General features: G+C 36.2%; 1 protein-coding gene across 1 annotated transcript; it reads left to right on the top strand.

Moving 5' to 3' along the window:
* Positions 1-18546: 18546 nt before the first annotated feature.
* On the top strand, positions 18547-33776 carry LOC150033672 (mitogen-activated protein kinase kinase kinase 20-like). Its single transcript, XM_090317012.1, has 2 exons — positions 18547-18601; positions 33148-33776. The coding sequence occupies exons 1-2, from the start codon at positions 18547-18549 to the stop codon at positions 33774-33776; spliced, it is 684 nt and encodes a 227-aa protein (XP_090173138.1).
* The last annotated feature ends 38313 nt before the right edge of the window (positions 33777-72089 follow it).

The following is a 72089-nucleotide window of genomic DNA, read 5'->3' as shown; positions in this document are numbered from 1 at the left end:
AGTAACTGTGAAACGTGAGTATCTTTAGAGATAAAGTCAAACATATTGATGAAGGGATCGAATCCCGCAATAGAAGCGTTCTCGCGAGAGATCGCCTTGCATCCCGCAAATCGATTTTACATTAAACAAAATCATTATACAAAATAGAATATATAAACATGTAAATTAGCATGCATTAGGGACAAGATTAAAACGATTCTTACCTTTGTAGATTCCTAAGTGCCACGAACAATCCTCTCCAAGTTCCAACAAAGGGATCTCCAACGATCTTAATCACAAACAATTTCTTGAACAATCTCGAATACTACCATGAGAGTAACCTCATTATTCTGTAGGATTCCAATAGAATGATAGGTGGTATCCAACTATTGTGAGAGGGAGAGGAGAAAAAGAGTTTTGGAGAGTAGAGAAAATTTTGCACAATAACAATATGGTGTTGTGTATTATCAGTCTTTCTCTTTGGTGTATTTCCAAAGGGCCACAGAGAGGTCTTTATATAGAGAAGGGTCAAAACCATTTTCCTAATATTTTCATTTTCTATAACTAAATAAATAACACTCATTTAATTAATTAGCCCATTTAATTAAGTAACATTTATTTAATTAATTAGTTCAATTAAATAACACTTATTTAATTTTAATTTGCACAATAATTAAATAACTATTTATACATTAAACTCAATTTAATGTATATATTTAATTATCATAAACATCGCATGTATATGTGCAAAATCTCTCTATTAATTAATTCTTTGTGAATCTAATTCACTTGAATTAATTAATTTGAATCTTATCCAAATATTACTTTCCAATTTAATTATAGATCATATCCATAATTAATTATATATTAATTAATATATAGATTTCTCAAATTAATTTGAACAATTCAAATGATCCCTCTTAAGTATCCTTTAGTGAGCCAACGAGGGGACTTAGTAGACCTGTAGATTAGAAGCTCCAACGATATGAGATTAATTGGCTAAACTCATTAACCAAATTAATCAATATTCGTTAACTGCGGATACACTCCACTAAAGATCCATAACTATACTCTTCTCACTACAAATATATTTCTGTGTCCATGAATATAGACCAATACCAGCAAGTTAGTCCTTCACGAGTGTTCGTAACTCCTGTTGGGTCAAATTACCATTTTACCCTTAGGTTACCTCTGACTCCTTAAGTACCAGTGCTCTTCTAATGAACAACCTGTTTATGGTCCAACCAATAAAAAAAAACCCTCTCAGGCCAACGAGAGGGTAGGACCCTTTACTCAAGTCCCAGAGACACCACTTAAGGGAACACTCATCTACTTACCCTTAAGACAAGAATGAGCAAATTCCATCTTGTATTATTATTTTCCCAACTCTCCACTCGGTCTTATCCTCAAAATGGTAGGAATATTGGGTCAACGAACTAGCCACCCTCACCCATGCATATCAAAGGACAATCCCTGATGAATAAGAGTTCATAATATACTCAGGATTAAGACTAAGTCGCATAGGTCATCCTATTGAAATAAAAACTTAACTAGTCAACAGTGTGTTGGGATTGGTGTTCTAATCCTCCCGGTGGTCTCGTAGTTTGTAAACCTTTTGTACACACATTGTTATTAATAAAATAAGTCTTATTTTATTTGCATTTACTCAAATCCAATAAACTAAGATCCATGGTTATTTCATGTAACTTACGCATGTATGTGAGACATAAAAGTGGATCATGCCTTAAGTAATAACCTAAATGGTTTGTAGTATAAGGATAAATGAGGGATACCTTATCCTTGTGCCACTACGGATACGACCCACTTTGTAGGTATTTACAAATGTTGTAAAGTGTTACAAATGGTCTGATCCAGACCATTAATGTGGAGACATGCGAGCGGGGTTGTCCTATACAAAGAGTTTGTATAAGATCGGACCACGAGATGATTAGTCTCTTTATATAATGTCGTTAATAATTGAAATTTACATCTCACTAAAATTACCATAGGTTACATGACCTTAATCCTGAGTGAGTTGGAACTCCTGCCCATGAGGGCAGTCCTTTGATTAATGTGGGTGAGAGTGGCCAGATTGCCAACTCAACAAGCCTACCTTTTTGGGGATTCGTCTGATTGGGGAGCTGGGACTCAGCTACAAAAGACGAAATTCACTACTTCCTTGAAGCAGGGGTAAGTAGATAAATTGCTCCCTTAAGAGCTGATTTCGGGTCTTGAATATAGTGGTCACACCCTCTCTTTGAAAGAGATGACTCAGTCATAGTAAGACTACAAATTATTGTTCATTAGGGAAATCAATGGTACTTAAGGAGCTAGATGTAACTATAGGGGCAAAATGGTAAATTGGCCCAACTGTACTTACAAGCGATTTGTGAAGGGTTATCGCACTGTTGATTGGTCATATGGACACATAAATATATCTATAGTGAGAATAGTGCAGTTGTCGGTCTTTAGTGGAGTGACCAACGGTTAACGGATGGTGGATCTCATGACTAAAGAGTTAGTCAGTTATTCACGTACGGTTAGAGCTTCAAGCTATGGGTCCATGAGGTTCCCTTGGTAGTTCAATGGGTTCAAGTTGAGAATCAGATTTTGGGTTCGTTTGAAGTGTTCAAATTAACAAGAGGAAATTCAATTATATGTGATATAATTGATGTGATGTATTAGATACATTAATTGGAGGAATTAATATAAATATGATTTATATTAAGTACCATAAAATAGAAAAAGAACCATGGGTTATATGTTTCATATGATGAAATATTAAAACTATAGGTTATAAATATAATATGATAAGTTGGTTATCATATTTATTTATAATATATTAATTATATTATAATTAATTCTTTTTCTCTAATAACCGATTTGAGTGGGAGGTTATTAGAAGTTTTATGGTAACCATGAGATAAAAAGGAAAATTGTTTTCCAAAATTAGAAGTTAATTCAGTCGGGAAATTCTCATGAAAGAAAAGGCTATAAAGTAAAAAGAGTTTTTACTAAGCGATAGCCATTGAGAGCATACATGATCGTTAAGAGTTGACTATATGATAGTTACTCGTTGATCGTTGCTACACGATCGAGTAGCAAAGTCTATACGATAGCTTCCATTATCTAAACGATCGAGTACATCGTCTATACGATAGCTTCCACTTACTCGATCGTATACCTCCTTCGTTCCTCAATCCAAGATCATACAGAGCCCATAAATCCTAGATTCTCACATCGATAATACCAATGTAACAGTTGTGGTGGTGTACTAACTCAGTTTGTGAATCAAGTTGGACTTGATTGGGTTTGAGGAGCATTCAAACGTTCATGGAGGTCGTGTTCTGTTCGTTGCGTTCGAATGTTTCTTTGGGCGCATTGGAGACTGATCGAGAGATACTTGAAAAATAGTTCTTCAAAGGTATGCATACTCTATCCCTTGTATATTCTTGTAGCATGCTGTAATTTCTATTTATGCATAATCTATTCATTTCCGTTTAAGACTGTAATTGGTGTGTTCATTCTGACTGGAATTTGGAACGATCCACTTCCGCTGCTCATGGAGATTTCAATTTTGATTTCCTTCACAGTGTTACATCTAGTAGTTACTATTTCACAGTCCAGTCTTTTGCAAATCATTGCATAGGATATCCCTAATTAGGTGTCACCTACACGAATGCGATGGATCATTACGTTTGTATCAAATATAAAGTGGGTCGTACCCATAGTATTACCAGGATAAGGTACCCAACCTTATCCCTATACTGTATACCCTTTTGGCTGTATCTTGAATATTGATCCCTGTATGTCTCCACATAATTCAAGACTCATAAGACAACTTTGGATGTTAGTTTGTTGGATTTAGGGTTATTAAGATAAAATAGACAACAATAAAAATAATAACATTTATTTATTTAACATCTATAACTTTTTATTGATGACGGTCAATTAATAACATTTACTACCTATGAGTTTTAAGGCATAAAACCCAACAAACTCTCACTTGAACTAAAAGTCTAGTGAGTGGGTTGTACACAACCCAAAAAGTGGGATAACGCTAAATACAATAAACCATGGCATCCATATACCCATTGTATATCTCCTACTTCCCCTAGATTATACAATGTACATGTCTCATAGATCTAAACTATCTAGATGACCTTTAAACACTTTAGTCATGAAAGCCTTCATAAATGGATCAAGAATGGCTAATGCCCACTGTTGTCACAGTATAAGGTGATGGGTAAGTTCATATTTGGAACCACTTCCAAATCACTTAGGAACTTCCTGAGCAAACTGCTTCCTTTGTTGCTTCACAAGCAGCTACATACTTGGCTTCCATAGTGGAATCTGCAATGCATCCTTGCTTGATGCTACGCCATACTAAAGCTCTCTTGTTCAGGGCAAACACTGATCCTGAAGTGGATTTCCTAGAATCCTTGTTAGTGTATCCTGTAAGGATCAAATTCTCAACTCCGTACACCAGCTTTTAGTCTCTTATTCTCCAAAGATACTTGAGGATGTTCTTAACTGTCATCTAGTGGTCTAACCCTGGATTGGACTAGTACATATTGACTATTCCCACTGCTTAACAAATGTCTGGCCTAGTGCAAAGCATAACATACATTAGGCTACCTACAGTTGAGGCATGGGGAATATGTCTTATATCCTCAACTTCTAGAAGTGTTTTAGGACATTGTTCCTTAATGTCAATAATGTTGGGATTGGTGCCCTAATTCTCCCGGAGTCTCGTTGTTTTGTAAAGATGCACATTGTTTAATGAATAAAATAAATGTTATTTAATTCTGACATTTACTCATATCCAGTAAACAAAGCTCCTTGGTTATCTTATATGAACTTAAGCATGTATATGTGATATACAAGTGGATCATGCCTTAAGTGATAACCTAAATCGGTCTGTAGTATAAGGATTAAGGTGGGATACCTGATCCTGGTGACACTACGGATACGACCCGCTTCGTAAAGGTTTGCAAGTGTTGTAAACTACTACAGATGGTAGATTCTAACCATTCATGTGGAGACATGCAAGTAGGGGTGTCCTATACAAAGAGTTTGTATAAGATCTGGACCATGAGATGACTAGACTCTGTATATAACGCCGTTGATAGTAGAGACTTCCATCTCACCTAAACGACCATAGGTGACACGACCTCAATCTTAAGTGTTTTGGAAATTCTTGCCTTTGAGGGCGGTCCTTTGATTAGAATGGGTGAGAGTGGCCAGATTGTCAACTCAATATGCCTACCTTTCTGGGGACTTGTCTGATCTGGGAGTTGGAAACTCAATCCACAAGATGGAATTCACTCATTTCCCGAAGCACGGATAAGTAGAAAGATTGCTCTCTTAAGGGCTGATTCCGGGGCTTGAACATAGTGGCCACAACTTCTCTTTGGAAGAAAAGACTCAATCATAGTAGGACTATGACTTATATTCATTAGAGAGATCAGTGGTACTTAAGGAGATAGATGTAACTACAGGGGCATAACGGTTATTGGCCCAACTGTACTTACGAGTGATCTGTGAAGGGTTGTCACACTGCTCATTGGTTAAGATGGACACATAATATATCTGTGATAAGGAGGGTTCAGCTGTCGGTCTTTAGTGGAGTGTCTGGCAGTTAACGGATGGTCGATCCCGTAACTAAAGAGTTTAGTCAGCTATTCACGTACCGTTGGAGCTTTAAGCTACAGGTCCATGAGATCCCCTTGGTAGCTCAATGGATTCAGTTGAGGATCAGTTCTTGGTGTTGATTTGAAATGTTCAAATTGACAAGAGGTATTTTGATTATATATGATATAATCAGTATGATGTATGAGATACATCTAATGGAGGATTGATGTAAATGAGATTTACATTAAGTACCATGAAATAGAAAAAGAACTATGGTTTATATGTTTCATGAGATGAAATATTAAAACTATAGGTTATAAATATAGTATGATAAGTTGGTTATTATTTATATTTATAATAATGTTAATTATTGGATAATTAATTCTTTTTATTTAATAACCAAGTGAGTGGGTGGTTATTGCATTCATAGTAACCATGAGTTTAAAAGAAAAGTGGTTTTCCTATTTTGAAAAGAAGATTTACAAAAAGGTTTTTTCATAAAAAGTTTTGAGATTTCTCTCTCAACGAAAAAAGGGATCTCACGGTAGTCGTCAAGTAAATACGGATTTACTAAATGACGGCTGGGGGAGCTAAACGATTGTGCAGTGGCGAGCTAAACGATCGTGCAATATTTACTAAAAGATCGCATAGTTTTGCTAGATAATCGCTTGCCCAAAGTAAACGATCGTGTAGAGTCTGTAGGCGACAGCCCGAGCTAAACGATCACATAGCTTTTGCTAGACGATCACTTAGCTTTATCTAACCGATTGGGCATCGACCTATACGATAGGTCTCTGTCATCTCCCACTTGCCCAGTCGTGTACACGATCGGTGTTTTCTCCGTTTGTCTATCTCATACCAAGTTCGAACAGAGCCCACCCTCTGGATTCTCACACCAAGAATACCAAGGTAGCCTTGTTGGTGGTGTCAGACTCAACTCGACACCGTCGAGGTTTTCTGGAGGTCGTTCATGCTGTTGCTTAGGAGTTCATGACAGAGTGCGTAGTGTTCGTGCTATGTTCGTTGCAGTGTTGTGTCATGTAGATCGAGCGTTTGAGGTTGTATTTGTTCGAGCGGTCGTGCGCAACGAAGCGTGGAGACGCATCTACAAATGTTCGTACAGTTTTCCCTTTGAGCATTTGTAGTTTTTCATGTTGTAATTTCTGTATGAATTGTATAACTGTTTGTTTGAAGTCGATTGTAAATGTATTGTTCATTCATGATTTTTATTTGGAATAATCTAACTTTTGCTGCTCATGGAAATCGCAAATCTGATTTCCTTCGATTGGTATCAGAGCCAGGTTCTCTGATATTCCAAATTACAGATCTGAATTGAATGCATTTTTCAGTCGCAGTGGGTTTCTGCATTTGTGGTTAACCATTTTCTGCAATTGTGGATGAATATGATGCACGTTTCGAGTTTAAATTGCCTTTTTTGTTAAACCTTTCAATATTACAAAGTGTTAATTATAAGGGCCCCTATGTTTTTAGGCAAAATTAACATTGTAATCAAGTCTGTAATTCAAAGCATTTGAGTTCGTCGAGTCGTTCGTGATGAAGCTTCGATGCATGGAGATGCAGTATTCAACGAAGAAGAAGACCAAGCATTGGTCGGATCGTGTAGCCTCAGGTAAACGATCGTTGGGATTTAACTATGCGATCATTTAGTAGTTTTTTTTTAGACGATCGTGTAGTATTTTCTAAACGATCGTTAGCTAATGCTGAGCGATGGGGTCATTTACCATATCCCGTGGCGTTGGTTGTGCGATCATGTAGGCGCTTGAGGTAGGCGATCGTAGTGGGAATATGTGATGCTCGTCGTTTTGTAAAAGGCACGGTTAGATGATCGTGTAGTTAGCAAGCTTCATCACTTAGTTACTACCTATGTGATCGCGTGTATGCGATACTGAGGCGCTAGCTAAATGATCGCTTAGGCGATGGTTCTTCACGGCATCGTAGTCACTTAGATGATCGTGGAAGGTGATCGTTGTGCGGAGCGCGCTAAGCGATCGTGTACTACAGGCTTCATCACTTAGTAAAAGTACACGATCGTGCTAAATGATCGTTTGGATTTTTCTAGATGATCGTTTAGGAAATGCTAAACGATCGTTTAGCTCTGGGAGCACTGGTAAACGATAGAGCAAAGATTTTGTTTTATCGTGTAGACGATCACGGGGTGCTTAGTACACAATGGTTGGAGAAGCGATGCTTTGCCCGAGCGGTTCAAGACCTGGTTCGCCTGTTGGAACCGGAGACTCCTTGTCTTTGTAATAGTTAGCTTTCCTTTTTGTGTTTAAGGCAATTTTACCCGGTTCATCAACTTTAGTTGTTTATACATGTGATGTATGGTATTTACATGCCAAAGTGTTTGTCATATAGTTAAAAATCCACCTTAGGTTGTGCAATTATTCATGCATCATGTGTTATAAATGTAATAATATTGCATGAAGAAATTGCATGAAGAAATTACTTGAAAGCATGAGCATGCATCATTAAATACAAGAGTTATATTTTGCATGTAGTGAGCATCATCATGTATCATCCTTTTATTATAAGTATTATAGTCTAAGGGTGGATGGAAGCATGTTTTGCTTGTTTCATTGCGGTTTTGTATAAGTGTTATATAAAAGAAGTAGCAATGAATGGACAATGCATTGAGCATGACACTTAGGCTGTTTATAAGCATTATGAATGCCTTGCATGTGTTAGCTTCGCATTGTAGTGGTTGTTTCCGTTTATAAGTGTTATAAAGGAAATTAGACCTAAAATCAATATTCAGAGTTGCATGCAGACTTAGGGTGAACTCAAGCTTTTTAAAAGGGTTTTAAAATTGGATTTAGATAGACCTAAGTTCATGTGGTTATAAAGAGTTTAGTGACCTAGATTAATCTTTTAAAATTGGTTTAATAGGATAAATTGGTTGAATAAAATATTAAATTTGTTGTAAACCTATCTATGAGGGACCTTTTGTCTAAGGTGGGTTCTGGCTAGGCTGGGGTTCTTAAGTTGACGCAAACATAATACCCCTACCTGGGAACCTACCTGGAAAGGTGAATTAGATAGATTTTCAACAAGCATGCGACGTTTTGGTCAAAAATTCTGTTAAAGAGTTTAATGGATGATGATCAAAAAGTTGTTCAACTATCCAAGGTAAAAGTTACTCTTGGGAAAACCTAAAAGTCACTTAGTTAAAATCCTTAGCCAGGTTTTTTCTAAGTAAGCTAAAACTTAGGTTACAAAATACTCAGTGGGAGGAAGAGGCATATCAGATATGTCTATGATTCCACTCACGTTTCTCCCTGTATGTTCACACTGTGAGATTCATGCTTGGCCTCGTGGTGCCCAGGATGCATCCCCCTTCTGATGGTGTCTGCATGAGTCAATATCAAGGTGAACAGAGAGGGTGTTTATAGTAAGTGGGTGAAGGGTGTGTGTCAACATGTCCTACGATCTCTGTCATTGGTTCACATCGTGAGATCATTATGTACGCCCTTGAGTTGCCTTCAGAGCGTCCCCCTTCGGATGGGTTTTGTGCAGTTGATCAATATCAAGGTGAACTCCAGAAATGAATAAGGTCACTTTAGATTTTGCCCCAATCGGATTTTTTCCCTTCGGGTTGGCCTTTCTGGATGAACTTTTAGGGCTTAAAATGGCGAGTCACACTTATGAGAGATTGTTAAGTAAGTTAATGATCTCTTGGCCAAATCAATGATGGCTAGTCATTATAGAAGCAAGAATTGTTTTGGTATTAATGACTGGTTGAGAACTTCTCAATTCAAAGGAGGGATAACTGACCTCCTTTTGGTGGATTTTGTCCTAAACCTTTGAAGCGGCATTGCAAAACTAGATGTCACACGAGGTTCATGTTAGTTTTGCTAAAACCTTATTGGATGTTGTTTTGTTTTACAACGGGTATTTTCTTAAAACCTAACATAGGTCAATGTGTTTTTCTTTTCAGCAACTCGATAGTATTTCCGTCTAAAGCTTTTAAAAATGACCGATTACTTACAGTGGAAAGAATCGTGTGGAACGAATTTCATGGCAAACGATCTCCATCCCACTACTCTCCAAAAGAGGAGACAATACAGTAATGATTTATTGGTCTTGGAGACATGTCTGGTAGAGAATGATGATTATGCTTGGATCCTTGATTTAAGTGCTACCAATCATGTTAGTTCTTCTTACCAAGGATTCAGTTCCTGGCAAATGTTGCCACAAGGAGAGATGAGTCTTTGAGTCGGGACTGGTGAGGTTGTTTCAGTTGTTGCTGTAGGCAAGCTGAATTTATTTGTTGACAGGAAATGTTATATGTTACTGGATAATGTTTTTGTAGTTCCTCATATTAAGAGGAACTTAATCTCGATTTCTTGTCTCATTGAACAAGGATACACCGTCTCCTTTTCTGAGAATAAAGTGTTAATTTTCAAGAATGGAATGGAGTGGTTATGGTTCAATGGAAAATAACTTATATGTACTAAGGTCATTAGTTATAAAAGCATTGTTTAACACTGAAATGTTCAGTATAACAACAACAGCTAAAAGACCAAAGGTTTCTCTAAAGGAAAATGCCCATCTTTGGCATCTAAGGTTAGGTCACTTAACCTCAATAGGATTGAGAAGTTGGTGAAAAGTGGACTTCTAAAGAGTTTAGAAGAAAACTCCTTGTCGATATGTGAATCATGCCTCGAAGGCAAGATGACCAAACGACCTTTTACTAGAAAAGGTTACAGAGCCAAGGAAGCCTTGGAGCTTGTACATTCAGACCTCTGTGGTCTGATGAATGTTAGAGCTCAAGGTGGGTATGAATATTTCATCTCTTTCATAGATGATTATTCAAGGTTTGGGTATCTCTTTCTAATACAACGTAAGTCTGAAGCCCTTGACAAGTTCAAGGTGTATAAGGCTGAAGTTGAAAACTTGTTAGGTAAGAAGATAAAAACACTACGATCTGATCGTGGTGGAGAGTATATGGACCTCCAATTCCAGAACTATATGATAGAACATGGGATTGCGCCCTAACTCTCGGCCCCTGGTACACCTCAGTAGAATGGTGTATGATAAAGGAGAAACAGGACCTTGCTGGATATGGTTCGGTCTATGATGAGTTATGCTCATCTTCAAGACTTGTTTTAGGGTTATGCAGTGCAGACTGCATGTTATATCATGAACAACATTCCCTCGAAAAGTGTTTCTGTAACACCTTTAGAGTTATGGAGAGGTCGTAAAGAATTTTATGCCACTTCATAATTTGGGGTTGTCCAGCACATGTGCTAGCGACTAACCCAAAGAAGTTGGAACCGTGTTCGAAGGTTTGCCTCTTTGTAGGCTACCCCAAGGAAACGAGAGAAGGATACTTTTATGATTCGAGTGAGAACAAAGTGTTTGTTTCCACTAATGCTATCTTCTTGGAAGAAGATCACATGAGGGATCATAAGCCATGAAGTAAGCTCATTTTATGTGAGATCTCTAGTGAGACTGAGACTGATGAGGGTTCAACAAGAGTTGTTGAACATGCCGACAGATCAACAAGAGTTGTTGAGGTCGGGACGTCTAGTCAACCAGCTCAAGAATTGAGACTGCCTCGATGTAGTGGGAGGGTTATGAACCCACCGGATCGCTACATGGGCTTTACTGAAGCCCAAAATGTCATTAACAATGATGGGGTCGAGGATCCGTTGTCTTATAGGAAAGCAATGGAGGATGTTGACAAAGATGAATGGGTTAAGGCCATGAACCGGAAAATGGAGTCTATGTACTTCAATAACGTCTGGGAGCTTGGTGATCCACCTGATGGGATAAGACCTGTTGAGTGTAAGTGGATCTATAAGCAAAAGAGAGGTATAGATGGAAAGGTGCAAACCTTTAAGGCTAGACTCGTGACAAAGGGTTATACCCAAGTTGAGGGAGTTGACTATGAGGAAACTTTCTCACCTGCTGTCATGCTGAAGTCTATCAGAATTCTCCTGTCTATAGCCACATTTTATGATTATGAAATATGGCAAATGGACGTTAAGACTGCCTTTCTGAATGATAATCTTGAGAAGACCATCTATATGACTCAACTAGAAGGGTTCGTAGTTCCAGATCAAGAGCAAAGAGTTTGAAAGCTTAATAGGTCCATTTATGGGCTGAAACAAGCATCTAGATCTTGGAACATCAGATTTAACACTGCTGTCAAGTCATTTGGCTTTGACTAGAATGTTGATTAGCCTTGTGTTTACAAGAAGATCATCAACAGCTCAGTAGCTTTCCTAGTACTGTATGTGGATGATATCCTACTTATTGGGTATGATGTAGGGTATTGATAACGGGCAGAAATGCACGTTATCATAGTGCTAAGTTATTAAACAATGATGGATTGTGTTGATGAAAAATGATAAATTGCGTCCATTAAGCATAAAATCTATAATATTGCGATCGTGTACATCAGCGCATTGGAACTATTGATTTTTGTATTTTTTGTGCAGAATATGCGTTAATACATTACAGAGATTGCGAACATAGGAATTCATCGGTCGAGCGCAACTTCACCGCAAGACTTTGCGTTGATCGCGCTCGCAAATATTCACCCAAGAAGAATCACCATAACATGGTGGGAGCATCCGGACGAAAGGACAATTAAGATCGATGGGACAGAAAGCTGACAGCAGTCGGATCTAAATTAAGTTGACAGCCAATAACGGTCATAAAGTATATCCAGCTTTATCAGTGAAAATTATTCGGCGCATCAATAAGGAATTAAAGTTATCCCATCTGAACAACCAGGAAAGAGAAGCCACCTTTCACCTTTTGATGCCTTATAAATTCCAAGTGCATTCTTCAGAGAAGGGGTTAAGCAGTTGATTAGTTCACCATTTTTAGTTCACGCCTCTGTCCATAGTTTTCTTTCACCTTTTTAAGGCGGACGTGAGGAAGAAGTTCTGCTGGTAGATCATTTCGGCAAGCTTAGGAGAGCATTGGAAGCTACTAAGACGGAGAGAGGGTCGACTTCTGCGGAAGCGAGAATATATTTAGTTAAGAATAGAGATTCTAGTGTAAAAAGCCTCGGTCAGCAAGGAATTGCTACCAGGCTCTCTACCTTAACTTCCATTAACATTTTGTACTTAACTTATATATAAGAATGGAATTTCTTTCTTTATATCTGTCCAGTCTCTATGATTCACACATGAGTAGCTAAATTAGTTGAATGGGTTGAGAAGCGTTCAGCTAGCACAATGAGGGAATCTTCATTCTGTGTGATTATCTTGTTTATGTATGCTTCATTCGTCTATTAGAGATACTCGGGAGGGTAGTCTAAGGATAGGATCTAAACTTGGGAAGGTTAGGTTAGAATCTAGGTTTGGAAGAACCAGATTAGAACGTATAAACGGGGGATAGGCGCTTAGAGATGAGCACTATTTGTTATCAACGCATCGCATGCATCTTAGCAATAAGATATGATTGTATGCAGTCATCTTGCTTTCTTGCATTTTGCACGAACGCATAGGACAGGAGTAGAGACTTAGGAATAAGCTCTATGGAAATTTTGCATGCAACACTTGCGTCCTAGATTTAGGAGCATTGCATTTACATTGGAAAATGACTTGCTGTGCATGGTAGTAACATGATCGCACAGTCTAACGTATTCCCAAGTAACACTAGCTAAAGATCTTCTCAACCCGTTCATTGCATACTCATTGCTTCTATCAATGCAACTTTGTTTCTCAAATCTGCCGCATTTATTTATTTCTTTTTATCAACACAACAACAACTCAACCACTTCATTTATTTACCTGGTCACCACAAAGTTTTCATAAAAAAATTATCAACGCAAACTATTTTCACAAGTCCCTGTGATCGACCCTGGACTTACCAGGAAACTTAGGGGAATTTACACTTGAATTCCGCTGGAGAAACTTAAGTGCACAACATAATTCCACCAATGCATTTCATCCATATTTCCATTCAATAAAATAACGCATCATGTTTTTGGCGCCGTTGACGTGGACTTCAGCAAAATATTTGTTAACGATAGTTTTTATTTTTATTTCTTTGTAGAACTCTCAATCTCTGGCGAATTACGACCTGGAGATTGAGAGGACTTTTAGGAGGAGATTGAGGAACTGCCAACAGCAACCACAATCCGATAAAGAAGAGATAGTGGAGCAGCCTAGGAATGAAACACCAAACAACAACAATGTCATTACAAATCCAATTCTGTTGGCCAATGAATGCAATAGGCCCATTAGGGACTATGCATCGCCAAACCTCCATGATTTCTCTCCGGGAATCATGAGGCCTGCCTTAGACGGAAGTAGATTTGAAATGAAACCGGGGATGCTACAGATGATCCAGGCTGCAAGTCAATTCAGAAGAAGGTGTGGCGAGGATCCACATGCCCATCTCCAAAGTTTTATTGAAATATGCAATACTTTTGTGTTCCCGAATATCTCTGCTAAGGAGGTTCGACTAACGCTGTTTCCATTTTTTTTCTATGATCAGGGTAGGAAATGGGCTTACTCACTCGAACCAGGAGAGATCACTTCTTGGGAGCAGTTGGTGGAGAAGTTTATGAAGAAGTATTTCCCACCTACAGAGAATGCTAGACGAAAAAAGTTTATCACTAATTTTGAACAAGACATGGACGAATCGCTCAGCGATGCCTAGGCGAGGTTTAAAAGGTTGGTCCAAGATTGTTCGCATAATGGGCTGCCAGACTGCCTTCAGATGGAAATTTTCTACCACGGTTTGAATCCTGCTTCGCAGACTGCTGCCAATGCGACAGCAGCTAGTGGTCTGCTTGACAAGACTTATGATGAGGCGAAGAATATCCTGGATCGCATCTCTAAGAATCATGAAGACTAGAGGGAGAGTGACCAGAGATTAAAACTTAAAGATTCTGATGCAAATATCAGTGCTATTGTTTCACTGCAGAACCAAATGACAGCAATGATGAACTTGATCCAAGGAATGACGATCAACAGCCCAACACCGCAAGGTGGGAAAATCAGCGCAATAAGTCAAAACACCGCAAGGTGTGCGACTTGCGGTGATGGGCATGCTATGGAGGATTGCCCACAAAACCCACAGTCTATATATTTTGTAAAGAACAATCCTTTTTCCAATACCTATAACCTTGGGTGGAAAAACCACCCAAACTTTTCTTGGAAGAATCCACAACAAAACTTTCAATATGTGGCACAAAAAGAAGGGCCACCAAGGTTCTTTCAATGCAGCAACGGTCAACAGAGCAACCAAGCAAGTAGCTCACAACAACGACTGCAATCTTCTTCCCTAAAAGGCTTATTGAAGCAATATATAGAGAAAAATGAGACGGTGCTTCAGAGTCAGGCTATGTCTATCCACAACCTTGAATTGCAAATGGGTCAGATTGCAAATGAGCTTAAAAGTAGACCGCAAGGGGCACTGCCAAGTTCAACCTAGCTTCCACGCAACCCAGGGGGTTCAGGTAAGGAGCAATGTCAAGTTGTGATATTGTGCAGTGCAAAGACTGTGGAAGGAGAAAAGAAGGAGCAGAACAGATCGACCTCCATCGCAGCTGAACTGGAGATCGCGGCAACACAAGAAGAAGAAAAAGAAAATGAAGCAGTTCAGCTGCGATGGAGGATCGCGACAACACAAGAAGAAGAAAAAGAAAATGAAGCAGTAGAACCTGAGGTTGCATTAACCTCGAAGTCAAATGAAACGGGAACCGTGAGAGTCCAGTTACCACCTTTCCCTCATAGGCTAAAGAAGAAGAAAAACGAAGAGGTACAGTACCAACGCTTCATGTCTATGCTTAAGCAATTACATGCTAACATTCCTTTCAGTGAAGCGATTGAGGAAATGTCTACCTATGCCAAGTTTCTGAAGGACATGGTAACCAAGAAAAGAGGCGCTGGAAAATTTGCCACGGTGGCACTAACGCAGAGTTCCAAATCTATTATCCCACCGAAGATGAGCGATCTTGGGAGCTTCACTAATCCTTGCTCCATAGGAGGACTATATATTGGGCAAGCCCTGTGTGACCTGGGGGCCAACATAAATTTGATGCTGCTATCAATCTTTCGACAACTGAATGTGGGGGAGCTTGTGCCTACATCCGTCACTCTCCAGTTGGTTGACAGATCTCTGGTTCATACAGATGGTAAGGTGAAGGACGTGCTGATCACCATTGATAAATTTATTTTGCCATTTGACTTCATCATCTTGGATTATGAGGCCGATAAAGATGTGCCCATCATTTTGGGGTGACCTTTCCTATCAACAGGTCGTGCTCAAATTGGTGTGCACAAGGGAGAGATCACTTTGTGCATCAACGGACAGAAGCTCAAATTTAACATAATTCGTGCCATGAAATTTCCTGATGAGGAAGACCTACCAGATTCAGAAGATGAATTGAATTTGATTGAAGAAGAAAAGTCTGATGAAGAGTATGAAGAAGAGGATGCCAACACATCCGTAGCTGCCTGCAATGCGATCATAGCAAAGACAAACAAAGAAAAAGAATCGATCGCAATGTAAGAAGAAGAGCTGAAGAAAGAAAGAAAAATAACGCAACCTTCTCTTGTGGAACCACTAACCCTTGAATTAAAAACCCTACCAATACATCTGAAGTACGCATTTCTGGGGCAGAATGAGAAGCTGTCGATAATAATTTCCTCTACGCTCAACGCAGAACAAGAGAATGCGTTGATAAGCATTCTCAAGAAGTATGTGCGAGCAATCAGCTGGACGCTCGCTAACATCAGAGGAATTAGCACCGCATACTGCATGCACCACATTCATCTCGAAGACGACCACAAAGCAACCATTTAAAATCAACGCAGACTTAACCCTGTGAGGAAAGAGGTCATCAAAAAGGAGATTATCAAAAGGCTGGATGCGGGCTTTATCTATCCCATTGCCGATAGCACGTGGGTCAGCCCCGTGCAATGTGTGCTGAAGAAGGGCGGAATGACGGTAGTCCCTAATGAGAACAATCAATTAATACCACAGAGGACCATCACTGGATGGCGCATCTATATGGACTACCGCAAATTGAATGCGACCACAAAGAAGGATCATTTCCCTCTGCCATTTATCGATCAAATGCTGGACAGACTAGCAGTGAATGATTTTTACTGCTTCTTGGATGGATATGCCAGGTACAATCAAATCATGATAGCTCCTGAAGACCAAGACAAGACCACATTCACCTGCCCATATGGGACATTCGCTTTTCGCCACATGTCGTTCGGCCTCTGCAATGCGCCAAACACGTTCTAGAGGTGCATGATGGCAATCTTTTCAAATTTTCTTGAGGACTCAGTAGAAATATTTATAGATGACTTCTCCGTTTATGGGAATACTTATGAAGTCTGCCTGGCCAATTTGGAGAAAATTCTGAAAAGATGTGAAGAGACGAACCTGATGCTTAATTGGGAAAAATGTCACTTCATGGTGACAGAGGGTATAGTGTTGAGGCACAAGGTCTCTAGAGAAGGGTTGGAAGTAGACAAAGAAAATATTGACGCAATTGAAAAGCTTCCACCTCCAACTAACGTGAAGGTAGTACGAAGATTCCTAGGGCATGCCAGATTCTACAGACGATTCGTTAAAGACTTTTCTAAGATAGCAAGACCATTGAGTGCATTACTAGAGGCAGACAGAAAGTTTGAATTTGACAACAATTGCCTCAACGCATTTCGAACTTTAAAGGATGCGTTGATTACTGCACTCGTCTTAGTTGTGTCAGATTGGACACTGCCATTCGAAATCATGTGCGGAGCAAGCAGGTATGTGATGGGAGCTTCATTAGCGCAAAAGAAGAAAACAATTTTGCATCGCATCGCATATGCGAGTAAAACCCTGAACCCTGCTCAACTTAATTACACCACCACTGAAAAATAGCTCCTGGCTGTGATTTTTGCGTTGGAAAAATTCCGGGCATACTTACTGGGAACCAAGGTACTCATTCATACTGATCACTCAGCAATCAAATATTTGATGTCAAAGAAGGACGCAAAGCCGAGATTGATCAGATGAGTTCTCCGCCTTCAAGAATTTGATATTGAGATAATTAATCGAAAGGGGACAGAGAATCAAGTTGCGGATCACTTGTCCAGACTGGAGAATCCTGAGGTTGACCATAATGAATCTGAAGTGAGTGTCGTGTTCCTGGATGAGCAGCTGTTTTTCATAGAAGAACTGCCATGGTATGCGGACATCGTTAATTATTTGGTCTGTGAATAATTTTCTGAAGATTACACCTACCATCAACGGAAGAAGCTCAAGAATGAATGTAGACACTACTATTGGGATGAGCCGAATCTGTATAAAAAAGGTGCAAACCAAATCATTCGATTTTGCATATCGGATGCTGCTCAACAACGCATATTGTCACAGTGCCACGATTCACCTTATGGAGGGTACTTTGGTGGACAATGCACTGCAGCAAAAGTTTTGCAAAGTGGATTCTTTTGGCCTTCATTATTCAAGGATGCTGCTGACTATGCAATGAAATGTGATCGGTGTCAACGCACTAGCAACATTTCATGGATGAACGCAATGCCGATGAATACTATCTTGGAGTTGGAATTATTCAATGTATGGGGGATTGATTTCATGGGACCATTCCCTCCTTCAAACGATAAGCATTATATTCTATTAGTCGTTGACTATGTCTCCAAGTGGGTAGAGGCAATTGCATATGTCGTAAGTGATGCAGTAGTAGTATCCCAGTTCTTGAAGAAAAACATTTTCACGCATTTTGGCACTCCTCGTGTCATCATAAGTGATGAAGGATTACACTTTGTCAACCACAATATAAAGGAGCTGCTGCGCAAGTACAATATCCTCCACAAAGTAGTCACCGCATACCATCCGCAAACAAATGGCCAAGCTGAAGTGTCCAATCGGGAAATTAAATCAATACTTGAGAAGGTAGTCAAGCCTTCACGAAAAGATTGGACAATGAAGCTTGATGAGGCATTATGGGCATATAGGACTGCATTTGAAACGCCAATAGGTATGTCCTCCTTTGCCTTGGTATTTGGCAAGGCGTGTCATTTGCCTTTGGAGCTGGAGTATAAGGCATTGTGGGCGGTCAAGAAACTGAATTTTGATTTGGAGAAGGTAGGGGAAGCGCGAAAATTGCAACTGGTCAAGCTAGAAGAATGGAGGAACAACGCATATGAAAATACGAAGATTTATAAAGAGCGCACCAAGCGCTGGCATGATCAACGCATATGCGGTAAGAACCTCCAAGTCGGGCAAAAAGTCTTACTCTTCAATTCGAGATTACGGCTCTTCCTGGGAAAATTAAAATCGCGCTGGTCCGGTCCCTTCATCATCAAGGAAATATTTCCACATGGTGTGGTGGAACTGATCACCGAGGATGGCAGCCGAACATTTAAAGTTAATGGACAACGGATAAAGGCTTATTGCGCAGAAGATTTCCAGCCAGACAAGGCCTTCGCAAAGTTGGAAAACCCGAACTACTCCTTACTCAACTTTTGAACATTTAACTCTTCGTCATTTTGCTATTATCAGTTTTTCATTTCTTTCTCAAAAAACAAAAAAAGAAAGCTATTGTTGTTTTGTTTAAAATAAGTTGACCCTCTCTTTGTCTGATTCCAATAATTAAGGCATAGGATCATGGAGATATCACCACAAGAAGTAAATGATCTCTACAGTAGCAAAGATTGCCGCAAGGATGAATGCGTCAATCTAATGCAGGCGACGGCGCAAATTTGGGGGTGTACTCTTTCTTATCTTCATTTCAAATTTTGCGCTATCGCATTGCATTTTTCTTTTCAAAGTTTTACCATCGCATCCTTTTTTATTACCGTGATCATTTAACAAGTAGATAAATTTAGTAGTTTACTTCATTCTGTTTCTTTACCAAGTAAAATTTCAATGATGAAAAATATGCTTCTATTTCTTTCGTATATATTAGAGTCAACTAAATCTTAAGATAGTCACCTCATAAAATATTTCTAGAAGTTAGGAGTTTGCTAGTTTTTTTTCAAACTCTCTTTACAACGCATTCTAGAACATCGTATAACTTATTTTCATCTTTTGGAAATGGGGACATTGCCGCATTTTAAATTTGGGGGTGAGGTATTTACTTTCGACCTTGATCTAAAAAAAAAAATTCGAAAAATAACAACTCCATTGTCAACACAAAGGAGAAACCCATGTTGATAAGAGTTAAGTTGTGAAAGGCACTTACCCGTAGTTGGATGTCCGCATGACACACGTGGGGGCAAGCCAAAACGAAAGTAAGTTACCAGGATCAACGCATAAATCAATGACCGCAACTCCAATGCCAAATCGGTATGAGTCTAATCTGAGAAATAGTGCATTGCTCGTAGTTGGATGCCCGCATGACACCCGTGGAGGCAAGCCAAAACGAAGGCAAGGCACTTGGATCAGCGCAAGGTCAGAAAAAATAGCAATAAAGAATATTTTTGTGCAAGGATAAATCTTTTGTCACCCCGATAGAAAATTTTCTTTTTAAAATAAATCATGCAATGTTCCGAAATTTAGTAAAATCCTTTTGAAAGTTAAACTTGCAGTCCCTAGGTCTTAGAAATATTTTAAGAGTATACTTGAATAAAACTTAAGAAACTTCTGGTATATAGGATTTGAATGAAGTATCCTTGAGAAATCTAGGAAAAGATCTTAGCGGTGGACTAGTTAAAGGAATCTTTAGCTTATGCTTGAGAACAAGCATTGTTTAAATTTAGGGTGTGATAACGGGCAGAAATGCACGTTATCATAGTGCTAAGTTATTAAACAATGATCGATTGCATTGATGAAAAATGATAAATTGCATCTATTAAGCATAAAATCTATAATATTGCAATCGCGTGCGTCAGCGCATTGGAACTATTGATTTTTGTATTTTTTTTTTTGTGCAGAATATGCGTTAATACATTACAGAGATTGCGATCATAGGAATTCATCAATCGAGCGCAACTTCACCGCAAGACTTTGTGTTGATCGCTCTCGCAAATATTCACCCAAGAAGAATCACTGCAACATGGACGGCGCATGGTCACAAAGTACATCCGGACAAAAGGACAATTAAGATCGATGGGATAGAAAGCTGACAGCAGTCGAATCTAAATTAAGTTGACAGCTGATAACGGTCACAAAGTACATCCAGATTTATCGGTGACAATTATCCGGTGCATCAATCAGGAATTAAAGCTGTCCCATCTTAACAACCAGGAAAGAGAAGCCGCCATTCACCTTTTGATGCCCTATAAATACCAATTGCATTCTTCAGAAAAGGGGTTAAGTAGTTGATTAGTTCACCATTTTTAGTTCACGCCTCTGTCCATAATTTTCTTTCACCTTTTTAAGGCAGACGCGAGGAAGAAGTTATGCTGATAGATCATTTCGGCGAGCTTGAGAGAGCATCGGAAGCTACTAAGACGAAGAGAGGGCCCCTGTGGAAGTGGGAATATCTTTAATTCAGAATAGAGATTCCAGTGTAAAAAGCCTCGGTCAGCAAGGAATTGCTACCAGGCTCTCTACCTTAACTTCCATTAACATTTTGTACTTAACTTATATATAAGAATGGGATTTCTTTCTCTATATCTATACAGTCTCTGTAATTCACGCATGAGTAGCTAAATTAATTGAATGGGTTAAGAAGCATTTAGCTAGCACAACGAGGGAATCTCCATTCTGTGTGATTATCTTGTTTATGTATGCTTCATTCGTCTATTAGAGATACTCGGGAGGGTAGTCTAAGGACAGGATCTAGACTTGGGAAGGTCAGGTCAAAATCTAGGTTTGGAAGAACCAGATTAGAACGCATAAACGGGGGATAGGTGCTTAGGGATGAGCACTATTTGTTATCAATGCATCGCATGCATCTTAGCAATAAGATATGATTGTATGCGGTCACCTTGCTTTCTTGCATTTTGCACCAACACATAGGACAGGAGTAGAGACTTAGGAATAAGCTCTATGGACATTTTGCATGCAACACTTGCGTCCTAGATTTAGGAGCATTGCATTTACATTGGAAAATGACTTGCTGTGTATGGTAGTAACATGATCGCACAGTCTGACGCATTCCCAAGTAACGCTAGCTAAAGATCTTCTCAACTCATTCATCGCATACTCATTGCTTCTATCAACGCAACTTTTTTCTCAAATCCGCCGCATTTATTTATTTCTTTTTATCAACACAACAACAACCCAACCACTTCATTTATTTACCTGGTTACCGCAAAGTTTTCATAAGAAAATTATCAACGCAAACTATTTTCACAAGTCCCTGTGATCGACCCTGGACTTACCAGGAAACTCAGTGGAATTTACACTTGAATTCTGCTGGAGAAACTTAAGTGCACAACATAATTCCACCAACGCATTTCATCCATATTTCCATTCAATAAAATAACGCATCAAGTATCTGATTGACATTAAGGTGTGGCTAGCTACCCAGTTCCAAATGAAATATTTGGGTGAGGCACAGTATGTTCTCGGAATCCAGATTATTCGGGATCGCAAGAACAAACGGTTAGTCTTGTCTCAAGCATTGTACATTGATCAAATATTGATCTGATATAGGATGCAGGATTTCAAGAGGGGTTTATTACCCTTTAGGCATGGAATCATTTTGTCTAAGGATCAATGTCCTAAGACACCTTAAGAAGTTGAGGAGATGAGACGGGTTCCCTATGATTCTGCTATAGGAAACTTGATGTATGCGATGTTGTGTACTAGACCCGGCATTTGCTATGCAGTACGGATTATTAGTCGGTATCAATCTAATCCACGATTTGATCAATGGACGGCAGTCAAGACGATTCTCAAGTATCTTCGGAGAAGTAGGGACTACATGCTTGTGTATGGAGATAAGGATCTGATCCTTATAAGATACACGGACTCTGACTTTCAGACCGATCGAGATTCTCGTAAATCGACATCGAGGTCAGTGTTTACTCTGAATAGAGGGGCTGTAGTCTGGCGAAGCATCAAGCAAGGATGCATCACGGACTCCATTATGAAAGCCGAATACGTAGTGGCTTGTGAAGCAACTAAGAAGGCTGTTTGGCTGAGGAAGTTCCTTTCAGATTTGGAAGTTGTTCCAAATATGGATTTCCTTATCACTCTTTATTGTGATAACAGCGGGGCTGTGGCAAATTCGAAGGAACCTTGGAGCCATCGTCGGGGTAAGAACATAGAATGGAAATATCACCTGATCAGGGAGATTGTGCATCACGATGATGTGATAGTCACGAAGATCGCATCGGAGCACAACGTTGCTGATCCCTTTACAAAGGCCCTCACGGCTAAAGTGTTTGAGGGTCACCTGGAGAGTCTGGGTCTACGGGACATGCGACATCTTGTCTAGGGCAAATGGGAGATGATACCAGGGTATGCCCTAGTTTATTATATATTGTACATTTTTATATTGTATTGTACATTAGTCTCCCGAGTCATTAGAACAAGTAGAAGATTATTGGGATTTGTGTCCTAATTCTCCCGGAGTCTCGTTGTTTTGTAAAGATGCACATTGTTTAATGAATAAAATAAATGTTATTTAATTCTGGCATTTACTCATATCCAATAAACAAAGCTTCTTGGTTATCTTATGTGAACCTAAGCATGTATATGTGATATACAAGTGGATCATGTATTAAGTGATAACCTAAATAGGTCTGTAGTATAAGGATTATGGTGGGATACCTAATCTTGGTGACACTACGGATACGACCCACTTTGTAGAGGTTTGCAAGTGTTGTAAACTACTACAGATGGTAGATCCTAACCATTTATGTGAAGACGTGCGAGTAGGGGTATCCTAAACAAAGAGTTTGTATAAGATATGAACCACGAGATGACTAGACCCTGTATATAACGTCGTTGATACTAGAGACTTGTATCTCACCTAAACGACCATAGGTGAAATGACCTCGATCCTGAGTGTTTTGGGAACTCCTGCCTTTGAGGGCGGTCCTTTGATTAGTATGGGTGAGAGTGGCCAGATTGCCAACTCAACATGCCTACCTTTTTGGGGACTTGTCTGATCTGGAAGCTGGGAACTCAATCCACAAGATGGAATTCACTTCTTTCTCGAAGTAGGGATAAGTAGAGAGATTGCTCCCTTAAGGGCTGATTCTAGGGCTTCAACATAGTGGCCACAGCTTCTCTTTGGAAGAGAAGACTCAGTCTAGTAGGACTATGACTTATGTTCATTAGAAGAATCAGTGGTACTTAAGGAGACAAACGTAACTACAGGGGCATAATGGTTATTGGCCCAGCTGTACTTACGAGCGATCTGTGAAGGGTTGTCGCACTGCTCATTGGTTAAGATGGACACATAATATATCTGTGATAAGGAGGGTTCAGCTGTCGGTCTTTAGTGGAGTGTCTGGCAGTTAACGGATGGTCGATCCCGTGACTAAAGAGTTTAGTCAGCTATTCACGTACCATTGGAGCTTCAAGCTACAGGTCCATGAGGTCCCCTTGGAAGCTCAATGGATTCAGTTGAGGATCAGTTCTTGGTGTTAATTTGAAATGTTCAAATTGACAAGAGGTATTTTGATTATATATGATATAATCAGTATGATGTATGAGATACATCTAGTGAAGGATTGATGTAAATGAGATTTACATTAAGTACCATGGAATAGAAAAAGAACTATGGTTTATATGTTTCATGAGATGAAATATTAAAACTATAGGTTATAAATATAGTATGATAAGTTGGTTATTATTTATATTTATAATAATATAAATTATTGGATAATTAATTCTTTTTCTTTAATAACCAAGTGAATGGGTAGTTATTGGATTCATGGTAACCGTGAGTTTAAAAGGAAAGTGGTTTTCCTATTTTGAAAAGAAGATTTACAAAAAGGTTTTTTCATAAAAAGTTGAGATTTCTCTCTCGGTGAAAAAAGGGATTTCACAGTAGTAGTAAAGTAAATACGGATTTACTAAACGACGGCTGGGCGAGCTAGACGATCGTGCAGTTGCAAGCTAAACGATCGTGCAGTGTTTACAAAACGATCACATAGTTTTACTAGACGATCGCTTGCCCAAAGTAAATGATTGTGTAGAGTATGTAGGCGACAGACCAAGCTAAACGATGAGCTAAACGATCGCATAGCTTTTGTTAGACAGTCGCTTAGCTTTATCTAAACAATTGGGCATCGACCTATATGATAGGTCTCCGCCATCTGCAACTTGTCCAGACGTGTACACGATCGGTGTTTCCTCCGTTCATCTTCCTCATACCAAGTCCAAACAGAGCCCACCCTCTAGATTCTCACACCAAGAATACCAAGGTAGCCTTGTTGGTGGTGTCAAACTCAACTCGACATCGTCGAGGTTTTCTGGAGGACGTTCGTGCTGTTGCTGAGGAGTTTGTGACCGAGGTGATCGTTAAGGAATTCGTGGCTGAGCGCGAAGTGTTCATGCTATGTTCGTTGCGGTGTTGCGATCGTGTAGATCAAGCGTTCGAGGTTGCTGTTGTTCAAGCGGTCGTGCGTAATGGAACGTGGAGACGATTCTACAAATGTTCGTACAGTTTTCCCTTTAAGCATTTGTAGTTTTTCATGTTGTAATTTCTATATGAATTGTATAACTGTTTGTTTGAAGTCGACTGTAAATGTATTGTTCATTCATGATTGTGATTTGGAATAATCTTACTTCCGCTACTCATGGAAATCTCGAATTCGATTTCCTTCAAGTAAGGTACCCTATATCACTCCGAATGAGTAGGATATCGTCCACATAAAGCTACTTTATTATTGATGATTTTCTTGTAGATACAAGGTTCATTCATGTTTTGATCAAAACCAAAAGATTTGATCATTGTATCAAATCTAATGTTCCAATATCTGGATGTCTGTTTCAACCCATAAATGGATCGATACAGTATGCAAACTTTTTGCTCTTGACCTTAGGCCATGAACCCCTCGAGCTGAGACATAAAGATATTATCCTCAAGATTGCCATTCAAAAAAGTAGTCTTGACATCCATTTGTCATATCTCACAGTCATAATATGTGGATATGGACAAGAGAATTCTTATAGATTTAAGCATAACAACAGAAGAAAAAGTTTCCTCATAGTCAACCCCCTCCCTTTGGGTATAACCCTTTGATACAAGTCTAGCTTTGAAGGTCTGCACCTTTCAAGCTACATCTCTCTTTCTTTTGTAGATCCATTTACACCATATGGTTTTGACCCCTTCAGGTAAATCTACAAGCTCCCATATTGAATTGGAGTACATGGACTCCATTTCAAGGTCCATGTCTTTGACCCATTGGTTCTTGTCTACGTCATTTATCGCTTGTTTATAGGACAATGGATCCTCAACACTATCATTTGGTATGACAACCTGAGTTTCAGTTAAACCCAAGTAACAGTCAGATTGTATCACAATCCTCCCACTACGTTGAGGCACTCTCAACGATTGAGAAGGACGAGGCTGACTTGAAGTGTTGGCTCCTTCATTAACTCTTGATAAAGGACCAGCTTCGTCCACAATCCTTGTTGATTCTTCAGTAGCTTCACTTAATACTACTTTGCTACTTAGTTTATGATCTCTAATGTGGTCTTCCTCTAAAAATGTAGCATTTGTCGGTATAAACACTTTATTTTCTTGAGGGTCATAGAATAGAACACCTCTCGTTTTCTTAGGGTAACCAACAAATTGGCACAATCTTGAACGAGGTTCTAACTTCTTAGGATTTTTTACTAACACATGTGTAGGAAAACCTCAGATTCTAAAGCGTATACTCGATTTACACCCCTTCCATAACTCGAAAGGTGTTTCACAAAAATTCTTTAAGGGAATATTGTTCAAGATATGAACTGCATTCTCTACTACATACCCCCAAAATGAGTTAGGCACTTGAGTATAGCTCGTCATAGAACGAATCATATCTAATAAGGTTCTATTTCTCCTTTCTGATAACCGTTCTTATGAGGTTCTTGAGGATTGGGATTATATTCCATGTTCTATCAAATAGTCCTAGAATTCTAGATCCATGTACTCTCCACCCCGATCAGATCGAAGTGTTTTAATTGTTTTATCCAATTGGTTTTCAACTTTAGCTTTATACTCTTTGAACATTTCAAAAGCTTCAGACTTATGTTCCATTAGGTATAAGTAACCATAACTTGATTGATCATCTATAAAAGAGATGAAGTATTCATACCCTTCTCTAACCTTTACATTCATCGGACCACAAAGATCCGAATGTATGAGTTATAAAGGATCTTTGGCTCTATAACTTTTCCATTAAAAGGTCTTTTAGTCATTTTTCCTTCGAGACATTATTCATATGGAAGTAATGAATCATCTTCTAACTTGCTTAGAAGTTCATTCTTTACCAATCTCCCGATCCTATCGAGATTTATGTTGTCTAATCTCAAATGTCAAAGGTACGTATCATTATTACTTGGAGAAATTCTTTGCCTTTTAGTTTGAGTATTAGCAATTTTAAACATTTCATGATTTAAAGGTGCTTTTGATTAAGGTGGTCTTAACACATATAAGTTGTCTTCTAGTTTAGCTAAACAAATAATCACACCATTTTTCATAATGAATGCTTCATTTGAATTAAAAGAAACTGAGTATTAATATTCAATTAAACAAGAAATAGAAACAAGGTTCCTCTTCAACTTGGGAACAATGTATAAGTTTTCTAAAAACAATGTATACATAGAGATTACCAGATAGTATTCCCAATCCCACCTTATTCCATTGATTTCATACAAGCTTGTTGTCTATTATAGGGAATCATCACATTGCATTTCAATGCATTACACATTCTATCAATGCATGCCCCTTCTCCAACCTCTTTCTCTTGCATGTATTCTTATTTAGTTTAGTTTATAATCTCAGCATCTCAGCACTCATAACTATGCTTGATTCATCACTATGAAAGATCATTAACCATCTTGCATTAGTACTAACTAATCCCTGCGTTCGACCTTGTGCTTGCCAAGAAACTTCGGTTAGGTTTATACTTGGATCTACTTTAAGAAAACTTGTACGCAACTAGATGCATGAAATATAAAACATTATCACCTAATGCATTGTCTCAAAATAAGATAGAAAACGACACAAACAAACAACGAATAGATATCGTTTTTAGAAGCAAATATTTTGTATCAATAATTAATTATAACATTTAATTTATTTTGTTAAGATAGTAATGCGATGTAATATATATATATATAGCAAAAAGATTGACATATAGCAATTTGTAAAACTATTGTATTTGAAAATTTTGTTGCAATACAAAACTTGTACTCATTTTCATAGACCATACAAAATGTTACTATAGACTTGGTTTGTTGCTATAAACCAAAAACATTGTTACAATAGACATTAACATTTTGTTTTAAACCAAAACACGTGTTGTTGTAGACTAAAACATTTGTTGTTATAAACTGAACAAAGTGTTGCATTAGATGAGGATATAGCAGCAAGGTTAATTTTAATTCCAATGGTTTTAAAAGACGTTGTAATTGACCTCTCAACACTGGTTTTGCTAGAGGTTGAGAGATTGTTGCTATAAATGTTGTAGCGGTTAAACCCTGCTACTATAGACTTAATAAACTACTACAATAGGTTGTTTCTCTTGTAGTGATCTCCCTTATTCATGTGTAGCCTAGGGTTTCGCATATCCTTGCACTCATCAATTTTTTTGGGGAAAAAAATTGTTTCAATTAAACCAAAAATCAAATCCTACTATCTTCATCTTTTTTCTCAGATTTTCTCAATCTTCTCTAATCTTCTCCATCTTTCTTCTCGGATTCTCCAATCCCACGATCTCTCTCTCTCCCTCATGTTGCCGCTGCCATCCCTCAATCTTGAGTAAGCTTCTCTATCTCTCTCTCTAAATCTCTGGCAAAAATTCTTGTTCTCACCATACGATCTTTTCCATCTTTCTCCAAACCCACGATCTTCTCAATCTTTCTTCTCAGATGCGTGTGAGAATGAAGAAAAACAGGGGCGATTCACTTTCCTCGTTCATGAAACTTTGGGTGCATTTTTTCCCAGTGAAACTATCCATCCCAGCAAAACTCAATTGATTTCTGATCAACATCGAGATTAAGAAAGCCTCAAGTGCTAGATGTGAGAGAGACGACGTATCATGTTTTTATTTTTCGAAGATTCCATAAGATTCTTCGATATATACTGTGATATATCTATTTCTTCTTCTTATTCGATTTTTTGGAGCTTTTGTAGCTTTTTCGATATATACTGTGATATATTTACTACTTATTCTTCGATTTTTTGGAGCTTTGTAGGATTTTCGATAAATACATGGATATATGTACTTCTTCTTCAATTTATCGGAGGTTTTATAGGATTTTCGATATATGTTGTGATATATGGAATTGTTTATTTGATAAAAATGAGGTGTGAAAGACTGTTTTTTTTTTTATTTGGACTTCCTATTTCATGATATATACGCTTATATATGTTTTATGTTAAACATTGAGTCAATCTGTGATTTATCTATTGTGGTATAACTTATAAAAGAATTGGGTTCAACAATATATACTTTCAATTTATATATTGTACTGTCGTATGGATACTGTTATATCAAAACTTTCGAATGGTACAACCATCTACCAAAGTACATTTCAAACAAACTTTCAAATGCAACTACTGTAGTGCCAAAAAAAACATCTTAATCTGATGTTTTACAGTATATTTCATTATATTACAAATCTTAGTATATGCCCTACATTGGGTAGATTATTTTCAAACACCTACACAATATTCTAGGGTATATTTACAAACAACCATGAAGATGAAATAGAGAATACTAAAATTAGTCTTGCATATATACATAAAAAGCAACAAAATGAATATTTGAAACCATAATTCTGCAATTGAATGAAGAAGACGAATGAACATCCCTACGATTAAGGCCAACTAAATCCATCTTTTAGGATTTTCCATTGGCCAAAAATCTTTTGATTAGGGCAACTAATGATTCACCATATTAAATTTCAAGGTGCATCCTTCAATGGACTCCCATTTTAAAATTGTTGCACTTTTACTTAGGAAATCATCATAAATAACACTGTCAAGTTCACTTTTCAGAACTAACACACTTTTTGAAACACTCATTAAACTAGTTTTTTTTTCATCACAGGCAAGATCGATCACCGAGATTTAGTTTAAAAAAATTAACTTTTTCTAACTTATCAATTGTTTTGGGCATTCTCAGTAAAATGTCGAGCAGTATTAACAGCGATATTCTAATGGTTTTTCCAAATATTATATAATCTTTCCAAATTTTATACCAAATCTTTTATCTTTTCAAATTTTCTCCAAATTCGATTATTTTTACCAAATCTTACATCAAATTTTTATACAATTTTCTAAATCCTTACCCTAATTTATGTTTCCAAAATTATATGAATTTCCAAAAATTTCAAATGAATTTACCAATTATATTTTTTCAAATGGATCTCAAGTACACCGTGATTTTAAAATTTTATAAATGATCAAATTTTGTAATTAAAAAAATTAAGATTTGGAAAATATAAAGAGTCTCATTGTTAATCCAAGAAAGCCAAAATATATAAAATCTCAGTGTTAATTTTGTCTGAGATATACCGAGATTCTTTATATCTCCCAAATCTTACTTTTTTTTTTTTTTGCAAGATCTGATATTTGTGCTTAAAGATTTGAAAAATTAGGTAAGAATTGATATAAAATATGGAAAGATTACATTATATTTGAAAAAATTAATAGAATCTCGTTGTTAACTACTTGAAATTTCACCGAGAAAACCCAAAACAATCGATAAGTTAGAAAATGTTAAATTTTTATGCAAGTCTCGGTGATTAATCTCGACCGAGATGGACTGAGAAAAACTATTGTAACGAATTTTCAAAAAAATGCTAGTTTTGAAAGATGAAAACTTGAGGAGGCTATTTCTCTAACAACCCTTTTACTTTTCAAAATTCCAAGTTAGAAGCAATATTTTGGTTAGTTGGTATTCAAGGGGTGGTGAACGGTTCGGGATGATTTTTTACAATGGGACAAGACTTTGGCAACGAGGAACAATTAGAGCTTCTTCGGCAACGAGGAGCTATTTTTTACATCGGAGATGAACGGTTAGAAATGATATTTTCCCGCGGAGGATAGATTTTTTTCACGATGTCGTGTAGGTAAGCTCATTCATCTTCACATCTCCCAAATCATTTTCAAGTAAACACAACCAACGATATTTAGTGGATGGACCAAATAGACATTAACTCCAAACTTTAAAGACTAAAAGCATATTTTTCAATTTTGAGTTTGATTTTCACTTTAGAGAGTTGTAGGTTTCAAAATGTCATAATTTTACCATTGAGTTTTGAGTTTTACTTTCATTTGGTCCTTAAATTTCAAGGTTTACACATTTATCATTGATTTTTTCATTGATGGCATGTTTAGCGCAGAAAGTTTGATTGAGTTGAATCGATAATAATTATCTGTGGGTAATAATTCTGGCGTGTAGAGTTGAGTTGAGTTGGTAATAACTATTTGTATTTATGGTGCAGAGTTGGTTTAGAAAGTCTATATTTTGGGTGTAGTGTTGAGTTGTGTCGAGTTATAGATATAGGGTGTAGTTTTTTGTTACTTAAAAAATATGCATTTTTTATGGGTTATTTTTGGCCTCATCGTCGTCATTATTATTATTATGTTTTTGTTTTTTGTTTTTTGTTTCTATTATCATTTTTTTTTTTGCATAACTTTTTACTCTACCATTTAACTTCACATACTTTCCCAAATTTCGAACACTCATCTAAGATGCCAACTCAATAAATAAATAAAATAAAAACATTCACAATGTTCTACATGTAACTATTGCATTTAGTGCAAACAAAGTGCTATTATTTATACAAACACCTTACAACATAAATGGTTGTGGAACATATGAGTTAAACATACACAAAAATAGGGTTGCCGTTAGGGGCATATTTATGTGTTCACAATATATATATTAACATGGCAACAATGAGTCAATTCCATGCATACAAACAAATATTATTTATTAAGCTAGTAGATTTCATGCATAATTAAAAAAAAAAAGTAGGAAATTAAATAAAATTATGATAAATCCATGTGTATATATAATGTTTTGGTGAGTGAAAAAATCATTCATATTTAAATTCAGATTAAATTGGAGCAAAATTGAAAATTGAAAGATGCAACAAAAAAAAATGTAGGAGAATTTGAAATAAATTTATTATTATACATAATTAAAGAAAGTCAACATAAAAGTTTAAGGACTTCAACTCTGCACCTAAACACGAAATTTCTTAAATCTTGACTAAACAGATATGTTCTCCAAACTCAAACTATTTAACTCCACACTAATTAAAGGTATGTTTGAATTGACTAGCGAACAAAATTATATTAAAAAAATATTTTTATTTAAAATCTTTTGATAAAAACTGTTTTAAATGTAATTTGGAAGTGTTTCAAAAACTATTTTAAATGCTTACCAAACACTCCATTTTTTTTTTCAAAATAATTTCTTTAAAAATACACACCGAAAAAGTCGAACAAAATATACTCTAATATTTCAAGACTAAATAACTCAATTCACGCACCCAGTACTTTCTAAGTAATTTTTTATGAAAAAAAAAAGTCATAATTTGAAAATATACATATAATAGATACTATGAAAGTACTAAAAAAAAATTTTAACTCACTCTTGATCACGTGACAATATATATTCAATAATTAATATTATAAGTCATTACTTGTTTGCTAGAAGCGGATCTTTTTTATTAAAAAGGAACTTAATATTGTATACATTAAATTTTTTACATAATTTTAATTTCATATTTTCAAATTAGCCCAGAATTTTTTTAGTTAGAATCGAATTACCATGGGAATGAACGATAAAATTAATCGAAAAATAAACTGCTAATATATTGTTTTCTTTTTTCCAATATTGAAAAAAAGCTGGTTCTAATATTTTAATTAGTTTGAACTTTGAACAACTTTAAATCGAAATTGTCGGAATTTTCTTGGAAAGGGATATGATAAATTTTCCTTTTTAATTTAGCAAAAGATATGAAAAGTTAAAATGTTTAAATTTATTTTCGTAGTAGGAAATTGACTTTACGCCTTTCTCTAATATTCGTATTCATTTGAATTAAAAAAAAAAAAAAAAAATTGGTGGCTATTCTCTCCACCATTATTTTTCTCTGTCGTGATCGTTTTTTTCTTTTTTCTTTTCACCGACGAATCCCGTGAAGCACTCAGTTGAAGGTATAAACACTTATAACCCTACATTATATTTTCTCATTGCTTTCTTTAATTTCCAGATTTGTTGATAATTATTTTTCCTTTTAATTTTGATCATTTTACAGACGTTATTCTATAATAAAAGAAAGGGAGAAATTACTTCTCAATTTTGGAGATGTCTAATTGGAATCGAGTGAAGGTTTTGGGTAAAGTTTCTCATGGCACAGTGTTCTTAGCAGTGCCAACTAGTGCACCTTTTGATTTTGTTGCTCTTAAAGTAGTTTAAGTAGAATATGCTTATTCACTCATAATAGAAGAAACTATTTTGCTCAATTTTAATGGATGTCCTGAAATTATTCAACGCGTTGGGAGTGGTATCTGTTTTGAAGGGGACTCTCTTGATACTGTTACTTACAACCTTGCCTTGGAGTATGCTGCCGGAGGTAGTTTAACTGACTTGATTAGGCGACGGGAGAAATTGTCAGAGGTTGAGGTCAAAAAGTATCTCAGAATGATTTTAAGGGGTCTTTGTTGTATTCATGAGCAAGGGTATGTACATGGTGATATCAAACCAGATAATATTCTTGTGTTCCCCGATGATACTGGCAAGGTGAAGTTGAAGATAGCTGACTTTGGGCTTTCCAAGAAATGCGATGAGTTTGAGAAAGTGGTGATATCCACCAATGCCAAACCGAGATTTAGAGAAACACTGAAATATATGTCACCAGAATCCATTTTTTTCAGTATGATTAACATTTCACTCGATATTTGGTCTTTAGGTTGTGTTTTAATTGAAATGGTTTCTGGAAAGCAAGTATGGAGTGATTGTAAAACTCTGGGACAACTAGCAAAAAAGGTTGTGAATCAAATGGATCTACCAGTAGACATTCCAGATGAATTATCAAAAGAAGGAAGAGATTTTCTTTTAAAATGTATCAATTAAAAGTCTGAACAGAGATGGACAGCTAATATGCTACTCAAGCATCCTTATCTTAAAGAAGAATATGAAGTTGATGAGTTGCCCTCGACTCAAAGTTTGCATGACTTATCAAATATATAATGGTTCAAAGAAGAGGATTTTTTTAAAGTTATTTTGAGCTAAAGTCTCAAGATAAATAACGTGCATTTCTGACCATTATCAGGTGTCATCCACCAACGTCGTGTCCTTTTATTCATTAAATTCACTACTATGAAAGGCTCAGACTTGATTTGACCAGATCCTTGTTGGGTTGACACAGAGTTGATGCCAACCCATTTTGTTGATTGTTTCGGCTATGAACTCTGGCAGAAGGTGGCGTTCAGGGAAGAAACCCTTCTCCACTAGGATGTCTAAAAATTGGTGCTTCCTCCCTTGCCTTTTCTTCATTACCTCATTGGCGACGGCTTCCTTGGTCAAAGCCTTTGTTTCCTTCTCCAACTCTTTTTGGAGAGTTTCTTTCCTCCATCTTCTTTTGGCTGGTACATACTTCTTAAGCATACACTCCAAGTTGTTTGATTCAATCGAGCTCTCCCCATGCGTTGCAACCACAGAACTAGTTGCAATTTCTTCATCTATCTTTTCGTTACTCTCTTCTTCAACCAACACTATTCTTCTTCTCTTCGTTGGTTGGACTATAGGCTCTTCATTCACATCAGTTTGGCGTGTTGTGGATGCGTCAAGACGACATGCCATAGGGACAAACCCTTGAGATAACTCTTCCTCCTCTTCTTCAGCCATTTCTTGGTCCAAAATCATGGCCCATCGATCAGCTTCGTCCAATTCCTTTTGCGTTTAAACCATCATCTCTTTGTTGCTGCTCAACACATTCACCACCTATGCACTTTGTAATCTTTGCCTCTCTTCAAGGCTGCTAGGATGTCCTTAAGAACTTCTTGTTCATCCCTCCTAGCCAACTCATTCGTGCCATGTTGCAGGTCATCTTAAACAAAAAGTTGCTCATATGGTGGAGGTAGGGTAAGAAGGTGAGGTTTAATAAGGGTATGCAAAGAGTAGGGTGGTGATGTGTCTGGTTGGGCTTTATCCTTGGAACCATCAGAGACACAGCAAGAGATGGAACAGTTCGTAGTTGCTCAGGAATTGAGCTTGTGTCGAAATGGTTGGTGTGATGGTTATGATGACGGGTGGAGAAGCTGGTTGTATATAGGGTTTCACGTAGGTTTTATGGTAGATGCCTTCGACGTAGGTCGCCGTGTTGGCTTAGAAGGGGTTGAGGACTTAGGATTTTTAGGATTTTGGGAGATGAAAGGTTTGAATTTGGATGGGGCTTGGGAAGATGAAGAGGATTTAACCGGCACCAGTTTCTAGGGAATTTGAATGGACGTTGGAGGTTGGGCTTTTGATGAGGTCTTTCTGGTGGAGGGAATGGTAGTTTTTGGCTTTGGTTTGCTAGAGGCAATGGACTTGATGGATCTTTGGGGGGAGGGGATGGGGAAGGTGAAGGAGAACGGGAAGGGGAAGAGAAAGAGCTCATTGGGCTATATCCGACGAAGCTCATCGAAGCATTTTGAGAGTCTAAAGCATCTGACGTTGTTCTAGTGAAGAAAGTGTGAAAGAGCTTGAGAGTTGGTCATCGAAATGGAAGAATCAAGAATAGAGAAGGATGCTCGGGGTATAGTTGAAAACCGAGAAGTAGAAGAAGAAGAAGAAATGGAAGAGGGCTGGCATAAATAGAAGCCAGACACGAGGAGAAAGAGAGAGGTTAAAGCAACGCGTGTCACTCCGTACGTCCCCTAAGTTTGCCCATTAAATGTGCAGCTTAAAAGACATGCATGGGGCAGTACACCACTTGAGTGGTGTATTTCCCCTATGTAACAGCTAGTTTTACTCTAATGCATAGCCATGTATTGGTTCTAAGTTTAACGTAACACTTATTGTTAGTCGTTGTTTGATTATCTTTTTTATGCAAGAAAACTTAGAACAACTTATTCTAAAAAATCACAAAAATCAATTTCCAGACCAAACAAGATAACAAACTAGAGAAAATAAAGAAAGGAGAAATAAAGCAGAGTAAAGAAAGCGTCCCTAGAATATGGGTTTATTCTCGACGTAGGGACGACTTCGACGCGAGCATCAGACAGGCTCATACAGTCGATGGATGTCTTGTTATGCTCACCTTTTCCTCCAAAGTAAGGTTTTACACTTATTGTTCATTGACTTTGAAGGGGTTCGATCCATCTTCTCGAGTCAGTTCTACCGCACCGTGAAGAAAGATTTGTTTTTACAACAAAAGGTCCAAACCATCAAGACTTCCACTTCCCTGGAAATAAACACAGATGCGAATTAAAGAGCAAGACCTTTTGTCCAACAAACAAAATTTTCTTACCAATGTGTTGGTCATGCCAACGCTTTCTCTTCTCTATGTAGATTTTCGTGTTTTCATAGGCGTTTAGCCTGCATTCGTCTAATTCATTCAGTTGTAATTTTCTAGAGTTTCTAGTGACTTTCAAATCCAAGTTAAGCTTTTTGACTTCCTAAATGCTTTATGTCCTAGCTCTAGTGGAAAGTGACAGGCTTTCTTAAACATAAGGGCATATGGGAACATTTCAATTGGCATTTTATACGTGGTGCGATATGCCCAAAATGGCTTATCTAATCTCTATGCCCAGTCTTTTCTTGATGCGTTGACAAATTTCTTTAGGATTGACTTGATTTCCCTATTGGAGACTTCTACCTGCCCGTTCGTTTGAGGGTGATAGGTAGTAGCTACCTTGTGCCTGACACTATACTTAGTAATTAATTTAGAAATAATATGGTTAATAAAATGTGTACCGTCATCGTTGATCAATGCTTTGGGCATTCCAAAATGCAAGAAGATATACTTAGTAAAAAATTTTGAGATAGTAATTGCATTGTTCTTGGCACAAGGCACAGCTTCAACCCACTTAGACACGTAGTCAGCTGCTAATAAGATGTATTGTTGCCCACAGAAAGGGGGAAATGGTTCCATAAAGTCAATGGCCCATACATCAAAAAGTTCCACCTCGAGTATATTTTTCAAGGGCATTTCATTTCGAGCTGAGGTATTACCTGTGCGTTGGCACTGGTCACATTTAAGCATGTATTCTCTCGCGTCTTTAAAAAAAGGTAGGCCAGAAATAACTGAGGAAGGATTTTGGCAGCAGTCCTTTGACCCCCAAAGTCACTATATGGAGAATCGTGGCACTCGAAAAGTATGCATTGCACTTTTAGCGATAGAATACACCGATGCGTAATAAGATCAAGACCATGTTTATAAAGAAATGGCTCATCCCATAAATAAATTTTGCTATCATATATGAGCCTTTTCCTTTGTTGGGCGTTGAAATCCTCAGGGAATTCCTTGGTGGTTAAGTAGTTAACAATATCGGTGTACCAAGGTTACTAGTCCTCGATTTTCAATAAGCGTTCATCAGAAAATTTCTCTTCAATTTCTATCACACCCAACTGAAACCCTTGGTTCTTTAAGTGGGAAAGGTGGTTAGCCACTTGATTTTTAGTTCTCTTCTTGTCCTTAATTTCTAAGTTAAACTCTTGTAGCAGCAACACCCAGTAGATTAGCCTTGGCTTTGCGTCCTTCTTTTTCATCAAGTATTTTATGTCAGAGTGATCAATGTAAATTGTTGTAGATGAACTAACCAAGTAGACTCGGAATTTGTAAATAGCAAACACTACTACCAACATTTCCTTTTCTGTTGTGGTATAAGTTTCTTGAGATTCATTCAATGTTTTGGATGCATAGAAGATAGGATGGATAACTATTCTCCTTTCTTTTGCCCCAACATTTCACCAACTACCACATCACTGGCATCTCACATTAGAATGAAATGTTACATCTAGTCAGGGGCCACCAATACTAGGGTTGTTGTTAATGCATGCATCAGGATTTCAAATGCTAGATAGTAATTAGCTTCAAAATCATAGGGCCTGTTTTGCTCAATAAACATATTCAGAGCTCGCGCGATTTGAGAAAATCCTTTAACAAATCTCTTATAAAATCCTACGTGCCCTAAAAGTTTTTCAACGCCTTCACATTTGGAGTGGTTGGTAATTTTGCAATCACATCTACTTTGGCGTTGTCAACTTCCAAACCTGCTTTTGAAACTCTGTGATCCCTTCAGTCACCATGAAGTGACACTTCTCCCAGTTGAGCACTAGATTGGTCTCCTCGCATCGGGCGAGGACAACTTCTAAATTATCAAGGCAAGTAGAATAAGAATCACCAAAAATAGAGAAGTCATCCATAAAAGCTTCAACAAAATGTTCAAGAAACTCGGAGAAAATAACCATTATGCACCTCTAGAAAGTTCCTGACGCATTGCATAGCCCAAAGGGCATGCGTCAAAATGCAAATGTTCCAAAGGGGCAAGTGAAAGTTGTCTTGTATTGATCTTCTAAAGATATTAGAATTTGATTATAACCAAAATAGCCATTTTAGAAACAATATAACTATTTTCCAACAAGTCTATCTAATATTTGATCAATGAATGGAAGTGAAAAATGGTCTTTCTTGGTCGTTGCATTCAGCTTTCTGTAGTCCATGCAAATACGCCACCTACTGACTGTCTTGGATGGAATCAACTCGTTATTGCTATTGACAACTATAGTGGTGCCTCCTTTCTTTGGCACCTAATTGAACTGAGCTTGCCCAGCTACTGTCAGAAATGGGGTAAATGACCCCTACGTTGAGCCACTTTATAATTTCTTTTTTACCACTTCTTTCATGATAGGGTTGAGCTTGCGTTGGGGCTCAACAAATCTGATCTTTCCTTCTTCTAACCTTATTTTATGCATACAGTATGATGAACCGATTCCTCGGATATCAGCAAGCATCCATCCTATGGTTGTGTATGCTTCTTCAATACTTGCAACAAAAGTTCTTCATTAGTATGAGAAAGTCTTTAGGAGATAATTCCAGGTACAATATCATTATTTCCATGAAAAGCATATTTTAGATGATCAAGGGGTGGTTTAAGCTCAAGTGTTGGCGGCTCCTCGAGAGAAAGAGGCGTTGGCTTTGACTGTCGCTCGTTCAAATAGAGCGGTTCAAACTTCTTTATACTGTTGCTCAATGCATGGACCTCGCATTCTGAGTCCTGCTTTCTCTGGCTTTCCTCTTCTTCAAGTAATTCAACATCTTCAATTGATTGGCACGTGTCTAACTCATCTGGAAACTTCAATGCGTTGAAGACATTGAACTTAACCTCTTGATCATCCACTCACATAGTGAGTTCCCTTGATGTACTTTGATAAGAGCTTTTCCAGTGTACAAAAAGGGACACCCAAGAATAATTGGAATATCCTTGTCTGCTTCATAATCCATGATTATAAAGTTTGTTGGAAAAATGAATTTATCAACCTCTATGAGTACATCTTCAATTTTCCTTTCTAGGTAAGTAATGGATCTATCGGTCAGCTGAATCATTACCGTGGTTGGACTGGTTTCACCAATTCCCAGCTTCTTGAAAATTGATAAAGGCATCAAATTGATACTCGGCCTAAACTGCATAAGGCATGCCCCACATTGATTCTTCCAATTGAGCATGGGATGGTAAAGCTGCCAGGATCACTTTGTTTTCCAGGGATATTTCTTTTGAATAACATATTGCATTCTTGAGTTAACACCATGGTCTTAGCTTCATTGATCTTCCTTTTCTTTGACGAAATATCTTTCAAAAACTTAGTTTCTCAACCGCCAGTAAGAAGAAGAGGAGTCCAACCGCCATTTCCACCGCTGGTTACAGAGGTTCTGTCGGAGTTAGAGCTCGAAAGAGACGACCTTCAACACATCCTCAACCCAGTCATAGCAGCAAGCTCCAAAAATCAAGCCGAAGGGAGCAAGATATTGACCCTGGTGGCTTGACACTTTTCTTTCCCTTACTTAGCATTTTCTTCCCTTATTTGTCTTGATTGAACTAAGATTCTGTAGAAATACTTCATTAATATTAATTCAATCATGATTTCATCCATTTCCACATCCTTTTACTTACTTTCCTTCATCATGAGTAGTTAAATCCATTGTGGGTTGGGTGGAACTAATGTTAATCTGCTAAGTTAAAAAAATTTAAGTTTTTAACTAAATCTTGGCAGTCGATCTTGCCTGAGATGGACCGAGAAAAACTAGTTTAACGAGTTTTTCAAAAAGTGTGCTAGTTTTGAAAAGTGAAAACTTAATAGTGTTATTTCTAACAATTTCCTAACTAAAAGTGCAACAATTTTAAAATGGGAGAATTTTTATCCATTGCAAGGATGCACCTTAAAAATTAATATGGTGAATCGTTAGTTGCCCTGATCAAAAGTTTTTTGGCTGATGGAAAATCCTAAAAGATGGACTTTTTTTTCTCCTTTTTTGAAGTAATAGTTTTCCTCGGGGATACATTTTTTTCTAGAGATTTTTACATGAAAATTCATCTTCGACCATATATTTTATAAATATCCTTAAATTCAAATTAAAATTTTTTCATTGAAATTTTTAAGAGATAATTATGGACAATTTTACTCTTCTTTCCATTTTTAAATATATCCGTTTTTTTCTTGTAATTAATGAGACACCTTTTCTTTTTGTCATTAATGAGCCTTTTAAAAAAAAAAAAAAAACTTTTTGTTGTTTATATAAATATATATTTCTATTTTAATGCATTTGATATGTGATTAATGAAATTTTCTATTCCTTAACTATAGTTAATGCGATTTAGTTGGCCTTAATGGTAGGGATGTTCATTCGTCTTCTTCATTCAATTGAAAAACTATGGTTTCAAATATTCATTTTTTTTGCTTTTTATGTATATATACGAGACTAATTTCAATATTCTCTATTTCGTCTTCATGGTTGTTTTTAAATGTACCTTAGAATATTGTGTTAGGTGTTTGAAAATAATCTAATCAATATATGAAATATACTAAGATTTGTAATATAATAAAATGCACTGTAAAATATCAAATTAAGATGTTTTTTTTGGCACTACAGTAGTTACATTCGAAAGTTTATTTGAATTGTACTCAGGTAGACGGTTGTACCACTCGAAGGTTTTGATATATCAGTATCCATATGTTAGTACAATATATAAATTGAAAGTATATATTATTGAACCAAATTCTTTTATAAGTTATACCACAATATATAAATCACATATTAACTCAATGTTCAAATAAAACATATATATAAGAATATGTATCATGAAACAGGAAGTCTAAATAAAAAAAATAAAAATAAAAAAACAGTCTCTCGCACCTCATTTTTATCAAATAAACAATTACATATATCACAGCATATATAAAAAATCCTATAAAAGCTCTAATAAATTGAAGAAGAAGAAGTACATATATCCATGTATTAATCGAAAATCCTACAAAGCTCCGAAAAATCGAAGAATAAGTAGTACATATATCACAACATATATCGAAAAAGCTACAAAAGCTCCAAAAAAGCGAATAAGAAGAAGAAAAACATATATCATAGTATATATGGAAGAATCTTATGCAAGCTTCGAAAATCAAAACATGATACGTCGTCTCTCTCATATCTAGCACTTATGGCGTTCTTAATCTCGACGCCAATCAGAAATCAAAGGAGTTTCGCTGGAATGGATAGTTTCATTGGCAAATAAAAAACGCACCAAAAGTTTCATCAGAAAGGAAAGTGAATCGCCCCTATTTTTCTTCATTCTCACACACATTTGAGAAAAAAGATTGAGAACATTGTGAGTTTGGAGAAAGATGGAAAAGATCATGTTATAAGAACAAGAATTGTTTGCCAAAGATTTAGAGAGACAGATAGAGAAGCTTACTCAAGATTGAGAGATGGCAGTGATAGCAGGAGTGAAAGAGGGAGATCGTGGGATTGGAGAATCCGAGAAGAAACATGGAGAAGATTTGAGAAGACTGAGAAAATTTGAGAAAAAAGATGGAGAAGATAATAGGATTTGACTTTTGGTTTAATTGATACGTTTTTTTTTTCTTTTTTAATTTTTTTTCAAAAGAACATTGATGAGAGTAGGGATACGCAAAACCCTAGGCTACACATGAATGAGGGAGATCACTATAAGAAAAGCAACCTATAGTAACGTCTTTAAACCTTTGGCAAAACCTGTCACACCCCCTTCCAGATTACCTTTTAATCCAGAAGAAAATGTGATGGCAGCAGTTACCAACCCTCTTTTGGAACCCACTACCTAACTAGCCTCCTTAACCTGCATAAAAAACCCTGGATCCCATATATATATAACATTTAGCAACCTAAGTAAACTTAAAAGCAACCTCAGTACACTAGGGTCCAACACACACAACATAATGACATCAATCAATAGTTACAGAGTTCAATAGGTCCCGACCCTCATCATTAATCCTTAACATGTACAACACATATGTATAGGCATAAACAAAGTAGACACCTAGAACATCACTTTCAACTTTGAGTTAATCTTGAGTCCTTGAGTGGTAGAGTAGCAGGGCAGCTAGCTTCTGGGGAGATGATCACTACCTAGGAAAAACGAAAAATATTTGAAAAGAATGAGCTACTAACCAAGTGAGTGACTAATAAGACTTAATCATCATTCTTAAAACTAAAAACTGCCAAGCAAACTCATACTTTAAACTTTTAATACATGGAATCTCTGAAATCATAAAATCTCTTTAGCCTTGTTGAGAGATAAACCTTTTGATCAATCCCTCAACCTCTATCCTTAATTGGTGTGAAGTAATCTCAACACAACCAACGTCAACTCTACCTACGTGCACGTGGTAACTACTAAGTACCGTCATACCTTAGGTACTGTGGCCCAGATACCTTCTTAAGTCCTTCAGTATCAGGTTCATCATAATCAACGTAAATAATTATTCCTTAAAACATGTATACTTAAAAGCATAAATATGCTTAAACATCTTTATCATATAATCATGAACTTTTAACGCATGCTTGTAAAATATAAAGTATATAAATACTTGAACATGCTCTCATACCTTTATTAAACTAAGTCATGCTTAATAGTCTCTTTAAAAACTAGTTTGCTTGGAACTATCTTAAACACTAATCGGTGAAAAATAGATGTCGTTAATTCTATCTTATCCAAGAAAATGAAATTTATAATGCTCGAACAAATATTAAAACTAATACGTCGTTAAAGTTGAAGTAGAAGGTTGATCCCAAGGGAACCTCTATTAATTGGCCGAGAATAACCTTTGAATTAAAAAATATAGTAATTCGGAAAGAGGGGGGTTGTTTGTAAAGAAACTAAAAATACTAATTAAAATGAAAATGAAGGCAATTTGTAACTCAACCTTACTATTTTTTTTAGAAGAGAATTGATAGAAAAAAATTCTTTGGAAATCTTGTTACTAGGGTTAATCCTATCATTGTTCTTGAACAATGACTTAAAAACTCAACATCCCATAATCTAATAAGGAAAGACCCTTAAAGACCCATATAGCCAATTAACAAGAATCACATCAATTAGCTCTAATTTAAGTAAAAAGCACTTCCATATAGCATTTAACTTGTTCTTTTCTTAGATTGCTTTAAAGACATGGGTTTCCATGATTATGACATTCAAGAAACAAATTAGAGTAAATTTCAAGAATGGTTGAATGAATATTCTAAATTAAGAAATTCAAGAGTTAAATTCGGAAAAAGACCTAATTAACACAAGAAAACTTAATTTTGTAACCTATCTCACTATTATGTAATAGTGCCAAGCAAGAATTACATTCAAGAATTTAATGGAATCATGGCGTCAATTATCCTCCATTAATTTCTATTCAAATTCAGCCTAAAAACATTCAAGAATGTAGAAAGTTCAAGAAAATATACAAAAGAACTCAAGAATGTTCAAGAAAATATCAAAAGAACTCAAGAATTTAAACCTAGAATTAAGGTTTCCCAAGAAATACAATTACCTAGCCATTGAGTTGAGAGATCTTGAAAGAAATCCTTGAAGATGTGACGAAATCCATGAAACAATTCACTAGGTAATTATCGATTTTACAAGAAATTCCCTCAAGATAAGAACAAATTGGTCAAATTCTCTCTAATTTCGATCTAAGCTCTCTTTATCAACAAAAAAAATGAATTTTCTCGTTCTCTTCCTCTACTAAAAATGAAAGAACAATATTTATATCTGCAAGTGTAGCATCACGACGCTAAGGCTAGTGTTGCAATGCTAAATTGTAAAAAAGCCAAGAAGCGTTGGGCGAGGGTCTTGACGCTGAGTCGACGCTGGGTTGTGCAAGGCGTGCGCACGGATGATTCTATCAATCTCCAGAGCATTGCGACTCTGGGTAGACGCTGCCCTGTTTTGCAACAAATAGGTGCATTCTATCCTCCAGCATCGAGATAGCATCAGACTTAATTGTGTGAGGAGCGTTGTGACGCTCCGAGTATTGTTGAAGTGTGTTGATTTGTTCCTCTTAAGGGAAGAAGTGGTAATTTGTCTTGGCTCTTCTTCTAAAGTGATTCTTTGGTGTCGTTTGGCTCGAATTAGCTCCAAATTTGTAGAAATAACTCCATTTGTGTTTGAAATGGAATTTACCTATAAAATAGACATTTTTAGCAAAGAATTGAAGTAAAATTGAGGGAATTAGTACTAATAAGATAGCTCTTTACAAGACCTACCAAAATACCCCAGACTTAGCGGTCCTCCCAAACAAGTTGAAAATTGAAGTATGCATACATTCAAGCAAAATATGAATTGTTTTATTGTTTATTCAAAGTTTCATTCATTTATTCAAATTGATTTATACAAGTTAGCACATTTTCATTCACACATTCAAATGGTCTATACATTCAATTGTCTTTACACAATGAATTGATTCTCATCTCTTTTCTCAACAATCAAGAAAGTAAGGATATAAGTAAGCATTTAGAAATTTAAAGTTTTGCTAACAAAAGGTTGAAGCTTATTTTGGAAAGAAAAAGTCTTTTTCTTGCAAAGTCATAAAAGAAAAGACTACTAAGTTTTAGTTTACTTGAAGGCCTAAACTAATAGAAAAGAGACATTCAACTCTCAATTCCTCTTCGCTCTACATTGGCCTTGTTTTCGGTTTAAGGTATACCTAACTTTCATTGGAGAGAGGCAATTCTAATACAATGGTGCCTTTATAAACTCACGCATACAAAATGTAATTGGTATTTTTTTTACCTAGAGGGACAACTTTCACACTCACACCATCGGGAACCTATCGCTCTTTTCTCACGGACCCTGACTAGACACGATGAAGGTAGCTCTTTTCACCTCTATCCATGCACTCACACACGTTAGTGAAGGTTATATCAATTTTGTTATGTTAATTCTGCAAATTTACTTTATTTTTTTATATGCTAGCATTTTTTTTAGAAGGCCCTTTTTGTTCCTCTTTGTCTAGACTTGCTACTCTAATAAGATGGTTGTTCTTAGACCAAAGATTGACCTATCGAGGTAACAAAGAAAATTGGTAGATATGACGTTTCTAAGAGTTTTAAGATTCTAAATAATTCTAAAATACTAAGTATTCGATTTTTTTATGAATTTAAAAGAAAAATAATTTTTCTTTTGAAAAATGAGTTTCAAAATTTTGTTAGAAATTTTTAAGATGTCTAAAATTTTGTTTGTACTCTTACTTAAAAGAATGCATCATCAATTTCATTGATAAGAATTGAGATATTGTGTAAATCAAATGATGCATAACACGAAGTGAATGAGATTCTTTTTATGTGTTTTCATGCATTCAATCATTTATGAATTTATTGCATTCAAGGCAAAAATGATCTTGAAAGAAATCCTTGAAAATATGATGAAATCCATGAAACAATTCACTAGGGGAATGTCAATTTTACAAGAAAATCCCTCAAGAAAGAAAAAAATTGGCCAGATTCTCTCTAATATCAATCTGAGCTCTCTCTATCAACAAAAAAATCTCGTTCACTTCCTCTGCTGAAAATGAAAGAACGGTATTTATATTTGTAGGTGTCGCGTCACGACGCTAAGGATAGCATTACAATGCTAAATTGTAAAAAAGCCAAGAAGCGTTGGGTAAGGGTCTGACGCTGAGTTGCGCAAGACGCGCACGCGCAAATGATTCTGTCAATCTAAAGACTATTATGACTTTGGGTGAAGTGTTGCGACGCTCCGAGTATTGCTGAAGTGTATTGATTTGTTCCTCTTGGGAGCAAAGTGGTAATTTATCTTGGCTCTTCTTTTAAAGTGATTCTTTGGTGTCACTTAGCTCGAATTAGCTCCAAATTCTTCGAAATAACTGCACTTGTGTCAGAAATTGAATTTACATATAAAGTAGACATTTTTAGCAAAGAATTGAAGTAAAATCTGAAGGATCTCTTAATGAAGAGCATCCATGAGCTCATTCAGATCTTTCCGATTGCACCGTGGCCGAAATACAAAATATATATTCTAACATACAGTTATGCAAACAAACAGCAATTAAAGGCATGCTTTGAATACAAAAAATGAAGAGAAAGAGTTCTCATACCAATTGAAGACCCTCTTCAAGTGATGAACTCTGATGCAGCGGAAGACCTCTAGTGATCTCTATCGCCCAGCAAACAAGTCGTCTGCAGTAGCACGTGCTATCACGAACAAGTGAATGCAGCGGGGATGCCACCACCAACAGGAGCCCTTGGTATTCTCAGAGTGAAAACCCAAGGTGTGGTCTTTGGTAAGTTTGGTAGAGGTTGGAGAAAGAACTAATCGTGTAAACGATAAAAAAGTGGGAGAGAAAAGGAAGCTACCGTATAGCTAAATGCTTATCGTTTAGAAAAAGCTACACGATCGTGTAAGATTTACTAAGCGATCATTAGTAAAAGGTGGACGATCGTTTAGAAAACACGACACACTATGCAATCGTTTAGGGATTAGCGTACGATCGTTTAGGCGCGAAGTGTGTGATCGTTTAGGCGCTGAGTGACTATCGTATAGGCTCTCGACTATGCGGTCGTTTACGTTTCCACACCAATGCCAATTTTTTTGAACCTTTTCAAAATGAAACAATTTTCATTTTATTCTTCGATTACCATAACCGAAGCAGCTGCTCCCACTAACGCACGTCCGAGAGAAATTTTAGGCCAATTATCATATAATTAACTAATTAGATAATTAATAAATATAATCATATCATATTCTTACCCTATAGTTTGATATCACATATCTACTATAGTAATTTCTCCCTATTTGATATAAATCATATTTATATCTAATTTCCTCCAAAATAATATATATGATACATTTAGTCAATTATATCATATATAATCAACCAGTTCAATTATGTCATATATAATCGAACTCTCTCTTGTCAACTTGAACATTTCAAATTAATTTAAACACTGATTCTCGACTTTATCCAAACTACCCAGGGACCTAATGGATCTATGGCTCGAAGCTCCAACGGTATGTGAATAGCTGACTAAACTCTTTAGCCACGAGATCCACCATTCGTTAACTATCAGGCATTCCAATAAAGACCAATATCTGAACTCTTCTTACTATAGATATATTTCTGTGTCCATTGGATATAACCAATCATGAGTACGATGACCCTTCACAGATGCTCATAAGTACAGCTAGCCAATTTACCATTTTGCCTCTATAATTACATCTCACTCCTTAAGTACCATTTATTCCTCTAATGAACAATACAACATAGTCCAACTATGTGTGAACACCTCTCGGGCCAAGAGAAGGTGTATGGCGCCACATCGTTCAAGCCCCGAAATCAACCCTTAAGGGAGCTATCTATCTACTTACCCTTGCCTCGGGGAAGGAGGGAATTTCATCTTGTGTAGTTGAGTTGCTAGCTCCCAAATCAAACGAATCACCAAAATGGTAGGTTTGAATCGGCGACCTAGCCACTCGCACCCATACAAATCAAAGGACCGCCCTTAATGGCAGAAGTTCCCAACTCACTCAGGATTGAGGTCATGTTACTTATGGTCATCCTAGTGAAGTGAAGTCTTTGTCATGAACGATGTTATATAACGAGACATTAACACTTCGTGGTCAGGTCTTATACAAACTCTTTGTATAGGACGCCCCCGCTCGCATGTCCCCAACACGAATGATCAGGATCAGACCATCTGTGACAAGTCACAACACTTGTGACCATTCCACAAAGCGGACCGCATCTGTAGCGTTACCAAGATAAGGTCTCTGTCCTATATCCATATACTACAGACCATTTTGGTTATCACTCAAGACATGATCCACTTGTATGTCACCACATACATACTTAAGTTACATGCAGATAACCGGGGATTTTATGTTTATTGGTTTGTGGTAAAGTAAATAAAAGATATAACTGAGCAAAAAAACAAGACGTGAAGTAAATATCATATATTATACAACACAAGCGTTCGTACAAGTTGTTTACAAACTATAGGACATGAGAATTTAGGGCATCAAATCCAACAAGGACATCATACCTGATGATGGCCTAGAGGATCTGTTGACCTTTAAACAGGCAATGGAAGATGTTGATAAGGAACAATAGATAAAATCCATAGACGTAGAAATGAAGTCAATGTACTCCAATTCTGTCTGGGAACTATTAAATCAACCACATGGGATTAAATCTATAGGTTATGAGTGGATCTACAAGAGAAAGCGAGACCAAACTAGTAAGGTGCAAACCTATAAAGCCAGACTCGTGGCAAAAGGTTTTACTCAAAGGGAGGGGGTTGATTATGAAGAAACCTTCTCTCATGTTGCCATGATAAAATCAATAAGAATACTTTTATCCATTTCTGCATATTATAACTATGAAATATGACAAATGGATGTCAAGACAGCTTTCTTGAATGGCCATCTTGATGAAAGTATTTTTATGTCTCAACTAGAAGAGTTCGTTGAACATGGTGAACAACAAAAGGTTTGTAATCTTAAGATCCATTTATAGATTGAAGCAAGCTTCTAGATCCTGGAATATAAAATTTGACACTACGGTCAATTCTTATGGCTTTGAGCAGAATGTTGACGAACCTTGTGTATATAGTCAACAAAACTGTAGCATTTCTGATACTTTATGTTGATGATATCTTACTCATTGGGATTGAGACAAGTTTCTTTGCTGACATAAAGAGATGGTTAGCATTACAATTCCAAATGAAATATTTGGGTGATGCTCAATATGTTCTTGGAATTCAATTTTTTCAAAATTGCAAGAACAGAACCCTAGCACTATCCCAGGCATCTTATATTGACAAAATGTTGTCAATATATAATATGTAAAATTTCAAAAGGGGTATGTTACCTTTTAGACATGGAATTCATTTGTCGAAGGAACAGTGTTCTAAGACACCTCAAGAAGTTGAGAAAATGAAAAGAATTCCATATGCATCGGCAGTTGGGAGTCTGATGTACGCTATGTTGGTACATGTCCTAACATATGCTTTGCAGTTGGAATCGTCAGCAGGTTCTAATCTACCCTGGACATAGTCATTAGACTGTTGTAAAAAATATCCTTAAATATCTCCGAAGAACGAGAGACTATATGCTTGTGTATGGACCGAAGGATTTGATCCTTACGGGATACACTGATTTTGATTTTCAGATTGATGTAGATTCTAGGAAATCTACTTCAGGATCAGTTTTCATTCTTAATAGAGGAGCTATAGTATGGAGAAACATTAAACAAAGTTATAACTGACTCCACGATGGAAGCAGAATACGTAGTTGCATGTGAAGCAGCTAAAGAAGCAGTGTGGTTGCGTAAGTTCCTGACAGATTTGGAACTGGTTCCAAATATGCACCTGCCTATTACTCTTTATTGTGACAACAACGGTGCAGCCAAGGATTCAAGGAGTCACAAACATGTAAAACACATCAAAAGAAAGTACCATCTCATCAGAGAGATCATACACCGAGGAGACGTAATGATCACGTAGATAGCCTCAAAAGACAACCTCGCTGATCCTTTTACGAAGGTCCTCTCAACTAAAGTGTTTTAGGGTCACCTGGTTGGACTAGGACTACGAGCATCATAATCTAGGGCAAGTGGGAGAATGTCAATGGTATTTTAGGTGCCCTAGTTTATTGTATTTTCTCTCTATATTTCTTAACATTATAAACATTATATATTTATATGTTTGTCTCACTGGAGTATTAGTACGAGTGAAAGATTGTTGGAAATGTCCTAAACTCGCAATTCGTAAATAATGTTAACATATTCTATTTATCAATAAAAGTATTATTGAGTATTTTATTCAATAAATTGTTGTTGATGTTGCATTCTTTTATGAAAATCCAATAAATAAATCCATGGTTATAATATGAATACTTTAACTTTACGTGGCAACATAAAAAGGATCAAGTTTTAATATATAGCCAAAATGATCTATGGATGAGAATGGGTACTAGATGACACTATTGGATGCGGCCCATTTTGTATATTGATATAAATGATGTGATCCAAAAACCATTCATGTGGAGACATGTGAGTGGGGTATCATATGCAATGAGTTTGCATAAGACCGAACCTCAAAATAGTCACTTTTCTTTATAACAACTGTTTACTGTAAAAACTGACTATTTCAAAATTCAATGACCTAAGGTAACTCGATCTTAATCCTGAGCTAACTATGAACTCCTATTTATTCAGGATTATCCTATGATCTACATATGTGAGAGTAATCCAACAGCACTACTCGATAAACCTCCCATTTTGGGATAAGATCGGATAGATAGCTGGGGACATAGCTTTACAAGATGGAATTCACTCCTATCCGATAGTTGGGGACATAGCTTTGTAAGATGGAATTCACTCCTATCCGACTTAATGTTAGCAGATTCTCTTAAACGTTGATGCCTAGTCTTGAATAATAGGGTCCCGCCCTCTCATGATTGAGATGGTTATGATTTATAAGTTGGACTATAAATCAATTGTTCAATAGATGATCAATAGGAGCTTAAGGAGCAAGGTGTATTTATAGGGGTAAAACGGTAAATTAATGAATATACACATCTTATTTGTAGAATTAAACTAATCTAGGTAACAGAGGCTACTTTGGTAACATATTATTTTGACCAATCTAATCTAAAATATAAGACATAATAATATAACAATATAACAATATTATTGTACAAAAAAATGGAAAGAGAACACCAAATAGTCTTTACCAAAATTCACCCAATAATTGCATACACATAATTCAGTTAAAGTAACATAAATATGTGAATATCATCGAATATCATTTATCAAATTTAAATTTAAATTCATTGAAATATCAATCAAATTTAAATTTAAATTTACCACATTATCAATCAATCTTGAATCAACGACATGATTAATCAAATTTAACTTAAACTCACAATATGATTAATCTAATTTAAACTTGAATCATCAATTAAACTTTAGATTCAAATTCACATGTTCATCAATTAAAAATCTAGATTTTAAATTTACTCAATAATCAAACAATTCCTAATTAAATGGGAATTGCGGTCAATTTGATTAATTCCCAATAGGAATTAAGATTGAATAATTTTGATTGATTAATTCTTGATAACTATAAGATTTCAATCAAATGTAGATTTCAATTCAAGAATTATGAATCAAGATCAAGAAACAGCAGCAAGATGAAACAAGAAACATGGGCATTATCCTTGTCGCTGAGATAACCAGAGTCGAAATCAAAAAACAATTTACAAACATTTATCAAATGCAAATCGTTCCAAAACATCTGAAAAATACAAAACCCACTCTGTTTCAGCCTATGAAGTTGCCGCCTTGTCCAAAACAGAGATCAGTTTCCTTTGCATCTCAAACATTCTCCATGACAAACTCCTCAATGATTTCGTATTGACCTCATAATTCACCAGAAATAGGGTTTTCCATTGGAGCGGGTAGTGAATAATTAGGTTTTTCGTTAATCTTTAAATTCTTTAAACAGAAACTAAAATTTAATCACAATACCAATGGAAAATGCATAAAACCAACAATCCATTCGTGTTCTGATGCCACTTGTTAGCATAATTACTTTGAATCTATATTGAATAGATTAACCCTAGGATCATTCATGCCAAATTGTCAAGAATAACAGCAAAATTGACAACAATTGCTATTGTCTTCCTCAACCAAAACTCTAAATGCCCTAAGTGAGATCTCTCTCTAGATGGGATTATAGAGACACTAAGTGTTTTATTGTTTTGGTATGTTGGGACTATAACCTAAGGTCTCTTTATATACTAGTTGTTTCCATTAAACCCTACTTAATTAGGAATGGGTTTGTACCCCTTAAGTCATACTCAATAAGTAATCTAGGGTCTTCATTAATTAGATCATAATAGGGCACAATCTAATAAATCCAATGTGATAAAATATATCCACATACATAGCCTACACTTTAATTATACGTATTTAAAATACGTCTAACATCTCAATCGCATTTTTTATTAATTGTTCTTTTCTCACTCTCATATTTCATTTCCTTTCCGGTACCACTCTTCATTCTTTAAATTATTTTGAAAACAAATGTTAAAGAGTTTTGAATGTGCAATTTGATCAAATGAATTTAAAGTTCAAGTTGAGAATGAAAAAATGTTTTTAAGTACTTCAAACATGATCAGTCCAAATAGGGTTTAAGTCATTGATTGCATCTTAAGTTGAAATTTTGTATAACATAATTGAGATATAAATTAAACAAGCAACTTTGAACTAGTTGACAAAAAAGAAAATCATATACAATTTAATAATTTATGAGAGATCTAAATATTTATTCCATAATAAAGAATAACTGTTACAAAAATTGTATACATGGTAAAATACTGTGTTAATTACATAAATTTCATTGATAAAAATATAAGTGTATATCATATTCATAATTACAAAAAAAAAAAAAAAAAAAAAAAAAAAAAAAAAAAAAACCTTAACTAAATCCAATAAATTTTTTAAAAAAATACTAATAATATAGTTGATCATCAGATATTAAAGCTAAGGTTATGTCACCACCTTTCTTTGTAGTTTCCTTTGATCTTGAAGTAAGTCAAAGTCACCTATCCATTTTTCTTGAGACTTTAGTTCAAAATAACTTCCATGAAAATTTTCTTCTTCGAACCATTCTATATCTGATAAATCACGCAAAGTTTGAGGTGAGAGCAACTCATTAACTTCATATTCTTCTTTAAGTTAAAGATGTTTAAGTAGCATATTAGTCGTCTATCTTTGTTCAATCTTTTGGTTGATACATTTTGAAAGAAAATCGGTTTCTTCTTTAGATAATTCTTCTAGAATGTCTTTGATTCACGACCTTTTTCGCTAGTTGTCCCACAGTTTTAAAATCACTCCACACCCTCTTTCCAGAAATCATCTCAAATAAAATACAACTCAAATACCAGATATCAAATGAAGTGTTGATCTTACCGAAAAGAATGGATTCTGGTGACATATATATATATATATATTTCGGTGTTCCTCTAAATCTTGGCTTGGTATGGGGCATATCATCACTTCCTCAAACTCATCTGGAAAGCCCAAAATCAGCTATCATCAACTTCATCTTACCAGTATCATCGGAAAACACAAGAATATTATCTAGTTTGAAGTTTCCATGTACATACCCTCGTTCATGTATACAACAAAGACCTCTTACAATCATTCTGAGATACTCTTTAACATGTAACTTGAGTTTTAATATTTTTCAAATATTATGTAATCTTTCCCAAATTTTATATCAAATCTTACCAAATTTTTCAAATCTTTTAGCCCAAAAGATTATCTTGCCAAAATTAAGTAAGTTTTGGGAGATATAAAGAATCTCATGTAATATCGGGCATGATTAACATCAAGATTCTATTTATTTGAACATAATTAATACTGAGATTCTTTATTTTCTAAATCTTATTTTTTTTATTTACAAAATTTGATCTTTTAAGAAAATTAAAAAACACAGTGTACTCGTGATCCATCTGAAAAATAAATTCATTTGAAAATTTGGAAACTCATATAATTGTGGAAACAAAAACTAGGGTAAATATTTGAAAAATTATGTAAAAATTTGATATAAGATTTGGTAAACATAATTGAATTTGGAGAAAATTTAAAAAATATAAGATTTGGTATAAGATTTAGAAAGATTATATGATATTTGAAAAAAAAAATAGTAGAATCTCAATGTTAATACTGGTCAAGATTTCTCTAAGAAGGCTCAAAATAATCGATAAGTTAGAAAAAGTTAATTTTTTTAACTAAATCTCAGTGGTTGATGGACCGAGAAAATCTAGTATAACAAGATTTCAAAAAGAATGCTAGTTTTGAAAAATAAAAAGTTGATAGTGTTATTTCTGGTCATTTTTCAATTAAATTCTAACTGAAAAAATTATGGACTAATTTGAAAATATGAAATTAAACTAGGTCAAAAATTATAGTAACAAAATTTTAAATTTAATATGTACAATATTAAGTTCCATTTTAATAAAATATAGCCAAAGATCTTCATACTATTGAGTCGCTCCTAATAGATAAGGGGTTATAATATTAATTGTTGAATCCTATGATGTGTTCAAGATTGAGTTTAAAAGATTTCTAATATTCTCATAGTATCCATTATATCTCCATGTTCAAATTATGTTTTTTTTTCCCGTCCATAAGGAATTATTTAGAGAATGTAGGATGTGTGAGTTGAGTTATTAAGTTTTAAGTTGTTTAATATGAAGAGTTAATTAAATGAAAAATATCAAAAATAACTTCCTCAAGTTTTCATCTTTCAAAACTATAATCTTTTTTGAAAATTTGATACTGTTGGGACTTATATCCTAAATCTCGTGGTTTATAATGTATAAACAACAATATTCATTTATTTAATAAAATAAGGAGTTATTTTATTTGACATTTAGATTTTTGTAACTCAAACCAATAATTCAATAAACAAGATTCGAGGTTATTTGATGTAACTTAAACATGTATATGGTGACATACAAGTGGATCATGTTTAAGTGATAACCTAAAACGTCTATAGTACCTTATCCTAGTAACACTACAAATATGACCCTTTTTGTAATTATTATAATTGTGGTAAAGTGTTGCAAATGATCTGATCTGATCATTCATGTGGAAACAAATGAGTGGGGTATCCTATACAATGTGTTTGTATAGGATCGGACCATGGAATGATTAGTCTCTTTTTATAACACCGTTACTTGAAGAGACTTACATTTTATTATGATGACCATATGTGACTTACTTTAATTCTAAGTGAGTTGTGAACTCCTGCTATGAGGGTGGTCCTTTGATCTACATGGGTGAGAGTAGTCAAATTCGCCGACTTAATACACCTACTATTTTGGAGATTCGTCCAAGTGGGGAGCTAGGAACATAGCTACACAAGAAGGAATTCACTCCTTCTCGTTTTTATGGTAAGTAGATAAATTTCTTCCTGAAGAGCTGATTCTGAGTCTTGAATAATGAGGTATCTCACCCTCTCATTGGCTAGAGAGGGATCTAGTTATAGTTGGACTATTACTAATTGTTCATTAGAGGGATCAGTGGTACTTAAGAAGTTAGATATAACTACAGAAGTAAAACGGTAATTTTGACAACTATAGTTATGAGCAATTTGTGAAGGGTCGACTTAATGTTGATTGGTTATATCCAATGGACATAGAAATATATCTACAGTACGAAAAGTACAACTTTCGGTCTTTAGTAGAGTGACCGACAGTTAATGAAAATTAATTTAATTAAAGAGTTTAATTAATTAATCTAGTATCATTGGAGCTTTTAATCTACAGGTCCATAAGGTCTCTTTGCTATCTCAATAAGGGTTTGATGAGAATCAATTATTTTGGATTAATTTGAACTTTTCAAATGAATTAAAGGGAATTAACTATATGAGATACAATTAATTTAATGTCATTGGAGCTTTTAATCTACAGGTCCATAAGGTCTCTTTGCTATCTCAATAAGGGTTTGATGAGAATCAATTATTTTGGATTAATTTGAACTTTTCAAATGAATTAAAGGGAATTAACTATATGAGATACAATTAATTTAATGTCTTTATATATATTATAGTATAAAGTGTAATAAGAGAGATAAATATTTGAATATGATTCAAATATTAACTATATGAATGTGATTCATATAAAAACTATAGGTTAAAATTAATATGAATGTAGTTCATATTAAAACTATAGGTTAAGTGAGAGAATATAAACTTTATATTATATATGATATAATATAAAATATATGTTGTATATTATATGTGATATAATATATAGTTTTATTGAATTATATTAATGCAATATAATTAAATTGTATTTTACGTGATGAAGGGAGTTATGAAGAGTTATTTCATAACTCTCCTCATCTCTCATATACAGGGATCACTGAAGAAGCATTAGGTGGTTAATTTTTACACAGGACGTAAGAATTCAAAGAGTTTGAATTCTCTCTACACAATTATTCTTCCTTGATAGATCTCTCAAAAGTTGTCTAATTCCCTTGCTAAAATCCTTGACGAGCCTACAACTTCGTCACGATTTCTCACCTTGAGAATAGCAAGGAAGACACTTGTGGTGGTATCCAATGTTGGTTTTTTTCACGTCACTATGTTCGAGAGGAAAAGGAAAGATCGTGTTCACCAGAGAGGAATTCATGAAGAAAGAAGTCTTCAGGGGTAAGTCTTCAATTTTTCCCTTTCTCTCTGTGAATTAAGAAAGCATGTTTAAGTTTTAGTTTACTGTTTATCCTATCTATACTGTACTTCTTTGTATTTTAATTAGTTCCAAAAAAAAATTCACTGACACAATTAATCACTCGCTTCCGTTGCGGGAATTCGATACCTTCTGTTATAGTTTTTCTTGGTCCATCTTGCCTAAGATCGACCACCGAGATTTACATAAAAAAAAATAAAATTTTCTAACTTATCGATTGTTTTGGACTTTCTCGATGAAGTCTCTATTGGGGTTGATGCCCTAATGTCTCGTGTTCTGTAGTTTGTAAACAGTTTGTACGAACGCTTGTGTTGTATAATATATGATATTTTACTTCATATCTTGTATTTTGCTCAGTTGCTTGCTTTATTTGCTTTACCACAAACCAATAAACATAAAATCCCTGGTTATCTGTATGTGACTCAAGCATGTATGTGGTGACATACAAGTGGATCATGTCTTGAGTGGTAACCAAAATAGTTTGTTGGTATTTATAGAGCTTCGGGGTGAAAGGCTTATTCTCTTTTATGATTACACTATTGGAATGGCATTAACTCTCTGTATGATGCGCCGAATATTTATCACCGAAAGTTGAGTGTACTTGCTACAGTAGTTCGTTAGCGGCTTGTCAACTTAATTCGGAATCGACTGTCATCAGCTTTCTGTCCCATCGTGATTTATTATACTTTTCAACCAGTTGCGCCGGCTCGATGTGGCAATCCTTCTTGAGCAGATATTTGTGAGCACAAATCACCGCAAAGCCTTGCAATAACGCTACGCTCGACCGTTGCTTTCTTATGATCGCATTTTACGTCTTGCGTTAACGCATATTCTACACAAAAATACAAAAGTTAATTGTTTTCATGTGATAAACGCATGCAATCGCAATGTTATGAACTTAATACTTTTTGGACGCAATCTTATATATTTTATCAACGCAAACCTGCATTGTTTAATAACTTAGTACTGTAATAATGTGTATTTCTGCCCATTATCACACCCCCAAATTTTAACGATGCTTGTCCTCAAGCATAAGCTAAATATTTCTTTTAGAAAGTCGACTGCAATCTCTTTTCCTAGATTTCTCAAGGATGCCTCATTCAAATTCTCTACACCAAAATTTCCTTAATTCTTATTTAAGTCTCTTCTTAAAATATTTCTAAAATTTAGGGACAGCAAGTTTAACCTTCAAAAAGACTTTACTAGATTCCAGGACATCGCATGATTTTTTTCAAAAAAAAAACTTTTTCACTAGGGTGTTAAATGATTCTTATCTTGCTTATTTTAGACATTATTATATTTTTTTTTCTGTGACCTTGCACTGATCCAAGTGCCTTGCCCCCACGTGTGTCATGCGGACATCCAACTACGAGCAGGGTGCTCTTTCTCAGACAAAACTCATGCCCATTTGGCAGCGGAGTTGCAGTCATTTTTTATGCATTGATCATGATTCCTACCTTCATTTTTGCTTGCCCCCACGTGTGTCATGCGGACATCCAACTACGAGTAGGATCCAATCACAACGTTATAATTTTTGTTTTTTTAAGAGCTAAAAATAGCAAGGTCGAAAATAAATACCTCACCCCCAAATTAAAATGCGACAATGTCCTCATTGTCAAAAGATTGAAAGAAGTCATGCGATGTTCTTAGGAAGTTTGGTAAAGGGTCCGTTTGAAAGAAAGCTAGCAAACCACTAACTTCTAGAAATATTTTATGAGGTGACTATCCTAAAATTAATTTGACTCTAATGTACACGAAAAAATAGAAGCATGTGTTTCATCATTGAAATCATAATTGGCAAAGAGAAAGCATGTGATGACTTACTAAATTGACTAATGTTAAATGATTGCGGTAACCAAAGAGGATGCGGTGATAAAATTTTCAAAATTAAAATGCGATGCGATAGTGCAAAATTTAGAATAAAGTCAATGAAAGATACAACCCCCAAATTCGCGCTGTCGCCCGCATTATTTGTTGACACATCCGGCTTTGCGGCGATCTTCTTTCTTTGCATTGCGGTGATGAAATAAAGTAGTTGTATCTTCGTGTAGCGTCTCCGCAATCGTTTACCTCGATCGTTTTGCAAAGAAAAACATCGAGAGGGTCAAATAATAAAAAAAATGAAGTTAACCAAATTTTTCTCTTTCTTTTTATTTTTTTTAAAAAAAAGTGAAATCCAGATAGATAAACGATAATTGAAACATCATAGTAGTGAGAATTCATGAATCGTAAGTAAGCAAAAGAATACTCCAGAAGACTTGCGCCCCAGGTGATTTTCTGTCGCATGCCAGTGCAGAAGTCACTCCATTTTCCTTCATTCCGGATTTCTCAGGTCTACCGAGGTCTTTTCTCGAAGAAAATCACCCCCGCAATATGCCTTGACTCTTTGCCTGTTAACCTTGAATGTACAGGTCCCTTCTTCAATAATCAGCTAACCGCACCATGCGGGAATATTTCTTTAATTATAAAGGGTCCGAACCAGCACGACTTTAACTTGCCAGGAAAGAGCCGTAACCGTGAATTGAAGAGTAAGACCTTTTGTCCGATGTAGAGATTTTTACCGCATAGCCGGCTGTCATGCCAACGTTTTGCTCGTTCTTTGTATATTTTGGCATTTTCATAAGCTTGCGTTCTCCACTCATAAAGCTCGACCAGTTGTAGTTTTCTTGCTTCCCCTGCTGCTTTTAAGTCGAAGTTAAGCTTCTTCACCACCCACTGCGCTTTGTGCTCCAGCTCCAATGGCAAATGACATGCTTTACCGAATACCAATGCATACGGAGACATGCCTATCGATGTTTTATAGGCAGTCTGGTATGCCCACAGCGCGTCATTCAACTTTGTTGCCCAATCTTTTCGCAAAGGCTTTACCACCTTCTCCAATATCAACTTAATTTCTAGGATGGACACTTCAGCCTGACCATTCGTCTGTGGATAGTATGCGGTGGTCACTTTATGGAGGATATTATATTTCAGCAGCAGATTTTTGACAGAGTAATTGACAAAGTGGGAGCCTTCATCACTTATTATGGCACGTAGAGTGCCAAAACGCGTGAAAATATTTTTCTTCAGGAATTTGGAGACTACAGCCGCATCATTTGCGGCGCATGCTACTGCTTCTACCCACTTGGACACTTAGTCGATGGCTAACAAAATATACTTGTGACCATTCGAAGGTAGGAATGGTCCCATGAAATCAATGTCCCAGACGTCGAACAACTCCAGTTCTAAAATGATGTTCATTGGCATCGCATGTTTCCATGAAATGCTACCCGTGCGCTGGCATCGGTCACACTTCATCACATAGTCTCTGGCATCCTTAAATAATGTTGACCAATAGTACCCACTTTGTAATACTTTCGCTGCGGTGCGCTGCCCTCCAAAGTTTTCACCATATGGTGAATCATGACATTGCGATAATATGCGTTGATGAGCAGTATCCGGAACACACAGTCGTATAATCTGGTCCGACCCCTTCTTGTACAGATTTGGCTCATCCCAATAATAATATTTGGATTCATGTTTGAGCCTCCTCTTTTGGTGGTCGGTATACTCTTCGAAAAATTGCTCGCGAACCAGATAATTGACTATGTCTACGTACCATGGCAATTCTTCAATTTGAAATAGTTGCTCATCTGGGAACACTGCGCTCACCTCTGACTCATTATGGTCAACCTCAGGATTTTCCAATCTGGATAAATGATCCGCAACTTGGTTCTCTGTTCCCTTGCGATCAATTATTTCCATATCTAATTCCTGGAGGAGGAGAATCCATCTAATCAGCGTCGGCTTCACGTTCTTCTTTGTCATCAGATATTTTATCGCCGATTGGTTAGTATGGATGAGTACTTTTGTTCCCAGCAAATATGCTCTGAATTTCTCCAACGCAAATATTACCGCAAGCAGCTCTTTTTTCTGTGGTGGTATAGTTAGTCTGAGCAGGGTTTAAAGTCTTACTTGCATATGCAATGGGATGCAATATTGTTTTTCTCTTCTGCGCTAGCACTTCTCTATCTCATACCCGCTCGCATCGCACATTACTTCAAAGGGAAGTGCCCAATCTGGCAAGATCAATACGGGCGCAGTCTTTAGTGTGTTCTTTAAAATCATGAATGCTTTGTGGCAATTATCATCAAAGTCAAATTTTCTATCGGCTTCCAACAACGCACTCAACGGTTGGGCTATTTTTGAAAAATCCTTGACAAAACGTCTGTAAAATCAGGCATGCCCCAAGAAACTCCTTACAGCCTTTACACTTGTTGGAGGTGGGAGCTTTTCAATTGCTTCAATTTTTGCCTTGTCCACCTCCAACCCATCCTGAGATCCTTATGCCCCAGCACAATGCCCTCTTTCACCATCAAATGGCATTTCTCTCAATTAAGTATGAGGTTCGTCTCCTCACATCTTTTCAATATCTTCTCCAAGTTGGCAAGACAGATTTCGTACGTGTGCCCATATACATAGAAGTCGTCCATGAATATTTCTATAGAGTCTTCAAGATATTCTGAAAAGATGGCCATCGTGCACTTTTGGAAAGTGCTCGGCGTATTGCAGAGGCCGAACGGCATGCGGCGAAAAGAAAAAGTTCCATACGGGCAGGTGAATATGGTCTTTTCCTAATCTTCGAGAGCAATCATGATCTGATTATAACTGGCATACCCATCCAAAAAGCAATAGAAGACATTCCCAGCTAGAAGTTTCAGCATTTGGTCAATGAAAGGTAAAGGAAAATGATCTTTCTTCGTTGCCGCATTCAGCTTGTGGTAGTCCATGCAAATACGACATCCAGTGATGGTCTTTTGCGGTATCAGCTCGTTATTTGCATTGGGCACTACCGTCATCTCACCTTTTTTCGGCACGCAATTGCACGGGGCTGACCCACGTGCTATCTGCTATCGGATAAATGATGCCCGCATCTAACCACTTGATTATCTCCTTCTTAACGACCTCTTTCATCGTAGGGTTGAGTCTGCGCTGATGTTCGATCGATCCTTTGTGGTTTTCTTCGAGACGAATTTTATGAATACAGTATGCGGGGCTAATTCCTCGAATGTCTGCGAGCGTCCAGCCAATCGCTCTCACATATTTTCTCAAAATGCTCAGCAGCGCATTCTCTTAGTCTTCATTAAGTTCAGAGGAAATAATTACCGGTAACTTTTCATTCTGCCCCAGAAACGCATACTTTAGGTGGTTGGGCATGGTCTTCAGCTCTATTATTGGTGGTTGTTTTAAGGACGGTTGCGTTGTTTTTCTTTCTTCATTTACTGTTGACTCTTCTTCTTGGGTTGCAATCATTTCATCTTCCTTGTTTGTTTTTTCTATGATCACATCCTCATCTTCATTTTCATCTTCGGGCTTTTCTTCTTCATCCAAACTCTTTTTGTCGTCAAATTCATTCAGGTCTTCTTCGTTAGGATACTTCATGGCACGGATAATGTCAAACTTGAGCTTATGTCCATTCACGCTCAAGGTGATCTCTCCCTTGTGCACATCAATTTGGGCACGACCGGTTGATAAAAATGGTCGCCCCAGGATAATGGGCACATCCTTGTCGGCTTCGTCCAAGATGATGAAGTCAGTTGGTAATATAAATTTATCGATTGTGACCAGCACGTCCTTCACCTTCTACTCTGAATGCACCAGAGATCTATCGGTTAATTGGAGAGTCACTATCGTGGGCGCAAGTTGCCCCACATTCAGCTGCTTAAAAATTTACAGAGGCATCAAGTTGATGTTGGCTCCAAGGTCACACAACACTTGCCTGATGTACAATCCTCCAATGGAGCAAGGTATGGTAAAACTCCTAGGATCACGCATCTTCGGTGGGATTATGGATTTCGAGCTCTACGGCAAAGCCACCATGGTAAACTTACCAGTACCTCTCTTCTTGGTCACCATATCCTTTAGAAACTTCGCATATGCGGGCATCTTCTCAATCTCTTTAGTGAACGGAATATTAATATGCAATTGTTTTAACATAGTCATGAAGTGTTGGTACTGTACCTCGTCATTCTTCTTCTTTTTGAGTCTTTGTGGGAAAGGTGGCAACTGTACTCTCACGGTCCCCTGTTCTCTCGGCTTTGAGGTGGACGCAATCTCTGGCTCTATCGCTTCTTTTTCTCCTTCTTCTTCTCGAGTCGCCGCAATGTCAGGTTCCAGCGCAATTGAAGAAGTCTGGCTAGGATTCTTCTTCTCCCCTACCACAGTCTTTCCACTCCGCAATTTCACGACTTGACATTTCTCTTTACCCATTCCCCCTGGGTTGCGTGGGAGTTCTGTTGAACTCGAAAAGGCCCCTTGTGGTCTGTTCTAGAGTTCACTCACAATCTGGCCCATCTATAATTCCAGGTTGCGGATAGATGTTGCCTGGTTTTGAAGCACAGTTTCGTTCTTCTCGATATATTGCTTCAACAAACTTTCCAAGAAGGAAGATTGCAGTGGTTGCGAACTGCTGGCTTGACTGCTCGTCTGACCATTATTTCTCGAAAAAAATCTGGGTGGCCCTTCTTTTTGCACCACTGATTGAAAATTTTGCTACTGATTTTTTCACGCAAAGTTGGGGTGGTTTCTCCACCTAGGGTTGTAGGTGTTAGAGAATGGATTATTTTTCATAAAATAAATAGACTGTGGGTTTTGTGGGCATTCCTCCATTGCGTGTCCTTCACCGCAAATCGCACACCTTGCGGCAGTCTGATTAATTGCGTTCACTTGCCCACTATGTGGTGTTGGGCTGTTGATTGTGATTCCCTGTATTAAGTTCATCATCGCAGTCATCTGACTCTGAAGTGATGCGATAGCCCCATTATTTGCGTCATTATCCTTTATTCTCAATCTCTGATCGCTCTCTCTCCAGTCCTCGTGATTTTTAGAGATGCAATCCAGGATATTCTTCTCATCATACATTTTGTCTAGCAGACCAATAACGGTTGCCGCATTGGCAGCGGTTTGCAAAGCAGGGTTTAATCCATAATAAAAAAATCTCCATTTACAAGCAGTCTGGTAATCCGTTGTGTAGACAATCCCTTACCAGCCTCTTAACCCTTGCCCAAGCATCACTGTGCGATTCGTCTATGTCCTTTTCAAAATTGGTTATTAATTTCCTTCTCCTAGCATTCTCAGTTGATGGGAAATATTTCTTCATAAATTTCTCTACTATTTGTTCCCAGGAAGTGATCTCCCTCAGTTCGAGAGAGTACGCCCATTTTCGTGCCTAATCACACAAAGAAAATGGAAACAGAGTTAGTCGAACTTCTTCGATAGAGATTTTCGGGAACACAAAAATGTTGCAGATTTCTATGAAGCTCCGGAGGTGAGCGTGCGGGTCCTTGCACGCCTTCCTCCGAATTGTCCAGCGGTCTGGATCATCTACAATATCACCAGTTTCATTTCGAATCGAGATCCATCAAGGGTAGGCCTCATGATTCCTGGAGAGAAATCATAGAGGTTTGGCAATTCATAGTCCCGAATGGGCCTATTACGATCGTTCGCCAGTAGGATCAGATTCGCCATGACATTGTTTTCATTTGGTGTTCCATTTCTAGGCTGCTCCGCCATGTCATCTTTATCTGGTTATTGTTACTGGCGGTTATCTCTCAATCTTCATCAGAACGTCCTCTCAATCTCTGGGTCGTAATTTTCCAGAGATTGAGAGCTGCAAAGAAATCAGAAAAATTACCGTTAGCACACTGAATTGTCGAAGTCCCCAGCAACGGCGCCAAAAATTTGATGCATTATTTTATGTGGTGAAATTAATGAAATGAATTGTGTGATGGGAATGCGTTGAGCAACAATTTTTCTCAGCAGAATCCAAGTATAAATCTCACTGAGTTTCTTGGTAAGTCCAGGGTCGAACTTAGGGACTAGGGAAAACGGTATGCGATGATAATTTTTAAGAAGACTTTACGGTAATCAATGAATCAAAGAGTTGTTTTGGGTTGTTGTTTGCGGTATAAAAAGTATGCGGCGGATTTGAGAAAAGATTGATTATGTGGTAGATATACTGAGTATACAGAGGAACGGGTTGAGAAGGTCTTTAACTAACGTTTCTCGGGAATGTGTCAAACTAAGCGATCATGCTACACTCATGCAACAGCAAATCATTTTTCAATGCAAATGTGGTGCTCCTAGTTCTAGGACGCATGTGATGAATGCGATAATGTCCATAGAGCTTATTCCTAAGTCTCTACTTTTTTCATATGCGATGATGCAAGATACACACAAAGACAAGGTGACCGCATACAATCATAACCTGTCTCTAGGATGCATGTGATGCATTAATAACAAACAGTGCTTATTCCTAAGCTCCTATCTCTTGATTATGCATTCTAATCTGACTCTCCCGAGCCTAGATTCTAACCTAACTTTTCCAAGGGTAGATTCTGTCCTTAGACTACCCTCCCGAGTATCTCTAATGGACGAATGATGCATACATAATACAAGACAATAGCATAGAATGAAGATCCTCAGTTATGCTAGCTAAGTGCTTCTCAACCCATTCGACAGATTTAGCTACTCATGCGTAATAAATAGAGAGTGAACAGATATGAAGAAGTAAATTCCATTTCTATAGATAAGTTTAAGTACAAAATGATAATGAAAGATAAGGATAGAGGGCCTAGTAACAATCCCTTGCTTCCCAAGGCTTTTACACTGTTAACTCTATTTTGTTCAAAAGATATTCCTGCTTCCGCGGAAGTTGGCCCTCTCTCTGATCTCGACGCTTCTGGCACTCTTTCAAGTTCACCGAAATGATCACTCGGCACAGTCTCGCTTCTCTTTCTTCTCCCTTAAATAAAAGAAAAACTAAGAACAAGGCTACTTTTAACTATGGAGAAAATTATCTAACTGTCGAACTAGACGAACCCCTTCATTGAAGGTTGCCTTTGGTATTTATAGAGCTTCGAGGTGAAAGGCTTATTCTCTCTTATGATTGCACTAATGGGATGGCATTAATTCTCTGTCTAATGTGCCGAATATTTGTCACTGAAAAGTTAAGTGTACTTGCTACAGTAGTTCGTTAGTGGCTTGTCAACTTAATTCGGAATCGACCGTCATCAACTTTCTGTCCAATTGTGATTTATTATGCTTTTCACCCAGATGCGCCCACCAAGTTGCGTCGGCTCTATGCGACAATCCTTCTTGAGCAGATATTTGCGAGCAAAAATTACCGCAAAGCCTTGCGGTAATGCTGCACTCGATCGTTGCTTTCTTGTGATCGCATTTTACGTCTTGCGTCAACACATATTCTGCACAAAAATACAAAAGTTAACTGTTTTCATGCGATGAACGCATGCGACCGAAATGTTATGAATTTAATGCTTTTTGGACGCAATCTTATATATTTTATCAACACAAACCTGCATTGTTTAATAACTTAGTATTGTAATAACGTGCATTTCTACCCATTATCAAGTATATGGATATATAAGGAAATCTTATCCTAGTAACGCTATGGATGCGACCCACTTTGTGGAATGGTCACAAGTGTTTTGACTTGTCACAGATGGTCTGATCTTGATCATTCGTGTTGGGAACATGTGAGTGGGGGCGTCCTATACAAAGAGTTTGTATAAGACCTGATCACGAAGTGTTAACTTTTCGTTATATAACATCTTTCATGACAGAGACTTCACTTCACTAGGATGACCATAGGTAACATGACCTCAATCCTGAGTGAGTTGGAGCTCCTACCATTGAGGGTGGTCTTTTGATTTGTATGGGTGCGAGTGGCCAGGTCGCCGATTCAAACCTACCAGTTTGGGATTCGTCTAATTTGAGAGCTGGGAACTCAGCTACACAAAATGGAATTCACTCCTTTCCCGAGGAAGGGTAAGTAGATAGATAGCTCCCTTAAGGGCGGATTTCGGGGCTTGAACGATGTGGCGTCATACACCTTCTCTTGGCCCAAGAGGTGTTCACACATAGTTGGACTATATTGTATTGTTCATTAAAGGAATCAGTGGTACTTAAGGAGTGAGATGTAACTACAAGGGCAAAACGGTAATTTGGCCTAGTTGTACTTACAAGCATCTATGAAGGGTCATCGTATTCATGATTGGTTATATCCGATAGACATAGAAATATATCTGTGGTAAGAAGAGTTCAGTCGTTGGTCTTTAGTGGAATGTCTGACAGTTAACGGATGTTGGATCTCGTGGCTAAAGAGTTTAGTCAGCTATTTACGGACCGTTAGAGCTTCGAGCCGCAGGTCCATTAGATCCCTTGGGTAGCTTGGATAAAGTCGAGAATCAGTGTTTGGGTTAATTTGAAATGTTCAAATTGACAAAAGGAAGTTCGATTATATATGATATAATTGGATTTGTTAATTATATATGATATAATTGGCTAAATGTATGAGATAAATTATTTTGGAGGAAATTCGATATAAATATGATTTATATCAAGTAGAGGAGAAAATATTATAGCAGATATGTGATATCAAACTATAGGTTAAAAATATAATATGATTATATTTATTAATATTTTAGTTGGTTAATTATATGATAATTAAGCCAAAAATCACGTTCGGACGTGGGTTAATGGGAATGCATTGGTTATTGTAACCGATGAATTAAAATGAAAATTGTTTTTTATTTTGAATCAATTGTCCAGAAAAAGAAAGAAGCAGCGTTAGTGAAATCGTAAACGATCACTTAACTAAATCGAGAGCATATATGATAGTCGCTCTGCGTTTAAATGATCGTCCACCACGCGCCTAAACAATCGCACACTAGTTCCTACATGATCGGATAGCTTTCCTAAACAATTGTATAGTGTGCCAAGTTTGCTAAACGATCGTTCAGTAAAACCTACACGATTGTGTAGTTTCTCTTAAACGATAAGCATCGTGCTATACGATAGCGTCTTTTTCCCTCCCACTTGCTTATCGCCTACACGATTCGTTCATCCTCCTTCCTCTACCAAATTCACCAAAGACCACGCTTTGGGTTCTCACTCCGAGAATACCTGGGGCTCTTTTCTAGTAATGTCGTCTCCGTTGCGTTCGTGAGTTTGTGGTTGTTCATGCTGCTGCAATCGACGAATCTGTCGGGCGTTGGTTGATCGGATAGAGGTTTTCGCTACATTGAGTTCCAAAGTTTGAAGAACATCTTCAACTGGTATGGAAACTCTCTCCCTCGTTTATTTCTTGTTCAAAGCATGCCGATAATTACTGTGCGTTTGAATGTATATTGTGTATTTGGGTCACTATGAAATTGGAGCGATCTGAACGCGCTCATGGAACTCTTCGGTAAGAGATCCTTCAGTCTCGGCAGTTAACACTGATATTTTATCAATTTTTCTAAATTTTATGTAATTTTTTCTAATTTTATATCAAAACCTACCAAAATTTTCAAATCTTTCAGATCAAATATGAATTTTTTTAACCAAAAATTAAGTAAAATTTTTTAAATATAAAGAATCTCAATGTATCTCGGGCAAATTAACATAGAGATTTTATATAGTTCGGCTTTCTCGATAAAATTTTATGCATATTGACACCAAGATTCTTTATATTTTCCCAAATCTTAATTTTTTATTTACAAAATTTGATCTCTTACAAAATTTAAAAATCATAGTGCACTTGAGATTCATATGAAAAACCATAATTGGTAGATTCGCTTGGAAATTTGGAAATTCATATATTGTAGAAATAGAAATTGAAGGAACTCTATTTACAGAGAACCTTTGAGCGGAAGTGGATCGTCCAAATCCCATTTCGATTGAACGCATACATTTACAATCATACAAGAACAGATTATGTATAAAACTTAAATTATAGAATGCTTTCGAAATAAAAACAAAATTTAGAGATTATACCTTTAAAGAATTGTTCTTGAAGTTAATCCCTCAATCGTACTCGTTCACGAACACGTCGAACAAGTCACGAACTCTTCTTTAACAGCAGCAAAAGCAACAAGTAAACTCGAACCAATCAAGGACACTACCACTTAATGACCTTGGTATTTTTGGTGTGAGAATCCAGGAACGGTGGACTCTGACTAATTTTGGTTAGAGGGGAAGTTTGGAGTTGGAGGAGGAAAACGATCGAGTAGCAGACAAAGGCAGTCATGTAGACGATGAAGTCTATCACATAGACTATATTACTCAATCGTTTAGTCTCTGAAGAATCGTGTAGAAAGACTTTCTTACTCGATCGCAAATCGTGTCTCTCATTTTGAAATTATGAAACCAATTTCATTTATCCCAATTTTTGCCACAAAACTAAATAACTACCCACTAAGGGTGGTTAGAGAGAAAAAGGATAATTATCAAATAATTAATAAATTATAAATAAATATGATAACTAACTTATCATATTATATTTATAACCTATAGTTTTAATATTGCATCATATACAATATATAAACCATAGTTCTTTTTCATTATTTTATGGCATTTAATATAAATCATATTTATATTAAATTTAACAACTATGAATCTTATTCATAGAAAATATATTTGAATCATATTCAAATATTTATTCCTCCAATTAAACTATAATGTATCATATACATTATGTCAATTATATCATATATAATTGAATTAATTTAATTATATCATATATAATCAAAAGGGAAATTATTTCAAATGGTAAAACTATTGAAAATATTTATAAGATATAGCAAAATTTTAGAACTATCAATGATAGACGTTGATAGAAACTGATAGACTTCTATATTTACAAGTTTATCAGTGTCTATAAGCATCTATCCTTGATAGTTATAAAATTTTGCTATATTTTGTAAATATTTTGATTCATTTTTCTATATTTAAAAATAGCCCTAATCAAAGTCCCTCTTATAATTTAAACATTTCAATTGATTCTCAACTTAAATCCATTGAGCTACCAAGGGGACCTTATGAACCTGTAACTGGAAGCTCCAACGGTACGTGAATAGCTGATTAAACTCTTTGATCACATTATCCACTATCCGTTAACTGTCGGGCACTCCACTAAAGACCGACAGTTGCACTCTTCGCACTACAGATATATTTTTGTGTCCATTGGATATAACCAATCAACAGTACGATGACCCTTCACAAATCGCTCATAACTACAGCTAGGCCAAATTACTGTTTTGTCCTTGTAGTTACATCTAACTTCTTAAGTACCACTGATCCCTCTAATGAACAATAGATCATAGTCCCAGTATGACTAAACTCTTCTCGAGTCAAGAAAGAGTGTGGCGCCACATTGTTCAAGACTCGAAATCAGCCCTTAAAGGGGCAATTTATCTACTTACCCTGCTTCGGGGAAGAAGTGAATTTCTTCTTGTGTAGCTGAGTTCCCAGCTCCCCAATCAGATGAATCCCCAAAATGGTAACTTGTTTAGTCGACAATCTAACCACTTTCACCCATGCAAATCAAAGGACCACCCTCATAGGCTCAGTTCACAACTCGCTCAAGATTAAGGTCATGTTACCTCTAGTCATTCTAGTGAATTGAAAGTCTCATATGAACGACGTTAAACGAGACTAAACATTTTGTGGTCTAGTCTTATACAAACTCCTTTGTATAGAATATCTCTGCTTGCATGTCTAATACATGAATGATCAGGATTAGGTTATTTGTAGCACTTTACAATATTTGTAATACCTACAAAGCGGGTCATACTCGTACTGTCACCAAAATAAGGTACTCAACCTTGTCCATATACTATAGACCATTTAGGTTATCAATTAAACTTGATCTACCTATATGTCTCTACATATATGTTTAAGTTACAACGATAACCATGGATGTTAGTTTATTGGTTTGTGGTTAATGCAACTAAAATATTATATATTTTATAGACAGAAGTGAATAAAATATCATATATTATAAATCACATAAATGTTTGTTCATTCAAATGTTTACAAACTATAGAACCTTACGAGATTTAGGACATCAACCCCAACAGAAATTAGGAAAAATATTTGAAAAAATATGTAAAAAATTGATATAAGATTTCGTAAAAGTAATTGAATTTGAAGAAATTTTGAAAAGATATAAAAATTTGTATAAGATTTGGAAAGATTATATAATATTTGGAAAATTTGGTAAAATCTTGGTGTTAATACTGCCCGAGATTTCACCAAAAAGACCCAAAACAATCGAAAAAGTAAGAAAAAGTTAATTTTTAACTAAATCTTTATGGTCGATCTAGACTGAGATGGATCGAAAAAAACTAGTTTAACGAGTTTTCAAAATGTGTGCTAATTTTAAAAAGTGAAAACTTTATAAGGCTATTTCTGTCAATTTTCCTAAATAATTTGAGTTTGAAGAGCATATTAGTTTAGTCGAGCAAAGTTTTGGAATTTGTATGTTCACTTTCTTTTATGTATTCTATATGATTAAGGCTATATTTCAATCAAAATCTTTTATAATAATAAATTTGATTTCAATTCCAACATTTTTGTTATATCTTTTCATTTTCAATTTTACACCAATTTAATGTGAAATTAAATATAAGTGTAACATATTTTTTTTTACTCAGGATACAATATATATACATGTATTTGCATAATTTTATTTAATTTCATACTGTTTTAAATTATTTATTCTCCAATTAAAATTAAAAATTATAAACTTTTTTATATATTAACATTTTACTTACTTTAAATAAAAATCTAAATAAGTAACTCGAGTTACTTGAACCTACTCAATCCATGATTCGGTTTGGTATGGTTCATTATTTAATAATAGTTGTTTGGGGTTGAAGGAACTTACCATCTAGACAATTGGGATTGAGTTTAAAAGGTGCTTCGACCGTACAAAACCAATCGACAAACACCCCTAAAGGCGAGCTCTGTGTGAAAAGTGAATATCTATAAATTTTTAACTCCAAACTCAATGATAAAAGGAGTAATATTTGAAATCTAGAAACTAAATAGAAACAAGAGACAAAACCAGAACCTATAAGTTATTTTTAAATTTTTATTTTTTATTTCTAATTTTTAATTGATTAAATTGCAAACTTAGTCCCTTAATTTTGAAATTTGAGTTTGTATCTATAATGGTCCCTAAACTATCAAAAGGGTCAAATAAATGTATGAATTTTTATTTTCCTTTTTTTTTTTTTTTTTTTTTTTTGTCTAACGTCCCATAACTTTAATTTTGTATCTACCAAATTCCAGAAATTTTCAAAATTTTTACAAATTAATTGAGCTATTAAATAGAAATTGATTTTGATCTAATAGAATCATAAACTTTCAAATTGCGTCTAATGAATCCGTAAATTTTAAAAGAAACATAAAAAAAGACTAAATTTATAATTTTAAAAGTTCAAAAACCAAATAGCAAGTATAGACAAGAAGACCATTGTTCTCCCCCTTTTCTTCGTCCAATAAATAATCTTAATAGAATCTATCTCCTCTTATCTTAAAAGAAACAAAGAAAGCATAAGAATACTTAGAACACATGAAACAAATGGTTGCAAATAAATAATCCCTCATAAATATAAAATTTAAAATTCACATATACACTATGGGGTGTTTGGTCCACCGACTTCATAAGTCGATGTTAAATAATTGAATTTCATCAACTTCAATAATATTCACAATTGAAGTTCGCACCTCTATCGAAAAACTTTATTTTCCCCTATTTTTCTCTCTCTCCCTCTAACTCTTACTAAACAACTCAGCAACCTAAATGCATACTTCTGACTTCCAACATATT

This window comes from Benincasa hispida, chromosome 9, assembly GCF_027475165.1.
Source record: "Benincasa hispida cultivar pf3 chromosome 9, pf3_genome.v1.1, whole genome shotgun sequence".
Taxonomy (NCBI): Eukaryota; Viridiplantae; Streptophyta; class Magnoliopsida; order Cucurbitales; family Cucurbitaceae; genus Benincasa; species Benincasa hispida.
The sequence above is the reverse complement of the archived record's forward strand: the minus strand, read 5'-3'. Positions and strand labels throughout refer to the sequence as shown.

What these genes read in the sequence shown, in the direction of transcription:
- LOC150033672 (XM_090317012.1), top strand. Translation starts at nt 18,547, where the DNA reads ATGAAGCTTGATGAGGCATTATGGGCATATAGGACTGCATTTGAAACG. An exon ending in TGCATTTGAAACGCCAATAG is followed by an intron (nt 18,602 to 33,147) that starts GTATGTCCTCCT and finishes CACTCATAATAG; the next exon opens with AAGAAACTATTTTGCTCAAT.